Source organism: Dama dama, chromosome 20 (assembly GCF_033118175.1).
Source record: "Dama dama isolate Ldn47 chromosome 20, ASM3311817v1, whole genome shotgun sequence".
Lineage (NCBI taxonomy): Eukaryota > Metazoa > Chordata > Mammalia > Artiodactyla > Cervidae > Dama > Dama dama.
The window spans coordinates 24826502-24898206 of record NC_083700.1 but is presented as its reverse complement, the minus strand read 5'-3'; the positions used below and the strand labels follow the sequence as shown (position 1 = coordinate 24898206).

Genomic DNA, 71705 nt, shown 5'->3' with positions numbered 1-71705 from the left:
CCTAATTATTAGTACATGATACGAGAAAGGAGGAAATGACCTTACTGAGAGAGGAAAGATGTGTTTTACATTTGGGTCAATGAAGAATAAAAACAAGAAAAACTGTTGAAATTTGGGTTGCAAAACAGCACCCAGGTAGGGTTGCTCTCACTGTGTGAGTTTTATCAGCAGGACATGCTGCCTGGTTCAACAAAGGGTGGTTGACAAATGAGCAAAGCTGCCATTTGATGAGAAAACTGCCATCTGGTTGGTGTGTAACTCAAGTAGTCTGCTTAATATTGAGGCTCTCATTACCCGTAGGTGCTTTATGCACATTATTAATTCTTATAACTGTGCAAGGAATTCGTTTGGGCTTCCCTGGCAGTTCAGACAGTAAAGAATCTACGTGCAATCCGGGAGACCCAGGTTCAGTCTTTAGGTTAGGAAGATCCCCTGGAGTGGGGAATGGCACTCCAGTATTCTTGCCTGGAGAATCCCATGGACAGAGGAGCCTGATGGGCCACAGTCCATGGGGTCACAAAGAGTTGAACACAACTAGCTACTAACACACACAAAGCATTCATGTATGATCTTCACTTAACAGGGGCGAAACCCCAGATTTGGGGAATTAAATAAGTAACACAGTCAAACTTTTGGTAGAATGTGGCAGAGCCAGGATTTGAATGCAGCTGCATCTGATTTGAATCTCATACCCACCCTAGCAGTTATGGATAGAAATAGGAATTGTCTCCACTTTGCTTTTGAGGGACCTGAAGCAGAGAGAAGTGACATGACTTGCTAAATGTCCTGCTGCTGGAGTGCAGTGTCCTTGTCCTGGCTGCAAATCTGTCTTCTCTAACTTTTCCATCATATCCTGGGATATTTATCCTATCTTGTTTAGGAATCTCAGAAATCAACTGTGATCTCAAGCAAATTAAACTCTACTGGCAGGATATAAGCATGGTAATTTATCAGCTGTTTCATAATGGAGACCAGAAATGTAAATGTCACTTTGGCATTTAGTTAAGATCTGTGCTCAGTATGGCAACAATTAGCTAACAGACTGCAAATAAATTCTCTGATTACTTAGGCCTGGGATAGTGACTTGTTACAAAGCTACTCTTGGAGATGAGGGCGATCTGGCTTGAACATCTGTCATCAAATTGATAGCTGGGTTTGATCCTGCATGGTGGGCTGAGCTATAGTGCCATCCCCCTTCACCAATCCTCAAGCATCCTTCCTAAGTTTGCACACTGGGTCTAAGGTCCCAAGGAATGGAAAATCTTTTTCCTATTAAGGATACTCAAGAATGAGGCATTTCTTGGGGACAGACCACTCTCCAAAATCTATAAAAACCAATGTTAAGGTTCTTTGAGCTGTTTCTCTAAGTAGCGACTATGAGATAATAGAATGAAGACTAGGTGGTAACCAAATTCTCCTACTCTGAGAATGGTGGGAGTACTCTGATGGTTGGGAGTATGAGACGGCACAGTCATTTCAAAGTTCTGGAGAACTTTTCTTACAAAGTTAAAAATGTACTCACTCTGTTACTCAGCAACTTTACTCCTGGGCATCTACCCAAGAGAAAAGAAAACACATTCACAAAAAGAATTGTAAAAGAAATTTCACAGAAATTATGAAATGCTTCCCCAAGCTTCATAATAAACTTCCATAATAACCCCCCAAACCTGGAGCAACTTGAATGCCTACCACCAGGTGAATGGAGAAGCATATTTGCATTATATTAATACAATAGAGCGATGATGTTGTTGTTGTTCAGTCACTAAGTCATGCCCGACTCTTTGCAACTCCGTGGACTGCAGCACACCAGGCCTCCCTGTCCCGCACTATATCCCAGAGTTTGCCCAAGTTCATGTCCATTGAATCGGTGATGCTATCCAACCATCTCACCCTCTTCCATAGAGCAATCAGTTCAGTTCAGTTCAGTTCAGTCGCTCAGTCGTGTCCGACTCTTTGCGACCCCATGAATTGCAGCACGCCAGGCCTCCCTGTCCATCACCAACTCCCGGAGTTTGCTCAAACTCATGCCCATTGAGTCGGTGATGCCATCCAGCCATCTCATCCTCTGTCGTCCCCTTCTCCTGCCGCCAATTCCTCCCAGCATGAGGGTCTTTTCCAATGAGCCAACTCTTCGCATGAGGTGGCCAAATTACTGGAGTTTCAGCTTCAGCATCAGTCCTTCCAATGAACACCCAGGACTGATCTCCTTTAGGATGGACTGGTTGGATCTCCTTGCAGTCCAAGGGGCTCTCAAGAGTCTTCTCCAACACCACAGTTCAAAAGCATCAATTCTTCGGCGCTCAGCTTTCCTCACAGTTCAACTCTCACATCCATACATGACCACTGGAAAAACCATAGCCTTGGTCAGATGGACTTTGTTGGAAAATTAATGTCTCTGCTTTTTAATATGCTATCTAGGTTGGTCATAAATTTCCTTCCAAAGAGTAACCGTCTTTTAATTTCATGGCTGCAATCACCATCTGCAGTGATTTTGGAGTTCAAAAAAATAAAGTCTGACACTGTTTCCACTGTCTCCCCATCTATTTCCCATGAAGTGATGGGACCAGATGCCATTATCTTAGTTTTCTGAATGTTAAGCTTTAAGCCAACTTTTTCACTCTCCTCTTTCACTTTCATCAAGAGGCTTTTTAGTTCCTCTTCACTTTCTGCCATAAGGGTGATGTCATCTGTATATCTGAGGTTATTGATATTTCTCCAGGCAATTTTGATTCCAGCTTGTGCTTCTTCCAGCCCAGCGTTTCTCATGTTGTCCTCTGCATATAAGTTAAATAAGCAGGGTGACAGTATACAGCCTTGACATACTCCTTTTCCTATTTGGAACCAGTCTGTTGTTCCATGTCCAGTTCTAACTGTTGCTTCCTGACCTGCATACAGGTTTCTCAAGAGGCAGGTCAGGTGGTCTGGTATTCCCATCTCTTTCATAATTTTCCACAGTTTATTGTGATCCACACAGTCGAAGGCTTTGGCGTAGTCAATAAAGCAGAAATAGATGTTTTTCTGGAACTTTTTTGCTTTTTTGATGATCCAGCGGATGTTGGCAATTTGATCTGTGGTTCCTCTGCCTTTTCTAAATCCAGCTTGAACATCTGGAAGTTCACGGTTCATGTATTGCTGAAGCCTGGCTTGGAGAATTTTGAGCATTACTTTACTAGCGTGTGAGATGAGTGCAATTGTGCGGTAGTTTGAGCATTCTTTGGGATTGCCTTTCTTTGGGATTGGAATGAAAACTGACCTTTTCCAGTCCTGTGGCCACTGTTGAGTTTTACAAATTTGCTGGCATATTGAGTGCAGCACAACATCACAACATCATCTTTGGGGATTTGAAATAGCTCAACTGGAATTCCATCACCTCCACTAGCTTTTTTCATAGTAATGCTTTCTAAGGCCCACTTGACTTCACATTCCAGGATGTGTGGCTCTAGGTGAGTGATCACACATTTGTGATTATCTGGGTCATGAAGATCTTTTTTGTACAGTTCTTCTGTGTATTCTTGCCACTTCTTCTTAGTATCTTCTGCTTCTGTTAGGTCCATACCATTTCTGTCCTTTATCAAACCCATCTTTGCGTGAAATGTTCCCTTAGTATCTCTAATTTTCTTGAAGAGATCTCTAGTCTTTCCCATTCTATTGTTTTCCTCTATTTCTTTGCATTGATCACTGAGGAAGGTTTTCTTATCTCTTCTTGCTATTCTTTGGAATTCTGCATTCAGATGGGTATATCTTTCCTTTTCTTCTTTGCTTTTTGCTTCTCTTCTTTTCATAGCTATTTGCAAGGCCTTCTCAGACAGCCATTTTGCCTTTTTGCATTTCTTTTCCATGGGGATGGTCTTGATCCCTGTCTCCTGTACAATGTCATGAACCTCTGTCCATAGTTCATCAGGCTCTCTGTCTATCAGATCTAGTCCCTTAAATCTATTTCTCACTTTCACTGTATAGTCATAAGGGATTTGATTTAGGTCATACCTGAATGGTCTAGTGGTTTTCCCTACTTTCTTCAGTTTAAGTCTGAATTTGGCAGTAAGGAGTTCATGATCTGAGCCATAGTCAGCCGTACTCAACAGTTAAAAAAAGAAAGAAACTACTCATACAAGTAACAACAGAAATGTATCTCAACAGCATTTGTTGAGTAAAAGGACCTATCCATACATAAATAACCATCTAATTGACTCCAATAACGTAAAGTTCTAGGACAGGCAGAACTAAGTTATAGTGATAGGAATCAGAACAGTGGTCTCTGCTGTGGGTGGGAAGCCACTGACTGGACAAGTATATTTTCTGTGGTAATGAAACTGTTCAGTATCTTGACACTGGCAGTGGTTATATCAGTTATGCCAAAATTTATCAGACTGTACACTTAAAATGAGTTGGTTTTATTGTGTAAAAATTATATTCTAATTTTTAAAATGAAATCTAAGATTGTTTCAGCTACTGGGGGAACATAACTGTGTTCTGTTTCTATTTCTGCCTTCTCTTCCACTTTGTTTTCCATGCCTTAGGCCTTAAACCATCAAGAATTGTAGAGTCAATCCTCAGTGGAAATAACTGAGAGTGGGGGCTGGAACAGTGGGTTCAATTGTAGTCTAGTAGTTAAATGATAGTCAGCCCACGGTTCTAGAAATTAGATACAGCAGCTTATGGATCTTTTTTTTTTTTTTTTTGACTCAGCTGGGTCTTGGTTATGGTACACAGGATCTAGTTCCCTGACCAGGGATCCAACCTGGGTTTCCTGCATTGGGATTGCAGAGTCTTAATCGTTGGACCACCATCTGGGAAGATTTTTTTTTTTATTAGAGTATAGTTGATTTATAATGTTGTTAGTTTCAGGGGTTAGTTTCAACAGAGTGATTCAGACATATATCATACCTGAATATATATATTTCAACATATATATTGGAATATGACTTCTATATATATATAGGGCTTCCCTGGTAGCTCAGTGGTAAAAAATTTGCCTGCAATGCAGGAGACCTGAGTTTGATCCCTGAGTAGGGAAGATACCCTGGGGGAGAGCATGGCAACCTACTCCAGTATTCTTGCCTGGAGAATCCCATGGACAGAGGAGCCTGGCGGGCTCCAGTCCATAGGGTTGCAGAGTCTGACACGACTGAAGTGACTAAGAAGCAGCAACAGCAGCACATATACATGTATATAATATCCTTTTATATTATGTATAATATTCTTTTTCAGATCCTTTTCCCTTATAGGTTATAACAAAATATTGAGTATAGTGCTATACAGTAGGTCTTTATTGGTTATCTATTTTACACACGTTAGTCGCTCAGTCGCGTCCGACTCTTCGCGACTCTGTGGACTGTGGCCCACCAGGCTCCTCTGTCCTTGGGATTCTCCAGGCAAGAATACTGGAGTAGGTTGCCCTGCCCCCCTCCAGGGGATCTTCCTGACCCAGGGATTGAACCTGGGTCTCCCACACTGCAGGCAGATTCATTATCATCTAAGCCACCAGTGAAGCCCATTTTATATATAGCAGTGTGTATATGTTAATCCCAAACTCCTAATTTATCCCTCCCCCAACTTTCCCCTTTGGTAATCAATCACAAGTTTGGTTTTCATGTCTGGGAGTCTTTTTCTCTTTTGTAAATAAGTTTATTTGTATCATTTTTTTAGATTCCACATTTAAGTGATATCATATGATATTTGTCTTTTTCTTATTTACTTCACTTAGTATGATAATCTCTAGTAGCACCCATGTTGCTGCAAATGGCATTATTTCGGTCTTTTTATGGCTGAGTAATATTCCATTGTATGTATGTGCCCCATCTTCTTTGTCAATTCCAAGATCAAATATTTTTGAAGCACATTAAATGCTTGCTGTCACCTCCCTGCAAAACATAAGAATAGCCAGGCAGCCTGTTCATGCAACTTGAATATGCCTGTCCTGAATACACCTTGTTCAAGGAATGAGCCCTGAGCACATGCAGGAGACTTCCAGGGTAGGAGACCATGCAAATTCAGTGTATGAAAGGGGAAGGAGAAGGCAGCTTCTAGCATCTGCTTTCAGAGATTCTAGGTCCTCCTCTTATCCGTAGTGACATAGCAGGCTAGTGAGTCCACTGGGACCTGGTGCAGCTCATTCAACAACCACGAGGTTGGGCTCTAATGGGAGTCAGTGGTGTCATTTGTGGGCAAGGGGCTGGGGCTGATCAGAATCTAAGGACTTTAATAAAGCTACCAGCTCATGAAGCTGATTGTCCCTACATAACCCGGTGTGTTTACGTGGAGTTTGGCCCTTGATCTGCTGAGGTCATTGCACATTCAGAAATGTGAACATCAGTCAACAGTTCACGAACCAAAGTTATCCTGACCTTTGCATTAAACTGGCTGTGCTGTTCCAGTAAGACAGATGATCAAAAGGAGAGAGGAGGGAGAGGCTGGGTAGAGACGTAAAGGGGAGATGCTGACAGCATCTCTGCTTGCTTCTTCATCTATTCTCTAATTCTGCAACAAATACTCGTCACATGTCAGACTCTGGTGGGCTGTGAGTTTCAAGAATGAATACAACAGGGTTCCTGCCCTCCATAATGGACCAACTGGAAAACAGTGTGACATGTTTCACATGCACTCACTCACTCACACACACACACAGTGCCAGCTCTGCCTGACAGCACTGGGGAGGGCTTCATGGTTGGGAAGACACATCTACTGGATCATTAGGACAAGTAGGAGTGGTAAGAATATTCCAGGAACCTTGCATGTGAATCTACAATTATCTCAAAAAAATTTTTTTAAGTTTAATTTTAAAAACTAAAAAAAAAAAAAAAAAAAAAAAGGAATATTTGAGGAAGAAGGAATAGCAAGTACAGGCAAAGATATAGAAACATCATGTTTTGGTTGCAAGCGGGGACAAAAGTCAGCCAGCGAGCTGCGAAGTCCCTCGCTGAATCTTCCGGAGTCCCTGCTCTCTAGGAGTCCTTCATTAACTGGCCCACTGGCTCTGGGTTCAGCAGGTCTGAGGCCTCAGCTGAACACCCTAGCTCCGTCCACATAGGAGCAGGACTTGTAGGCTCAACTTCAGACCCACGGACTGAGATTAAGAGCAGGAAATAGAATCACATTTATGTGGAAGCACCAGATGAACATGTTAGTTCAGGTCCCCCACTTCCTTGGTCACCCCAGCCAGAAGCAACCTCTTTCTCCTCTGGTCTCCCACAAGCTACTCTGAAATATGAATCAATAGCATAATAGTTAACAGCGTGGGGCTTCCCTAGTGGCTCAAACAGTAAAGAATCTGCCTGCAATGTGGGCAACCAGGGTTCAATCCCTGGGTCAGGAAGATCCCCTGGAGGAGGGCATGGCAACCCACTCCAGCTTTCTTGCCTGGAGAATTTCATGGACAGAGGAGCCTGGCGGGCTACAGTCCATGGGGTCACAGAGTCAGACAAAACTAAGTGACTAACACTTTGTCACTTTGTCTAACAGAGTAGACTCTGGAGCCAAATTTTCTGACTCTGAATCCCAGCTCTGTGCTTGCCAGCTGTGTGATCTTGAACACGTTACTTTTCTGCTGTGTGCTTCAGTCTCCTTATCTGTGAAATGGGGATAAAGTTGATCCCTATGAATTAATACATGCAAAGCCCTTAGAACACTGTCTGGCACACTGTAAATGCCCTTTAAGTGTTACTGATTATTGTTAAGGATAACACTACCATTTATTGAGCACTTACTCCTGCGAGCACAGTGTGAGGACTTTTACACACCTCATCATGGGGCAGCTGTGAGACACCCTGGTGTCTGAGCAAGACCAAGTCACAAATGAGGTGTCTTGAGGGAGGAAACCACTGCTTCCTCTCCTGTACCAACTGTCTCTCCCTGTCACCTAACTCATATATAAGCTGTGTTTGATCCTGGATCAGCATAAACCTTCTGAAGAACACAAATCATCTCCAAGATGCCAGTGGCTCTCATATCAACGGACTGTTGATGGCAGCTCCCTCATTGTCTCCCATGGAGACAGCTGTGCCTGTGACCCCAGATACCCAGCAGGATCTGAGATCCTGAACTCTTGTCCGCACCCAACACCCAAATTTCTCCACGATCTTGAGAAGCTTTATAATCCCAGCTCTTGCTACCTAGCTCACCTCCATATTCAGAAGCTCTCTCTACTTCCTATCAGACCTGATCTACGTAGCAAACTCAGCAAATGGAGAAAGAATTTTCCTTCCTCCTTCAGGCCCTGTAAAACAAGGACAGACAGTGCAGCCCTGTGACAAAAGTCGATGGCATATAACCACATTCCCCAAAAAGCCCTTCTTCAGGCCGTGTCCCTATCCTTTCCTGTGACTCACTGCACAGTTGCCCCCACCCAGGGGAACAACCACACTGCTGGCCTCTTAGCCTCTGAGAGGTTCAGTAGCTGCAGAAAGATCAAACTGCTGCTCAGTTTGACCCCATCCACAACTCGTTGGCTTCAGGCTTCAATAATTCAAGGTTAATATTAACTTGCCTGCAGCTCCAAAGGGTCAGACATGTGGTGGGCTTGAGCCCAGACCTCAAAGTTCCAGGTTCATCTGGTTTCTGGAATCAGCTTAAGCAAGATAGATGGCTGTGTGGCACAGCTGGGACCAGGAGGGCCTAGGTGCCCCCCATCATAGAGGATCGGGGTGGGGGGGTGCCTTTATGCTGGCAGAACTATGTTTGTTCTCTAAGAGCTGGGCCATGACTGCTCAAGAATAACGTATCATTTCTCTTCACCCAAATTAAGCAGGCACATTCCAGGTGGTGCTAGTGGTAGAGAACCCACCCGCCAATGCAGGAGACATAATAGACATGGGTTCGATTCCTGGGTTGGGAAGATCCTCTGGAGAAGGAAATGGCAACCCACTCCAGTATTCTTGCTTGAAGAATCCCATGGACAGATGAACCTGGGGGGCTACAGCCCATAGGGTCGCACAGAGTCGGACACGACTGAAGTGACTTAGCACATACACATACTGTTTAATATGTACCCTGTGCATGCGTGCATGCTAGGTCGCTTTTTAGCCATGTCCAACTCTTAGTGACCCTATGGACTGTAGCCCGCCAGGCTCCTCTGTCCGTAGGATTCTCCAGACAAGAATACTGGAGTGGGCTGCCATGCCCTCCTCCAGGGGATCCTCCCCATCCAGGGATCAAATTCACTTCTCCTTTCTCTCCTGCATTGGCAGACAGGTTCTTTACCACTAGCGCCACCTGGGAAGCCCCAGGGCCACCTGAAAAGCAAACAGTATCCCGTTACAACCTTTTCCTGAAACACGCTCCACACCCACTGGTGCTGTCCTGGCCAACCCGGTGTCAAATCCAACGTTGAAGCCATCATGAACACAGTCTCTGGACTTCGAGATGTTACAAACCACCTCAAACAGCTCTGCTTGTGTCCCTCTGTCCCCTGTGGGGATTAATTCACTTAGGCTACTGCAGTGAAGGCTGATACTAAAGAAGAGAAAATGTTCCTTAGCTCAGTGACCAGATTTGAAAGATCCCCAGGACTTCATATTAGATTCAAACTTGAGAACCTAGTTTGAAGTTGATTCAAACTATGAACCTAGTGATGAGAGCTATAGACCCTCCACTGGTCTACCGACTACCTGAACGTTAAAAGTATTAACTCATTTACTTCTCATTAAAGTGTAGGAGACATTGTGAGGATGCTGCAGCACTCAGAAGTTAGAAGTGGCAAAAGACTGGCATTCAGGAGCTCACAGGGCTCCAGGGTCTGTGTTCCTGACCATGACGTAATGTCTCCTGGATAGCGAGGAGGCCCGGTGGTGAGAGAGCTGACTATGGGCATGGCCTGGAGGCTGATTATGGAGGGATGAAAATCACTGTGGAAAAGGGATTTTCAGATCCTGCCGGCTGGGCACTTCGAAAGTATTTCTGAGGTAAGCTTGCCATCTAGTGGTAATATAGCAGGTAGCAATTACCCTCAAGTAAATTAATCAGCAGCAAAGTTGTTTTTCAGTTCAGCTGCAGGTTCTAAAAGATAGGGAAATCCCACTGCCGTGGTCCTTGAAACAGCCTAGAATTTTCACCTGCCATTGAATGGTGGCTACAGGCTAGATGCAAATCCCAACTCTTCTCATTACTGATGGAAAGCTTGGGCCAGTTAACTTCATTTTCTCTTCTGAAAAATGGGAAAATAATATTGACCCATATGGTTGCTGTGAAGATCAAGTGAAAGAATGTGTGTGACGTATCAGGCCTATTGTCAGCACTTCATAACTGGTGGTTGGTGCAGAATGAAGGGCTGGCTCAGGAGCACAGTGGGAAAGGCCTGGACAAATTGGACATTAATTAGTGACATTAGTGAGCCCCACAGGACTGCTCTTGGGGAATTCTTTTTTTTAAACATGTACTATTGTGAAATACTTTGGCCACCTGATTCGAAGAGCCAACTCATTGGAAAAGACCCTGATGCTGGGAAAGATTGAGGGTAGGAAGAGAAGGAGGTGACAGAGAATGAGATGGTCGACTCAATGGACATGAGTTTGAGGAAGCTCTGGGAGATGGTGAAGGACAGGGAAGCCTGGCGTGCAGCAGTCCATGGGGTTGCAAAGAGTCTGAGCGGCTGAACAACAATGCTTGCATTGGCTTCCTCAGACTTCCACCTCATCACTGAGTCATCTCTCCTCTCAGAAGGGTCAGTGGTTCTCCCCGCTTCCCTTATTCGTCTCTGGTCAGGCCTGGAGGGCTCGACACAGCACAGACCCCAGTCCATCCTGGCGGGGTCCCCATTGCTGCCTGTGCACCGGTTCCCAGGTGTGACTGCTCCTTACCCATCCCCTCAGCACTTCCCCAGAAAAGCCTTTCCTTTACAGCATGGGGGGTTTTGTAATTCTCCACCGAAATCACCGATTCTCTTCCTCTAATCACCTTAGAAGCACTGGGAAAATGAATTGTTGTTGTTCAGTCACTAAGTCGTGTCCGACTCTTTGCAGCCCCATGGACTGCAGCACGCGAAGCTTCCCTGTCCTTCACCATCCCCAGGAGTTTGCTGAAACTCACGTCCATGGCATCCATGATGCCATCCAACCATCTCATCCTCTGTCGCCCCTTCTCCTCCTGCCCTCAATCTTTCCCAGCCAACTCTCTTCCAATGAGTTAGCTCTTCACATCAGGTGGTCTAAGCATTGGAGCTTCAGCTTCAGCCCCAGTCCTTCCAATGAATATTCAGGGTTGATTTCCTTTAGGATTGACTGGTTTGATCTCCTTGCTGCCCAAGGGGAGAAATATATGGCTTGAGCAAATTAGCAACTATTTTATTTTGAGGTTGAATTTGGTAATGAGTGTCACTTTAATGTGAGGTAACTTGGCAAAGTTCATTTCATGGTTAACATGCTTTGGCCCACTTGCTCACTGGCTTCCAAGCTGGATGTTGTTCCCGTTAAAGATTAACTTGTAACTTTGAACCTCTTCTGTCTTCAGGGGGCTGTGGATGGAGACCTGCTATTCCCACCACAGCCAGCTGTGAGCCAAGATCGGGGTGGCTGCCGCCAGACACCACTATCCCCAGGTACTGGAAGAGGCTAAGACCAAGTATGTTGCTGGTTGTCTCCCGTGTACTTGGAACTGGGGTGGGAGAGTGGGTGGCAGGTGGGACCAGAAGAGGGGCTAGAGACTTTAAGAGGCACCGGAGGTGCTCAAATGTGAGTCTTCAAAGGAAGAGTCTTGGCAGAAAGATGCCATGTGGAGGCAGGGAGTAGGACCCTGAGGGGCCTGGCAAAGGAAGGCTTTGCTGCAGTCACTCCAGTCAGTTCCCATGAGTTATCTCTTATATACAAGAAAGTAAAAAAAGTGATTCAGTCATGTCCAACTCTTTGCGACCCCATGGACTTTATAGCCCACCAGGCTCCTCTGTCCATGGAATTCTCCAGGCAAGAATACTGGAGGAGGTAGCCATTCACTTCTGCAGGGGATCTTCCCGACCCAGGGATCAAACCCATGTCTCCTGCATTGCAGGCAGATTTTTTATCATCTGAGTCACCAGGGAAGTCCCATTTTATACATAGTAGTGTATATAAACTAGGTAACTCATGAGAACCTACTGTATAACAAGGGAATTCTACCCAATGCTGTGTGGTAACCTAAGTGGGAGGAAAATCAAAAAAGAGGGGATATACGTACACGAATAGCTAATTCACTATAGCTGAGTCACTATACGGTACAACAGAAACTGACACAACATTGAAGTACAATTATACTAAAAAAAAAAAACAACTATAGATAGAGAGGCTCTGTCCAGGGAAGTTAAGTTTTAGAACCACCTGAGGGAGTAATTTGTGTTTTTTGGCCATACCAAGCAACTTGCAGGATCTCAGTTCTCAGGCCTGGGATTGAACACTGGCCCTAGCAATGAAAGCCTGAAATCCTAACTGCTAGGCCACCAAGAAACAGCCCTGAGGGAGTACTTATGGACGTCTTTAGGGGGGAAGATAGCTTAATAGATGTCCACTTAAAAGGGTTCTGGAAAATCTAAAAGTCACAGTTCCTGCCCTCGGGGATCTACTTTGTCACTTGACCACTGCTTCGTGGCCACATACAGAGGATAACAGTGATGCAGGGACTGCTTCTAAAAAGCAAAAAAGTTAATGTTTGTCAGACAATCAGGATGGTGTAGTTCCTTTGGGGAATAAGTTTGCTTGGAATTGGGTAACAATTCCCTCCAGTGTATAGCCTCCTGAAATTATGATTGGGTCAAGCTGAACCTGGCTTCCCTAGTGGCTCAGCAGTAAAAAATCTGCCTGCAATGCAGGGGACGCAGCTTCGATCCCTGGATCAGAAAGATCCCCTGGAGAAGAGCATGGCAACCCACTCCAGCATTCTGGCTTAGAGAATCCCATGGACAGAGGAGCCTGGTGGGCTATAATTCATAAGTTTCCAAAGACTGAGCATGCATGCATGCAAGCTGAATCTATAGATCAGTCTGGGAAGAACTGCCCCCAACTGTGATCAAGTCAGGGTGGTATTTATAGAAAGACACCCAGATCAGTGAATTGTAATAGAGAGTCTGGAAACAGGCTCAAGGGAGAAATTGCTTTTTGTGATATCTTACCTCCTAACAGTAAGCAAAACTCCGAAGTCTTTACTATTGAAGTAATAGTAATAATTTACTATGATAATTTACTATTATCATTACTATTACTTAAATGATAACTTACTATTATCATTAGGTATTCTGCATTTGACAGGATCCTTTGATTCTCACAAGAGGTCTGTGGGATAGACAGCCATAACCTAACTTTATAGATAGATGAGAATTGGAGCTTGTCTAGACTAGATGGAGTGGAACATCACTTATGGGCTACCCATTTGAGAAGCAATGGGAATATTCCCACATTCCTGGGCAACCCTTCCTAGAAAAGGATTTCTGTTATAGGCAACATCATATCGACTAAAGGAGAATCTGCTGTTGAAATCCATCTTCTCTTTCGACTGTAAGCTTCTTGAAAATAGAGACTAACATCATGTAGCTCTTTTTTTAACCTGTGGTGTTTGGCATGATGCCTTGATATAATAGGTTGGGTTTGGATATGCTGTGGTAAGGAGTAAACCCTGAATTCTTCATGGTTTACCATTCAAACATCTATTTCTAACTCACAAAAAATCAGCTGATCTCCAGGGCTCCTTCTTTTCAGGTGATTATTCAGGGATCCAAGCTACCTTTATCCTACAGCGATGCCTCCTGATGGACATGGCCCCTGGAATGTTGTAACAGGAGAAAGAAAAAGATAGAGAGTCACATAGAAGCTCTTAAATTCTTGGCCCCAAATGAACACATGTCACTTCCACTCCCCAGAACTAGTCATATAAAGCCTGCCTACCTATAAGCAGCTGGAAACCATTGAGAAGCACGTGAAGAACAGTGACTGCCTCTGCTCATCCTGGCTGAGAGTGTGCACTAGATAAACCTTGTGGGATTAACCAACGAGTTAATCCAACACAGTTTGAATTATAGCATCGCATGGACCTTGAGTCTGTCATACAGAGTAAAGTAAGTCAGAAAGAGAAAAACAAGTATTGTATGTTAATGCATATGTATGGAATCTAGAAAAGTGGTACAGATGAACCTATTTCCAAGGCAGGAATAGAGAGGCAGACTTAGAGAATGGACAGGTGGACCCAGGAAGGGAAGGGGAGGGTGGGACAAATCGGGAAATTAGGACTGACAAATATAAACTACCATGTGTAAAATAGCTAGCTGGTGGGAACCTGCTGCATTGCACAGGCAGCTCAGCTTGGTGCTGTGATGACCGAGAGGGGTGGGGTGGTGAGGGGTCGGGGGAGAGGTCCACGGGGGAGGGGGTGTGTGAGCATACAGCTGATTCACTTTACTGTACAGCAGAAACTAGCACAACACTGTAGGGCAATTATATTCCCATAAAAAAGGAAAGAAATCACAGAATTACTCAAAGGTGAAAGCCACTTTCAACCTCCAGAGCCTCAGAGGAGAATGTCCAACAAGAGAAAGGAGGCCAATGGTTCTACCATTTAAGGATAGTCTAGTCCATACAAGAGCTTCCCTGGAGGCTCAGACAGTAAAAAATCTGCCTGCAATGCAGATGCCCGGGTTCAATCCCTGGGTTAGGAAGATCCCCTGGAGAAGAGCATGGCAACCCACTCCAGTATTCCTGCCTGGAGAATTCCATGGACAGAGGAGCCTGGTCCTCTGAAGGATGGACTACAGTCCATGAAGTCACAAAGAGTCAGACATGGCTGAGCGACTAACACTTTCACTTTCACTTTTGTCTGTACAAGGCACTGCTCTAGGAACATTATGTGGACTATAGTGTTTAGTCCTCATGAGGCCCTGTGGGCCAGGCATTAATAATCTTCTTTTACAAATAACCTGTCCATGGAACCTGGTGAACAAGCAGCAGAACTGAGTTTGAGCCCATGTTTCCCAAGACACAACACTTATGAGATCCTGTCCTCCTGACTCCATGGACTCCCTCAGCTACTAATGTCTCATGGAGTATCATGAGCAGCTTCTCTGTCTTCTCACTCCTCTCCTGCTGCCTCTCAGGAACTGCCACTCCTGTGTAGAGCTATGCCTACAAGACTTCAAGTCAGGAGTGAAAACAGCAGAGTTCAGAGCTTGTTCTGAACCTTTGTGTAGTTTCTGACATCTGTTCAGTGCACTTCACCCTTTCTGAGCAAATGAAGATGCAGGGCAGTGATCTCCACACAGGCCACCTTTCCCAGTGGCCTAGCTTTTGTGGGAACTGATCAAGCTCACTTTGTGTAGCTCTTTTATTTTCTGCCATGCCACAGGGCATGTGGGATCTTAATTCCCTGACCAGGGATTGAACCCACAACCCGTGTGTTGGAAGCTCAGAGTCTTAAGCATTGGATCACTAGGGAAGTCCTTGTGCCACTCTTCTGACCCTACAGAGCAGAGACCTGAACTGATCTTGTGCGTGTGTATGCTAATTCGCTTCAGTCATGTCCAACTCTTTTGCCAACCCATGGACTGTAGCCCGTCAGGCTCCTCTATCCATGGGATTCTCCAGGCAAGAATACTGGAGTGGGTTTGCCGTTCCCTCTACCAGGGGATCTTCCTGATTGAATCCACGTATCTTATGTCTCCTGCATTGGCAGACGGGTTCTTTACCACTAGCGCCATCTGGGAAGCCTAGCAAACCACTAACACCATGTACTGGCCAACTAAAGAATATTCAGAGCAAACCAGAGGAATTCCTAGTCAGGCCTTGCCATCCTCATTGTGTGAATAGAGACAATTCATTTGAATTTTCTGAGTTTCAATTTTTTCATCTATAAAATGGGACTCTCACCATTTTCGATGCCAGCTCTCACCCTACAAACCACACTTGGCTGCAGATATTTGCTTCTTTTCGTGATGCTTAAGAGCCAAGCCACAGGAGTCAGAGTACATGACTAGATATGTGATGCTGGGCAAAATATTTTAATCTCTCTGAACCTCCGGTTTCTCACCTGCAAAATGGGGATAATAATATTTGTGTTTGGAGATTACACATTAATGCACCTAGAATAAGCCACACAGCACATGACACATCATGAAGCAGTCCATAAGTGGTTGCGAATTTATTGTCACTATTCTTGTTATTAAGGAGCCACCACGCTGTCTCCAAGGGTCTTTGTGTAATCAAATGATTCCACTGCTCAAGGGAAGAAAATTCCCAATCTCTGCGAACACCCTGTGAACCCTTGGATCACGGTCTCCCAGTATGTCCTAAATGATAGCCAATACCCCATAGAAAGGACACTCTTCACAAAGAGGCTTGTGCTCCAAAGCTCTACGAGGAGGTCATTTGTTTGGAACTCAGCGCATATTTTCCCATAGAAAGAAAGCTATTAAGATAGTGGCTGGATTCCTGGGTTACTGAAAATACCCACTTGATTTCCAGAGTAGCAGAAAATTAGCATATTTGCAATGCAAATGAGTATAGAGTCCTGTATGGCTAGTAATAGGCTAAAACTGAAAGCTAAGAAGATTGTGTACTAAATAGTCTCTTTTGTTTTTATAAACGCTGATGAAGAGGACAAGCAGGCTTAATTAGACAAAGAAAGAACTCTGTGGTGACAGAGGCTAGAAATCTTGTGCCCCTGAGGATATTTTCAAAGGCTTTGGAGGTTTTCTTTAACCAAGTCTAATGCGACTTCAAAACTTTTTCACTTTGTTTATAAACCAAGGAACTCCACAACACCAGTCTCATCCACCACGAGGGGGTTATTTTTGGTTTGCAGATGGAAAAGGGAAGGAGACAGAAGAAACTAGGGAAAGGGAAAAGTGAGAAAGATTTCCTGAAAGAAAAATCAACCAATAGTTTGGAGAAATCAGGGAAAGAAGAGGATACGTGTGCAGGAAGATGGATTAGCAGATGGGCCATCTGGAAACCCAGGTGGGGTGAGAACCTGCCTGGAAAAGGGAAACGGTGCCCTGACTGGTGAATGTGTTCCTCACTGAAGCCTCTGGTTGCACCACAGGGTCAGAGGAGCTTGTAAAAACCCGCCTCAAGGTTGGTGAAGAAGAGCAAAGGATGTCTGTGAGCTTCAAGCTGGTTAGTGTCAGGAACCAGCCCAGATAAGGGGCTGGTTCCCTGTTCTGCACTTTATCACCATGAAGTAAGGGCTGAACAAGAATGCTAACGTGATCCATCTAAACAGAGGTCTTTGCATTTTTATGGGCAAAGCAAGCATAGAATGAGGACCTCGTGAACATCAGCCCAACCTTTAATTTCTGGTGGCTTCGAATCTGGTATTGTTGTTGTTTAGTCACCCAACTGTGTCTGACTCTTTGCGACCCCATGGACTGTAGCCCACCAGGCTCCTCGGTCCATGGGACTGTCCAGGCAAGAATACAGAAGTGGGTTGCCATTTCCTACTCCAGGGAATCTTCCCAAACCAGGGATGGAAGCTGAGTCTCTTATATCACCTGTATTGGCAGGGTTCTTTACCACTAGCACCACCTGGGAAGCCCCCCCCCCCAAATCTGGTAGAAATTATACCTAAATCTATAAAACCCATAGCTTCTCCAATGAGGAACTGAGGTCCAAAGAGGGCAAGTAACTTGCCTTTGCTCATAGAGCTAAGTGTCAGTAACCTCCTCTGAAGCAGACTGTTTCTCCATCCTCCACAAGTGTGGGGCCACTGACTACACAAGCAAGAGTCTATTCTGTTCCTCCAGCTTCAGCCCCTTTTTGCTGATACTGGCCAACCAAGCAGGCTCAGAAGGAGTTGGAGTGATAAAATCCAGTGTACATAAATTAGGTCTCTAGAAACCTCAGGTCTATGCTAGAAACTGATGCCCAGGTAAGGAGAAGCAAATTCCAGATAATTTTGCCAGCCTCTTCAGAGAAATTCTGAGTCACATACTATGTCAGAAAGAGCTCTGAACATAGAGACCGGAGACCCAGGTTCATTTTTTAATTCTGTTTTGCGGTGAACTTGTGGATGTCTCTCCATCTCTCTAAAGTCCCTCTCAGCTCCATCAAGCACACCCGCTCTGTCTTCTCATTCACACCAGGCAGGATTTGCAATCATTACCATCAGCAGAGGTGGGACACTGGGTCACTAATGACCGAGTTAGGTCACAACAGCTCCAGAATGAGCATTAATATAAATGTACCTCCCCTCACAACCTCACAATCTCCTTAAACGGAGCTCCTAGAGTAAAACAAAGACAGTCTCCATAGTAAACTGCAGAATAGGTTCTGAAGAGCCCACATGTACTGCTCTTCATAGGAGGATGTGCCCACAGGTCCAGAGGGGAGTTTTAATGACTGGGAAGAAAAACCGGCTAATGAGAGAGGATGGTGGGGTGGTGGCTGGAGAGGACGGATTATTACTGCACAAACAGAATAAAACAAAACCATGGCCCTCTTGTCCTGGAAGGGGTCCTGAGTCCTTGGTTCAGTGTGGGAAGCCTCAGGGAAAAGGCCAGAACTGACCCTGGGCTGACAGAACCCTGGGTGCGTTCTTGCAGCTTTAGACTACCGGCACCTGTCAGACCCACTCCAGGCCCCCATGTAAACGCCACCCTTGGTTCCTCAGGGCACTCCAACGTTAGGGACACTCCCATCCCATCTTTACTCTGATATCTGACCTTATGTTCCAGAGAGTCCGAGTCCTGTTTGTTTTTATATTTTATTGGAGTTTAGCCGCTTTGCAGTATTGCGTTGGTTTCCACTGTACAGAGAAGTGAATCTGCTGTTCGCATACATATATCCTCTCCTTTTTGGATTTCCTTTCCATTTAGGTTACCACAGAGCACTGAATAGGGTTTCCTGAGCTATACTGTAGGTTCTCTTCAGTTATCTATTTTATACATAGTATTAATAGAGTATATATGTTAATTAATTCCAATCTCCCAATTCATCCCACCCCCGCTTTCCCCCTTGGCGTCCATATGTTTGCTCTCTATGTCTGTGTCTCTATTTCTGTTTTACAAATAGTATCATCTATACCATATTTCTAGATTCCACATGCATGCGTTAATATCTGGTATTTGTTTTTCTCTTCCTGACTTACTTCACTGTATGATAATCTCAAGGTCCACCCACATCTCCGCAAATGACCCAGTTTCGTTCCTTTTTTTTTATGACAAGTAATATTCCATTGTGTTATATGGACCACAACTTACGTATCCAATCATCTGATGTCCATCAACAGAGGAATCCAAGTCCCTGACCTTGACCTTTCCTCCTCACTTCAGGGTTCCCTGGGGGCTCGCCTGCCTCAGTCGTGGGTGTTGTTGAATCCCATCTCCTGGTCCTGACACTGCCTGTGGCTCCAGCAACACCAGGACCCCTCCTTCCCCTGCCCCCAAACCTTCCACTACCAGGGCCTCCTCCTGCTACAGCTTCTCCGGTTCCAATGCCACTGTTGCTATGGCAATGGCTCCAGGCTTTGCAGCCACTGTCCTTGAGACAGTCACCCACAAAGAGATTAAAGCACTGTCAGCCAACCTTGAACAGAGTAATGTCTCAAACAAGGCTCCCAACATGTAGCCTTGATGTTATCTCTACCACTCCATTGGGAAACTTGGCATAATCTCCCAGGGGGACAAGGCCAAATGGTCTTAAAGGACACCAAGCATTTGCTTCTGGAGGCAGGTCATCTGAGACAGCCCTGAGATTCTCCCTTGAATCTCAGCCACCTGCACTGTGATGTCCGCCCCCCACCCCAAGATTTCTTACAGGGTGCATACAAGTCAAAGCATTCCTAAAGAGACAGCAACATATGAGCCAAATGAAACTCCAGAGGAAGACAGGTTGTTATCCAGCCTAACTTGGTAGGCACTTAACAATTTTGAAGAAAGCAAAATCTGCCTTGAAATGCCAACCAGCCCCAGTCTATGACCTTCCCCTTTCCTTCACTCGGGAAGATTTGAACTTCAGGTTGTTAGCAGCAGGTACCACTGAGTGTCCTTGCTCTTAGATTTTAGTTTCCTTATTACTGGTATGTAAGTTGCACCTCATCTTTTTTTTTTACCATAGACAAAAAAAAAACTAAACAGATGAAATGAGCTAAAATGAGCTAAGTTGTTGATTAGCGAGCAAAAGACTTTCATCCTTTTCTCCCTTTTCTCCTCCTCTTGCATAATTGGGGTAGAGGAGAAAAGAAGAAAAAAATGCTGGAATGAAGATGAAATGAAATGGGAATACAAAACACACCCGTTAGACAACTTGGATCCTCCCTTTAATTTCTTGTGGCTTTAAAGCCAGTATGGGTCAAACTGAAATACATAAAAACATATAGTGCTTAGTTTCCTTCCCAAATAGGGAAAACTTGAAATAACACATTTGTCCTTCTCTTCAGTTATACACCTTATGTTGGACCTCTAGTAAAAATTACGGGCTCACGACTCTACTAAACTTTACATATGCTATGAAAAGAAAATAAAGAAGCACCATCATTACACTTTCACTCTACAAAATTCTTTTAAATTCAGTATAACAAGTAATTTAGATAAGCCAACTACTTTGCTCTGTACCATGAAATTGAAAATGGAGACTGTCTACCTTTAGAAATGACCAAGATATGATTCTGAGCCTTCCCCTGTAATAATTTACTGTCTGATCCTTCATGAGGTATTTTGTTTCCCAAGCTCCATTCTCTTCGGAGGAAACTAATACCTCCTCCATCTACTTCACTGGGAAGCAAAAAGGAAATAGCAGGTGAAAAGGGAAATAGTAGATAGACATTCGATAAAATTGTGCTTGCTATATGTTATGCCGATGTCCGAATCCCCGAGCGGGAAGAGAGAAGGCTTCCAAGACAATGCAACTCGCAGGAAGGGAAGTTTATTTCTGACTCGAGTCAGGACTCTCCGCCCGCAACCAACACAGTGGTGCGGGTCAGAGAGCCCGGAGCCCAAGCTGTTACACAAATTTATAGGGTGAGAAGTGGATTGGTTACATGTTTGCAAAGCAATTTCATTGGTCAATACTTTCGCACGTGTGGGACTTTCCTGGGGGTTTCCGCCCCGTTCCTAATTTCCTAATTGGCAAACATCGGTGAAAGCTAATTGGTCCTAATTGGCAAACAGTGGTCATTGTTAAGCGAAAGCTACCTGATAGTAGGAAGGCCTACTCCTAATCTAAGTTGCGTTACTTCTGCTCGCCTCACAGCTATATGTAAAGATGCTGTTTTCTTTATTTCCAAGCAGCTTTATTCACATTATTCCAGGCGAGTAATTCTGAGTGAGGCTGTACCATTTCCTTTAGAATAGAAGCAAATACTGTTAAGTTTTTATGCTAAAAGTCTGCAGAAGAACATTTCTGTGAGTGGGTAATGTTTAGGATATGGGGATTTGTTGAGACACTGGGAGTTGAAACTTGATGATGAATTCTCAGCCCACAAAGCAGAGAGATGATACACAGGGGAATGGTAAATTCAAGCACTGAACACTTATGAACAGCAACTCAGCGTCACATACTGTCCCACTGCTTGGGGAGGCAAAGTGTGTTGGGGGTCTCAGGTTCAGTGATTCACGAGGAAGACCTACAGGACACAGTAGACAGTTGAGGCTATGATTCATTACAGTGAAAGAATGCAAAACAAAATCAGCAAGGGACAAAGGGCAAAATCTAGAGGAAAACAGGCATAAGCTCCCAAGAATCCTCTCCCAGTAGCCTCACAGACGATGCAGTTAATTCCTCCCAAAGTGAGCTGTGACGGCACTTTGTTGTCTACCCGGAAAGCTTGTTTTAGAAAGTTGGTGCCCAGAGTTTTTTGCTGGGAGCTGGTCACAGGGACACTGTCTGCCTAACCCGTACCAAAGTTCTGGGCTCTCAGAGGGAAAGCAGATGTTCAGCATAGAGCACATTGTTTGCACGAATAGTTTAGACCAAAGAGACATTCTTATCAGGAAATGGTGAGAACCCGCTTGAAATCCAAGTTCCCAGACTTCAGCCAAGGTCCAAACTTAATGCAAGCTTTTCGAAGTCTAGTATTCTCATGTCTGCTTTATTAACCTTTTTATGCACAGAGAGGTTTAAATAATTGATTGCAATACAGTTGCGTAAATACAATGATGAATTCATTCAATGAAAGTCACTGATTGTGCTCCAAAGTCCACCTCCAGGCCTCCTTGCAGAACTCACGGCACATCCCAGGGGTGTTTCCTGTCTGTTGTATAACTTCTTTCTGCTTAGCTCTTTAGGCGGGTGTTTAGGCTACCTTCCTCTTTGACTTAACTGGATTTTGGCACAGCCCCACCTCCACCAAGATTCCCAACACCCCACATTTCATCTGGCCTCTCTGGTCCCATCATTCATTAAGGGAGTTGCCTCATTAGTGTTGGAAGCGCTAGTCCCTGGGTCTTATCCACATCCTTCAGATGATAACTTGGTAGGCACTTAGTTTCTACCCACAGCCTTTAGGTAACTCTCACCCCATGGCCAACTGCTGGGAAGATATGCTGAGCTATATACTACAGATTTCATCACCCTTCATAGTGGAATCCTCTTATGTGGAAGCTCTACATGCTGAGGCTGACCATAACCAGTGCCTTCAGCAGCTCTGTAGATACTTACTCCTACTAGAGAGATTTGTCCCCTAATCCTGCCCTCTTTCCTCTTTCAGGGATGGTCATAGCAGAAGTACCAAGCTTCAGGTATTCATGAGGTTCAAATAAGGGGATAGGAATGAATGGAGAGAGCATGTATCATTTTCTTGGGCTCAAAATTAGCATCATGTTCAATGATCCAGCCAGAGAGTTGCAAAAAGTCAGCTTCCTACCAGATAATGAACTAACTGCCCCATGTATTCATTTTTTTTTTAATGCTTTGAGCATTGATATATTTTTTTTCATTTATTTTTATTAGTTGAAGGCTAATTACTTTATGATACTGTAGTGGTTTTTGCCATACATTGACATGAATCAGCCATGGATTTACATGTGTTCCCCATCCTGATCCCCCCTCCCACCTCCCTCCCCACCCCATCCCTCTGGGTCTTCCCAGTGCATCAGCCCTGGGCACTTGTCTCATGCATCCAACCTGGGCTGGCGATCTGTTTCACACTTGATAATATACATATTTCAATGCTATTCTCTCAGATCATCCCACCCTCGCCTTCTCCCACAGAGTCCAAAAGTCTGTTCTATACATCTGTGTCTCTTTTTCTGTCCTGCATATAGGGTTATTGTTACCATCTTTTTAAATTCCATATATATGTGTTAGTATACTCTATTAGTGTTTATCTTTCTGACTTACTTCACTCTGTATAATGGGCTCCAGTTTCATCCATCTCATTAGAACTGGTTCAAATGAATTCTTTTTAATGACTTGCCCCATGTATTCATATACCCAGAGATTTCTGGGACCTCCCAGATACTGATTTCTGCTCAGATCCAGTTTTCTTGCCCTGGTGAATCTCCTTCCCAAAAGGCAGAGATACGAAATAGCCTTCCAGAATGTTCAGAAATTGTTTATAGTGACTCAGCTGTCAAGAAAAAGCCACCAAGAAATTAAGCTGGTGCGTCAGGAGCCAGGTCCTAGAAAGGCACAAATGCCACGCCATGGGCACTTGAGAGCCAACAGCCATGACCAGACTTACATTTTAGAAAGGTCCCAGGCAGCTGGAGAGAGACGAGATGGAGACTGAGAGATAAGATAAGAAATTTTCGTAGTAATCTTATAAGAGGTGGTGGGGCCTCAATAAGACCTGAGACAGCAGGCCTAGAAACAAGGGGACAGCCCTGAGGGACAGTTAGGAGATCCAATAACCAGGAGTGGGAGCCGGAGTTGGGAGGACAGAGGAGGGCAACAGGACCCCCTGCTCTCAGTCCGGGAAACAGCAGACTAAGCAGCCCCTCCTTTGAGATGAAGATTACACGGGGGTTCATGTTGAATCCAAACAGCTTTGTGCTATAGTCCACCCCTTCACCCTTCTCAAATATCTGAAGACTTCTCATTGGGTTTTGTTTGGTTGGTTTTGGTTTTTCCTTTAAAGGTCCAGAAATGCCCTTGGTGTGTTTGACAGACTTTCAGGCGCATGCACGGGAGCACCTCTCTAAGTCAACTTGGGATTTTATCGAAGGAGGAGCTGATGACTGCTGCACGCGGGATGAGAACATGGCAGCGTTTAAAAAGTCTGGTCTTCCGTATCCTTTCTATTGCTAAGCTAAGGTGCACAGGTTGAAAGCTCCTTGGAAGGTAGCAGTCCTGGTTTCTGCCTCCAAAGAACAGAGTATTCAAAACATTATAATGGGCTTTTGTTGGTGGTGGGGATTTGGGGGTTTTCCTCCGCAGGTGAGTGGGTAACTGGGGACAGGATGGTTGGAGAGAACTTTCACCTTAGTGCCTCTACACAGCTAGCACAAGCGAGTCACCCTCTGCTGATCATGGTGACTCTGCCACTCAAAAAGATAGCACAACAGTCTCAGGGTCTTCAGCCCCCTGGGCAGGGAGGAGAAGCCAGCTGGGTAAGCCTAAATCTCCTGAATGCCTGAACTTTCGGCTTGGAGGTATAACAGGAGAGAGGGCTCAACGCTGGAGGAAATATGGAGACCCAAGGCGTCTTGGGGAGAACAGGAGATTGATTCAAGAGAGAAGAGCTGGGCTGGCACAACAGTGGTAAATTAGGGGTCAGTAAACAGGTCAGGTCAGGTCAGGTCAGGCCTGCTGCCTATTTCTGGATGGTCAGGTCAGGCCCACTGTTTCTGGATGGTCCACAAGCTAAGGCTGGGCTTTTTTTCATTTTTAAATCATTGACAAAAATCAAAAAACGAATTGCAATATGTCAAAATTATATGAAATTTCAATGTCCATAAATAAAACTGTATTAGAACACAGCGATGCTCACTCATCTACATCTTATCAGTGGTTGCTGTGATGTTACAATAGCAGAGCCAAGTGATTGTGACAAAGACCTCATGGCACGCAGCCTAAAATATATACCATCTAACCCTTTACAGAAAATGTTTGCTGACCGCTGTGATACTGAGGCCAGAAAACACTGGAAAATGGGATGCAAGCTGAACACTATCTTCTGTGTTTTCATACATGTTGAGCACTATATTAAGCACTTTAATTGCTTCTTCTCATGTGTTTTCACAAGGCTATTAGGAAAGTCGAATTATTACTCCCATTTCACAGATCAAGTAACTAAGGCTCTCTGACCCAAGTTTGCACAATCAGCATTTCCAGAAAAATTTTTCTCAGTTTATGTACAGGAATAATAGTATTTTGTGGAAAACAAGCACTTTTGGACCCAGAAGCTAACTAAGTCTTTGTTGGGATAATTAATACTTGTTAATTTCCCTACTTTCTTCTAAAGTAGTGTTTAAGTCAGATCTTCAATGAATTAGCCTCTAACCAAAAAAAAAAAAAAAAGGGATCATTCTCTGGGATTTGTCCTCTTGCAATGACTTTTTCTTGCCTCGTAGAGACTTGTGTCTGGGCTTCCCTGATGGCTCAGATAGTAAAGAATCTGCCTATAATGCAGGAGACCTGGGTTTGTTTCCTGGGTCATGATGATCCCTGGAGGAGGAAATGGCAACCCCCTCCAGTATTCTTGCCTGGGAAATCTTGGCAAGATTTCCAGAGGAGCTTGGCATGCTACATCCATGGGGTCACACAGAGTCGGAGATTACTGAGCAACACACACACACATACACACACACACAGAGACTTGTGTTTAACGTAAGAGAGAAGAGCCTAGAACTATGCCCTGCTCATTTATATCCATTCTAGTTCTTGTTATGATGTATCAATCAAGGCCTCCACAAGTTGAGAGTCTGGTCATGGAGGCATGGCTCCAAGACACAGACCTCTGATTGAGCAGGCAGGGAACAGAAAGACTATGTGCAGTGGAAGTTCAGGGAAGGCCAGGTTAATGGGAATAGGGGGTTGGGAGAGGCTTCCCAGAAAAAAGGAGCCTCTTGCTTGTCTATACTGCCTCATCAGCCAACTGACCCTGCGAGAGGTTTCTTGGGACCCAGTGAGGTCCTAGACCTGTGCCAGGAATCTGGAGGTCCCAGCAGCACCTTCATGCTGGAGAATGATCCCACCAACAGAACATCTCTTTGTTGTCCAGCACAGAATCCGCCTCCGTCCCCGGTACCTGAAAGATGTGTCTAAGGTGGACATGCGGACCACCATCCAAGGAGCAGAGATCAGCGCTCCCATTTGTATCGCACCCACAGGTTTCCACCGCCTCGCCTGGCCTGATGGAGAAATGAGCACAGCCAGAGGTGTGAGCTGCCCCCACCTTGAGTCTCCCCTCCCAAGGCCCTTTAGGTGTGCAGAGGTGTGCTTCAGGGCAGGGGCAACCAGCTTCTCTATGGAAGGGGCTTAGGGACATGACCCTGGTTGGAATCAAGGGTAGGAAAAGGAATGGTTAAAGCTACATTTGCATAACCTTTCACCTAAGATTGAGGAAATACCAGTTTTCCATTATTAAGAATGGTTAGGGTGGGAGGGAGCTACAGATGAATAGGAAAGTATGAAAACCCCACCAAGCCATCCCAAGAAAGGGGCACTGGCCCTGTGGGGGAAGGGCTGCTTAGTGTGGCCACAAAGGGGAGGCCTTTCTTTGAACACTAGTGGGCCAGGGCTGGGGCTGAATGCCAAGTCTCTGAATTCAGGACAAGGACAGTCATGACCTTACTCCTAACACAAGATCCTGGCAGGTGCTCTTGTTCAAATGTTCCATTTCTCTTCTCCTCTGGGAAAGATTGAGGGCAGGAGGAGAAGGGGGATGACAGAGGATGAGATGGTTGGATGGCATCACTGACTCAGGGGACATGAGTTCGAGCAAACTCAGGGTGATAATGAAGAATAGGGAAACCTGGCATGCTGCAGTCCACGGGTTGCAAAGAACTGGACACAACTTAACGACCGAAAAACCACGGTTGATTTGATCATCTTATTTGACAAAAAGTTTTTCATTGGGTCTTGTCTTCTCCCTAGTCCCCTCTCAGCCTCTTCCCTCATTCGCCACCACCAAAAAGTAAGAGAGGGAAGGGCAGGGGGTAAAAACATTCCTGGGATTCATTTGTCATCTTCAACTGAAACCAAATCTTTTTTTCTCAAGTTGCCCAAGGCCTCCCTGGGGTCTTTTCCTTTGACTCTGTGATATAGGAAGTGATGAATCCAAGGATTCTAGAGTTAAAGTGACATCCATCTACTTAGGAATAAATTTGGCTGAGTTGAAATATGAATACCCTGTATGAATAAGACTGCTTTACTAAATCTTCATGGTTGAGGGTGTTGGGTTGTTTGGGGCAGGAGAAAGCGATATCCCCTGTTGATGTTAGGAACTGAAAATATTAATTGTGATGAGGTCAAATTCTCTACCCGTGAGTTGTAGAATGGTAGTGACATTAACCTCTTGGGGATCCCCTGAAAATGATTAAAGTGGGAAATGAGAAAGATGCAATTGGCACATCATTGTCACCATCATCACCATCATCAACAACATTATTACTAGCATTTTTACAGTCCTCACTTCATAGCTTTAAAAAAAAAAATACTTCCATAGCTGTCATCCTATTTAATCTTGCAACAACCCTATAAGAGTGCTATTATCATTTTCCCCCTTTACAGATAAAGAAAAAGAGACTCAAGGCCACACAGCTGAGAAGTGGTAGAACTAGTTTTCTTCTAACTCCAGATAGCATGCTTTTTCTACTGCAAAGCTCAGTCTTCTCCTTGGAATTATGTTCTCAACCTTCGCCTTCTTTAGTTCCTTTCTGCTTCATTAATGGGTTCATAAGATGTCCATTTCCTATCTGAAAGCTGCAACATGTTCAAATGGTTTTGGGAAATAGTTCTGGGGACTCAATGTCATCTCTAGCCTGAAATATTTTAATGGAATACAGAGTTTATAAGACAAGTTATACAGTGGAGGACCCAGGCAGTCTGATCAAACAGCTCTGATGCCTGCACGATAGGGAAGAAGAATGAAGTCAAGCTTTAATCTTCATTCACAGGCAAGCTGGCCAGAGGGAACACAGACTTATAGGGCATTTCATCCCAGTTCAGAATGTCGCTGCCCTCCAACCTGAGCTGTATCACTTGCTTTGCAGCTGCACAAGCAGCCAGTATCTGCTACATCACCAGCACGTATGCCAGCTGTAGCCTTGAAGATATCGTTGCTGCCGCCCCCAGGGGCCTGCGGTGGTTCCAACTCTATGTGCACCCGAACCGGCAGATAAACAAGCAGCTGATCCAAAAGGTGGAATCCCTGGGTTTCAAAGCTCTGGTCATTACTGTGGATGTGCCCAAAGTTGGCAACAGACGGCATAACATTACAAACCAAGTCAATTTGATGAAGAATTTATGGTTGAAAGATCTCGGATCACCTGAGACGGTAGGAAAGATACCAGAGCCGGGAGGGCAGGTGTAACAGGAGGCAGATTTCCATCCCTTTTTCCTCTCTTCTTTCTTTCCTCAAGAAGTCATTGTTCTGTGCCTGTTCTGTGCCAGGCACTAGGGATGCAGCAGTTCAAAAAGCAGATGGAGTTCCTGCTGCTCAGAACTTCCAGACAAGCAGAATATAAGACATTGTTCTCACCTCTGGAGCTGGCCAGCCTGTCCCCAGAAGTGTTCTGGGCCAGGATGGGAGTTAGGAAATAAGAAAGCTAGGGAAAGGAGTTTTTTTTTTCCATGAAACAGGAGAGTAAAAGTTTCTTCCAACATTTTCTACTTTATGGCACACTTAGAAAATGATCACACATAGATAAATGGACCATCTGAAGAAGACGCTCCTATTCAAGGTGCATGCCTATGGAGTAGGACTGCCTTGAGCACCGGGCAGCAATACCTCTTCACACGTGGAACTCATCCATGGGGTACCAGAGAGCTACACCGTAGTTTTTTGGACAAGGTGACTACAAAGGCACTTTCTCCATTAAAATCCTTTAGTCCAATGGGATGAAGTGTCCCAGAGAGAAAAGACTGTGGCAAAGTTGGAATCCCTTAACTGCATTAGAGATAATGGTACCAGCCTTCACAGCCAATGAGCAACTGCAATACCCAGACAAGTGACTCAATAGTTCTACCCTTTAGCCACAAATTGGCCTTGAGGGTTTCTGGAATCTTAGCTCAGATTCCAGGGACACCTTGGGGCCTATAGATATTTGATTCACATGGTAAGCCAAGATAAATATTGGGTAATATTTGACTCAGTCTTCCCAAATGACTCAGTGGTAAAGAATCTGCCTGCCAATGCAGGAGACACAGGAGATGTGAGTTTGATACTTGGATGGGGAAGAGCCACTGGAAAAGGGAATGACAACCCACTGCAGTATTCTTGCCTGGGAAATTCCATGGAAAGAGGAGCCTGGTAGGCTACAGTTCAGAGAGTCACAAAGAGTCAGACATGACTGAGCAGACACGCAATATCTGACTTAAGATTATTGAAGTGTTGCTTAGTTATTGTTACCTGGTACATATCTCAGTCACAACAATCACATTGGCCTATAAATGCTTTTGCTTATCTATCTCACTTAATAAACTCTGAGATTTGGGGGGGGGGGGGGGAGGTGAAATTAAGGACTGTGTCTCATTTGTCTTTGTGTTCCCAGGTCTTAGCAAAATTATTGAGCAGGGACACAAGTAATGGTTAACAAATAAGCAATGGGAGTAGAAATTCTTTAACAAAAGTTTTGTTTGGAAAGGAGCTAGGATTAGTGTTGGGTTTTATGGTTCCTCTTTTTAAGCTTACAAATGGCGGCTTTTCAAATGTGCATCGTCTTTGGAATGAGAGTCTCAAAGGAATTCAAGACTAAGGTTCTCTTTTATCCCCCACAGGGAAATTCAATGCCTTATTTCCAAATGTCCCCAATTGACCCATCCATCTGCTGGGAAGATCTCTCTTGGTTTCAGAGCATGACTCGATTGCCCATCATCCTTAAGGGGATCTTGACAAAAGAGGACGCAGAGTTAGCTGTGAAGCACAATGTCCATGGCATCATTGTTTCCAACCATGGTGGGAGGCAGCTTGATGAGGTTCCTGCTTCTGTAAGTAGAATGACTTCAGAGTGGGTGTCTTTGTAAGTGCTGTGTGTGTGCATGTGCGTTTGTATGTGTGTGTCCACAGCAAGGCACTCTGTGAAATTTGGTGCTCGTTCTCCTCTCCCTAACCAACTGTGTTGGTAATATATATATATATCGGAAGGACTTTTAATCATTAATAATAGTCTAGTGTGTGCCGGGTTATTTTTACAAACTCAACATATGTCATCTCTAAAGTGCACAACAGCCCTGCATTACTATCCCTACTTAACAGATGAGGATACTGTAAGATGTAGAGATGTTAAGTAACTTGTGAGTTCACACAGTTAATAAGTGGTTAAGGTGAAATTTGATAGAAGAGCTGTTCCCAAGGCATAGAGGTCATCTGCCTTCTGAAAGAAGCATTCAGCTGGAAGTTTGCCTGTCTGCATGGATTGACTCATTCTGAGAAATGGAAGTGAGTTTTTTTTCCTCTTAAGTTTTTTTTTTTTTTGGTCTTTTAAGTATGACATATTCACTGCAAGTAAATTGTAAAATATACCTAAATAAAAAGAATTAAGATAAAAATCATTGCTATTTATGACAATAGTTTGATAATCAATTTAGTGTAAATATAACATTTTAGGTTTGAAAACTATATATGATATTGTGTAATTTTTTTTTCTTCATTTATCAATATATCAAGAGCATCATTTTACTTCAATAAATTTGCTTTTTTTTGTTTTTAATGGTGTATAGTATGAATGGACAATTTATACAACCAACTTCCTATTGTTGAACATCTGGATTGCTTCCAAGGGTTTGGTCTTTTAAACAATACATCAGTGACCATCCTGAAATCTTCAGCACATTCTCAATTTCTCCTTTAAAAAGAATTACAGGAAATAGAAAAAGCTACATCAGCTAGTTTATACATTTCAAGGCTTATGAAACTTGGAGGTTTCAAATGCCAATCACTGGCCTCCTCCTCTCTGCCAGGTTCTACCTCATAGCAAACAAGCACAGATTGAACTACAGGGAATGGTCAAGCCTCCTTCTTCCCATCCCAACTTTTGACCTAAGACTTCAGGAGAATGTAGGCCTTCAGAACATGCGCTGAGCTCTCTCCCCCAGCTCCTGCAAGGATACCATAAAGCCATCTCTCATGCATCCAGTAATTGACGGGATAGAGGGCGCAGAGCATAGCAGGTCCCGAGCTGACCCAACTGTGCTGACAATAGGAACAGAAAGCAAAGAGCCCCTCACCAACCAGCAGCAAACAGGGTAGAATGCTGACTTTTGAAATAATACTAATAGAACATTATACAATTGGCTATCTCTCATTAATCAGTTTAGCTAGTCTTGCTCCCTCAGGGAGTTCTGAGAGAGGAGTGGGGATAAGTGGCCCACTAATTTTCCCACTGCACTTCCTCAATAAAGAATGAGCAGTGATGAAGGCAGGTGCCATAACAAGAAGAGTTTCTTCTGCCCCATCACACTGATCAACGCGCTGTTCTCCCAAGTCCTCTGACCTAACAGCCAAACCCAAGATCATCCAGGGACAGTACCAAGATTAGTGGGAGGCTAGTGAGAGGCCCACCCTTGGCTCAAAATTCAAGAACATGCCAGAAAAACTGAATTAGGAATAATAGCTTCATGCACTATTTGAAAAATAAAAATTAATGCAGAAAAATCCACAGTGAATAGCAACAGTTTTAATAAAGATAGGATCTGATCCTGCACTTGCATAATGTTGCCTCACTCATTTCACTGTAACCCTGGCCCTGGGTCCAATAAAGCTTTATTTATAAAAACAAGCCCCCAGCTTGCAGGTCAAAGTTTGCCATTTGATTTTTGTAAACATTGTACTCAAATATTATTTATATTTTTGACACCCTTTAAATTTTGTGCCTGGGGTAAGTCGCCCACCCTTCTCAACACAGTCCCTCCTTGTGAGGGGTGTGACTGTCTCAGTGATAATCCATCTCGGTAATGTTCCATATCTAACACTCCTGTGCTTCCTTCCAGAACCAGGGGAAAGCTAGCTTTTGTCCCCAGAAGGCTCTAATGAATGCCCTACTGTGGCTTATCAAAAGCTAACTCTCAAGCCATACTGAATGAACCCTCGGCTGAAATTCACCCCCTATTGTGTTTCTTAAACTACTGCCAGTCCCATTGTCCAATACGGCTCACTAGAAGGGCTTCCTTGGTGGCTCAGACAGTAAAGAATCCCCCTGCAATGAGGGAGACCTGGGTTGAATTCCTGGGTTTGGAAGATCCCCTGGAGGAGGGCATGGCTACCCATTCCAGTATACTTGCCTGGAGAATCCCCATGGACAGAGGAGGCTGGCAGGGTGCAGTTTATGGGGTCGCAAAGAGTCAGACACGACTGAGCAACTAAGTGCACAGTGCAGAAGAGTTTGCACAAGTACATTTCTTTCTTTCTCACAGCATGCCGATACAGGAGACATGGGCTCGATCCCTGGATCAGGAAGATCCCACAGGCCGCAGAGCAACTAAGCCCAAGTGCCACAGCTATTGAGCCTTTTGTAGAAATGTTCCAGATAATACCATGGTGGGACTGTAAAAATACCCTGATTTAGATGCACATTCTCTCCAGTCGTTACATGTATGTTAACAAAATGTTCAATTCACCCATCCACCTGGAAAATAAAAAGCTCTTTCCTCCCTGATTTCATACTCTGCTCACTCTCACCAAAGGATCTCATTTGGGCAGAATTCAATCCACTCCTTCCGCTGCAGATTCTACTCCTCTTCAGTCATTCCTCAAAGAGACAGAACAGGAGCCCTGAGGCAGGTCCAGAAACTTTTCCTGCAGGACCCTCCCCCCAGACTCTGCCCTCACTTCTTACAGACTTGGAGGTACCCAGGAACATAGCTCAATCTGGGGCACCTTAGGTCCACAGGCCTGTTGACCACACAGCTGGGAATGAAAGAGAAAAGCTAGGAGAAAAGATCCAATGGAGAGAGGCGGCCAGAGTGATCAGGCATTTTTTGTTTTGTCTTTCTAACGCTTCAGCCCTGCCCTTGCAATGTCAGTGCTGCCTTTCTATCCCCCGTCTCAGATAACCCGTAAGGGAGTTAGGAACAAGTAGCTCAAATGTGTTGTGTCAGGAATAAGTTGCAGCCCAGTTACATGGAACAGGCTGTGGTTCAGACACTAGGGTCACTGTTGATCACACTTGTTTTGCCAAAAAGACTTAGGGCTTTAGCAATGGGGAACATTTCTAATCGTTCCACCTTAGAAGCAGAGAAGGTGGAAGAGAAGCAAATCAAAATTTTCTTTAAAATGAAGAACATTAAAATGTGTGCATCCTGGATGGGAGGGGAGTTTGGGGGTGAAGAGATACATGTATAGCTGAATCCTTTTGCTGTCTACTTGAAACTATCACAACATTGCTAATTGGCTATACCCCTATATAAAATGCTTGTAAAAAATAAAATGAAATAAAAAGAACAGGGGGCACTAGTACTAAAGAATCTCCCTGCCAGTGCAGGAAAAACAAGAAACCTGGGTTCAATCCCTGGGTTGGGAAGATCCCCTGGAGGAGGGCATGGCAACCTGCTCCAGTATTCTTGTCTGGAAAATCCCATGGACAGAGGAGCCTGGAGGGCTACAGTCACAGGGCAGTAAAGAGTCAGGTGCAACTGAGTGACTCAGCACACAAAAGCGAACACTACAAGTGGAAAATGCTCCTTTGGGGATGTTAAGAGATACCAAGAGTTTCTTCCAAGCTGTAAACACCTGAACTCTGTCAGAGCAGGAAATGGCAGGAGGGGGTAGCCTAGAAAGAGTCCCTGGGCCTTGGGAATGTAGCTACTCTGCTTTGACAGCACCTGCAGCCTCATGCATGGAGCCATGAGGCATTGCCCCAGCTTAGACCTCCTGGAGCCAGCCAAACCCGGGGGGCAGTGCTGTCCCCGGACTCCCTGAGAGTCCAAAGGCAAGTCCCTCGAGCCACACTTGTCTCTTGTTTTCAGATCGATGCCCTGACAGAAGTGGTGGCCGCTGTGAAAGGGAAGGTTGAAGTGTACCTGGATGGTGGGATCCGGACTGGCAACGATGTGCTGAAGGCTCTAGCCCTCGGGGCTAAGTGCGTTTTTGTGGGGAGACCCATTCTGTGGGGTCTTGCTTGCAAGGTGAGAGTGGTAAAATAAAAACCAACCGGAAGGCACCCCACTTCTCATTTGTTTCCATGTGCTTCTGTGGTTTAACCCCCAAGTTTAACCAGTTTTGGGGGGTGCCACAGATCCTGAAGGATGGTGACACCTCGCCTGCTCCTCCACACTTCTTCCACAGCATGTTGTAAATTTTCAAGAGCTCTCAACCCCACAATTTTCCTCTTTGCTTTCCTTTATTCCCAACATAGTTCAAATTTCACAGATAGCCCCCATCCTCCCCACCACAGCTCTGAGCTCACTTAGAAATACTTTTTAATGTGTATTTACTTTCCTGCGCCAGGTCTTAGTTGCAGCACGCAGGATCTTCAGTTCTGTTGTGGCATTTGGGTTCTTTAGCAGAGGCACACGAACTCAAGGTGTATGGGATCTAGTTTCCTGACCAAGGATGGAACCCAGGCCCCCTGCGTTGACAGCATGGAGTCTTCCAGGGACCACCAGGGAAGTCCCCTCACTTAGTGTTGAAACTCAGCCTGTGGTCAGGACGTCCCTTCACGTCTCTCTGTTGTCTCCTCTCTTTTCTGTCTTGTGAGCAGGGTGAACATGGTGTTAAGGAAGTTTTGGATATTTTAAAAAATGAATTCCACACTTCCATGACCCTGACAGGTAAGTTTTTACCATTCTTTTCCTAACTCAGAACTGAAAGCAGGCCGTCTAAAGAACAGAAGCTCAGGTCCTTCCTTCTCACTTGCCTCCCCCAAACCAAGAGAGGGCACAGAGGAAATGCCCGAGACAAAAGTGGAATGAAAGTGTTAGTTGCTCAGTCAGGTCTGACTCTTTGTGACCCCGTGGACTGTAAGCCCGCCAGGTTCCTCTGTCCGTGGGATTTCCCAGGCAAGAGCACTGGAGTGGGCAGCCATTTCCTTCTCCAGGGGATCTTCCCGACCCAGGGATTGAACCTGAGTCTCCTGCATTACAGACAGATTCTCTACCATCTGAGCCAGTCAAGCACAAACTCAGAATGTGATACATCTGCTACAAAAGCAAGTGCAATTTCAGATTGTGGTAAAGAGGGTCCCATTTCTCTCTGGCCTGCTCAGATCCCATCAAACTTGTCAGATGTAGTTCTGGGGGTGAACTTTAAGTAAGATTCATGGATTGTGAAGAGTAGAGAAATTAAGTCACGGGGAAAGCATGGAGGAGCTGGGGAGGTGGAAGCAAGCAGGATGACAGAACAGAGAGAAGGAGAAACATCATCCTGGGTAACCACAGTCAGCAAGACAAACTCGAATGTCTCAAAGTTACACACAGGCAGGTATCAGGCAAAACTGAGATGATTGTAAAGTAGTGCTCATAAAAACTTACTTGTGTTCAGCAAGTGCATGTGATCACTGGAATCCAGTGATCCTGTGAAATAGTAATTCTCAGCTAATGATGGTAACTTCCCTCTTCAGAATCATTTGGTTTGGGGGTGGGGGGTGGCTTACCTTTTTTCTCATTGGCACAATGATGCAGGGTTGGTGTTGGAGGTATTCAGTACTCAGGGTTCAAGGATGCTAAATGTCCTAAAATGCTTGGAGCTGTCTCATACAAAATTGGCCTGCCCAAATGCCAGTCATCAGTAGCTCTGTCTCTGATTGTCTTTGTCTGCTGTAGATGGTAATAGATTGTAATGTGAGAGGCAGACAAGATAAACCCAAATAAGACCTCCATTCATGCCTCAATTCTAAAATTTGGTAATAACAGAAACTTCCTCCAGAAGTAACAAAATAATGAATCAAGAGCTCTGAAGAGGAGTCAAGACCATTTTTGTGCCATTGACTTGTTTCCACAGATGATGCTACCAAGTGTCTGCCATCTGCCAGGCACAAGGCAAGGTGTCCAGGTCTTTTCTAGTCTGGTTTTCATCAGCTATTTAGACAAGTATCTTGTACTCAGCATCCAAGCTACATAGTGTTCCTTGGGGCTGTAACCTCAGCCTTTTGGGCTTAAGTAGTATAAGCTAGAAAACTTAGACCAGCATTAATGCCAGTCCCTTTCAACTGAGTAGATTAATAGGAAAAAAAGGGAGGAAGTGGACTAAGGCATCAAGGACCAGGGCTGTCTGTTTGGGGCCAATGTCTATGAAGATAAGTCAATAAATAACCCAAGGTTGCCAAGTCTCTCCCGTGAGGGCGAGGAGGGCACAAGTGTGAACAGATATTGTGTTGATGTCTTTTGCCCTTGGGAGGGAGAGAGAGATGGGAAGATCTAGGAGTTTCTGCAGGTTCCAAGAGGTTGAGATGACTTCTCTTGCTCCCCCAAATATTTTCTCCTGTCTTTGTGATACTGTGTCTGAACTTTTAAAACAGAAGCCTGGCGGAGGAATTCACAATAACAAAGCTTTTTTATTCCACCAAAAGTTTATACTTAACAACCATTGGGATGGAAATAGAGGCTGGAAAATCTTTTTCTAAAATAGAGGGTAGAGAGCACTCTTTTTAAATGGGGTCAGGAAAAAAAGAAAGAAAAAACAGGATGATGAATAATTTTATGCCTAACTTTTTACATTCCTTTCCTTCTAATTGTTCTCCAATGAGAATGTATTGTTTAAATTCAGAGAAAAAATGACTAATCAACAACCAAATGTGGGATGGGCAGGAGGGTTTGGGGAAGAAGGGAAAGAAGAGAAAACTTAGGCTGAAGGGCATCCCTCAGCATTCTCTGTGAGTATCGGTCCCTCAGGAAAGACTCCTCAAGCTGGTCCCTGGGGAGAAGGGGGGTCTCAGGTGAGGAGGGCTGTGTTTTTGGTGGAACTCACTCAAATAGAAAATCATAATGTGAAACCCCACAGAGTTTCATATTCAGTTCAGTTCAGTTCAGTCCCTCAGTCGTGTCCGACTCTTTGCGATCCCTTGAACCGCAGCACGCCAGGCCTCCCTGTCCATCACCAACTCCCAGAGTCCACCCAAACCCCCAAGTCCATTGAGTCGGTGATGCCATCCAACCATCTTATCCTCTGTTGTCCCCTTCTCCTCCTGCCCTCAATCTTTCCCAGCATCGGGGTCTTTTCAAATGACTCAGCTCTTCCCATCAGGTGGCCAAAGTATTGGAGTTTCAGCTTCAACATCAGTCCTTCCAATGAAAACCCAGGACTGATCTCCTTTAGGATGGACTGGTTGGATCTCCTTGCAGTCCAAGATTAGCCCTTCCACGCACAATGCATGTAAGATGCTTGACACAAGACCAGCACCCAGGAGATGATCAGTCAATATGACTTCTCTATCCTAATTCTCCTGGAGATGTGTGACATTTTTCCTCTGTGATCTTGTGACATTGCAGCCCTGAGAAGAGAACCCTATTTGCACTATTGTGAAATCAAAATAAGCTTAGGAATCATCTTTTCCTAATTGTGAGACCATATGCCAAAACTGTATATATAGGAATGTTACAATCCCAATTTGCCTTGGAAAACAAAACTGTGTACATATAAATCATGTGTGCACAGACCTCACTTAGGTCTCATCTCTTGTAAGGGGCAGGGGCTGAAACAGAAGAGTATATGAATCTTCTTGAGTTTTATTGCTCAAAATTATCTACTTTGTTTTAATTTAGCCAAAGTGTTTTAGTGTGAATATCCTCCTAATTTACAGTAATGAAAAAACAAGAATACATTGTAATTATGAATTCACTCTTAAACCTTTAGTGAACCTCTACCAAGAACAAGGCAATGTCCCTCGTACCATGTGGACCAAAACTCCATCTGATGAGCTTATACTGATAAATAGAACAGTACACAAATAGTACCAGGGCTTAAATGGGAACAGATGCTTCAAAGTGTCTCAGAATGGTATCACACACTTTGATGCAACTACTGAGACATTTTTACATAGCTTAAATATTTGTTTCTACTATAATGTATCAGCAGTTTCTATTTTGGCATCTCTGTGCTCCTTGAGGAAATCTACCCTCTCCAAAGCTGTCTGCCCCGTGGAAACCCAGAGCTGTCAAAATCATTGTCACTTCTGATGAGAGCGCCTCTGGCTCCAAATTTCTGCTTCTGCTGACTTAGTTCATTTTATGAGTTATTTATGCCTCCTTCACCTGCCATTCCTGTCACCTATCATCAACACCAGGGGCTTCCCTTGTGGCTCAGTAGTAAAGAATCTGCCTGCCAATTCAGGAGACACGAGTTTGATCCCTGGGTTGGGAGGATCCCCTGGAGAAGGAAAATGGCAACCCACTCCAGTATTCTTGCCTGGGATAATCCCATGGGACAGAGGATCCTGGCGGGCTACAGTCCATAGCGTCGCAAGATTCAGACATGACTTAGTGAATAAACAAACACAAAATAATCAACACAGACATAAAACTCAACTCTTTCCTCTGCTTCCATTTTTGGAAAAAGAGCCTCTCATTAATATACCTCTGCGAATAATACAGTTTTCTAGGTAGGTTTTTGGAGCTAACCATACACACATCACAGATGGGGAAGAACTTATGAAATATTACACGTTGTCTTACTCAACTTCTTATCACCGGTGAATTTTCTTGAGTCCACAATTCTGCAACTGACATTATCTCTTTCTCCCTTCTCTTTTGTCATCTTATCTGGAGTCGCTCTCTTCAATTCCTGTGTCTCATCTCTATGACAGTCCAGTTTTGCATTTTACTTAAGATCCTCCACTAAAGAAAGATATTCTGCTTTAAAACTTTTTTTTAGAAGACAGTTGTATGAAACATTCACCCCATCTTGTCTGCTTTCCTTGAGCCCTCGTCCTTCCTGACTGATACTTCCTGTGTCTTGAAGGCTTATCCAAAGTGCACGCAGTTGCCTCCGTCATGTCTGACTCTTTTGTGACCCATGGAATATAGCCGCCAGGCTCCTCTGACCATGGGATTCTGCAGGCAAGAACACTGGAATGGGTTGTCATTTCCCCCTCCAGGGGATCTTCCTGACCCAGGGATCGAACCGACATTCCCTGCATTGCAGGCGGATTCTTTACCTCTGGGCTACCAGGAAAGCCCCAAGGTTTATCTGGATGGCAATAAAAGTCAGGTGTTTTCACTGCACACAAACTGACTTTTCAAAAAGTTGAAATACTGTTTTTATATTTTTACCATGCCATTTTGCCATGGCTGTTTTAAAAGAGGACACAGGCACAGGCTCACAGAACAATCCCCAGTGTAATCAGAATTACGGGATATGTTCTGTACATATAATATCTTATCAGGGTGAGGACAAGGCTCAAGGCTTGTTTCTATCCCCATGGTGGGGTGGTGACTGAGGTTTCAGAGAAATGAGCTTTTAAACTACATTTTTTTTTTTTTTTAGGTTGCCGATCAGTTGCTGAGATCAATCAGAACCTGATCCAGTTCTCCAGATTGTAAAGAAAGAGAGCCAATGGCCTGACTGCAGAGTTTGCCCACAGGAGGAAGACAAAATCACACTAGGGTGTGTGATGCCCTCTTGCCTCAGTCCCATCCTGGCCAGCAGCTTACCCCTGCACCCTCAACCACTCCACCCCAAATCCCTGATCTCCCTCAAATACACCAATGCTCTTCTTTGCCTCACTGCCTTGTATATGTTGCTCTCTTGCCCAAAATCCTCCTCTGAAAGCAGAGATCTTAAAAGAGCAGATCAGCAATGGCTGAAATAGCTAGTGATTAAAACTATTTGAATATACTATGTTTCTATGAAATAACTATGGAAATCTGTACCCGAGAACAGAAGAGCTATACATATAAAATATTCCCCAAAAATATCATACTCCTATCTGTAGACAACAGAGAAATAATATAGTTAAAAACATAAGCTTTGGAGTCATACAGACATAAGATTACCAGGACTATTACTGAGAAGCTGTGAAACTTGGGGATGTTTTTTGATCTCTGTTCTTCCAAATCTTTGTGTATAAAATGAGGTTTATAATACCTAGTCTATTAGGTTGGGAGAAAGATTAAGAGAGATAACATACATAAAGTTCAGAGCACAATGCTTAGCCCCTAAGTTTAAGAAAGAGTAGCGTTTGGACTTCCCTGGTGGCCCAGTGGTTAAGACTTCACCTTCTAATGTAGAGGGTGTGGGTTCAAGCAATGGTGGGGGAATTAAGTTCCCACATGCTGCAGGATGTGGCCAAAAATTAAAATACATAAATAAAACTTGAAAAAATTCCTCTTAAAAAAGAAAGAGATAGTAGCTTTTATGATTATTATTTGGCAAATTCCTATGTATCTTTTAAGATCTTATTCAAATATCACCTATTCTTACCTGGCTACTTGCTGAAGGTTTCCTATTGTGCTTTGCACATTATACTATTACAATCCTTATTATAATGTGTTATGTTTATTGGTCTCTCTCCATAAATAGACTTTACATGTCTCTGAGCAAGAAACTATATGCTTGGTACTGGGTTTGGCATATAGCAGCATCTCAATAAACATTTGTAGGGTGGATGGACTGAAAAGGGTGAAAGGAGAGATGGGAAAATGAATAAATGCCCTATCAGAGTAAAAACCCCCCCCAGAACAACAGTCAGCAAGAATAGACTTCTAGAGCAGGGGCACTTGGCTGAATAAGATCTAACATTTGAAGACATCAAGGAAGTTAAATTCCCAATATCCTAAATAAATATTGATAATTTCATAACTGGCATTCATGTTCTATCTTGGTCCTTGTTATAGTCTGTTTTCTATACAACAATCATTGACTTTTTTAAGTACAAGCAAATCCTACTAGTTTAGTGCTTAATTCAGTCATTCAGTCATGTCCAGCGCTTTGCAAGCCCATGGACTGCAGCATGCCAGCCTTCCTTGTCCATCACCAACTCCCGGAGCTTGCTTAAACTCATGTCCATCAAGTTGGTGATGCCATCCAACCACCTCATTCTCTGTTGTCCCCTTCTAATGCCTTCAATCTTTCCTAGCATCAGGGTCCTTTCTAATGAGTGGGCTCTTTGTATCAGGTGGCCAAAGTATTGGAGCTTCAGCCTCAGCATCAGTCCCTCCAATGATTATTCAGTACTGATTTCCTTTAGGATTGACTGGTTTGATCTCTTTGCAGTCCAAGGGACACTCAAGAGTCTTCTCCAACAACACAGTTCGAAAGAATCAATTCTTTGGCGCTCAGCTTTCTTTATGGTCCAACTCTCACATCCACACATGACTACTGGAAAAACCATAGCTTTGACTAGACAAACCTTTGTTGGCAAAGTAATGTCTCTGCTTTTTAATATGCTGTCTAGGTTTGTCGTAGGTTTTCTTTCAAGGAGCAAGTATTTTAATTTCATGGCTGCAGTCACCATCTGCAGTGATTTTGGAGCCCAAGAAAATAAAGTCAGCCACTGTTTCCATTGCTTCCCCATCTATTTGCCATGAAGTAATGGGACAGGATGTGACGATCTTCGATAGGCAAATCCTATACCTCACCTGTTTAAGGCTTTTCTGTGGCTTCCTATTCCATTGAGTATCAATTCTACACTGAGCACCAGCTCTCCAGGAGATTGCATGATCTGGTTCTTCCTGATTCTTCCCCCAGCCTTCACTCTCTCCTTCCCTCATTATGCCTTAGCCAAAATGCGTCCTTTCTATTCCTTTTTTTCAAATACAATCTATTTTTATTTCTAATTGGAGGATAATCACTTTACAATGGTTGGTTTCTGCTGTACAACAACGTCAATCCGCTGTAAGTATACTCATATCCCCTCCCTCTTGGACCTCCCTCCCACCCACTCCCACCCCGTCCCACCCCTCTGGGTCATCACTGAGCACAAGGCTGAGCTCCCTGTGCTATACAGCAGCTTCCCACCAGCTATCTATTTTACACATGGTAATGTATATATTTCAACGCTACTCTCTCAGCTCATCCCACCTTCTCCTTCCCCCTCTGTGTCCACAAGTCCATTCTCTACATCTGCATCTCTGTTTCTTAAACAAGTAAAACTCTTGCCTCTGGACTTTCATCCTTATTATTCCCTCTACATAAAATGTCCTTCCCCATCCTCTTCCCATGACTGGCTCTTTCCCTATAGTTAGATCTCAGCTTAGCTCAGACGGTAAAGAATCTGCCTTCAATGCAGAAGACCTGAGTGCAGTCCTTGGATTGGGAAGATCCCCTGCAGAAGGGAATGGCAACCCACTCCAGTATTCTTGCCTGGAGAATCCCATGGACAGAGGAGTCTGGCAGGCTACAGTCCATGGGGTTGTAAAGAGTCAGACAAGACTGAGCAACTAACTACACTTAAATGTCACCACCCCAATCAGATGAGAGTTCCCTGACCATCCCATCTAGAATAGTCTCTCCTTTACTCATCACTTCACCCTGTGTTTTCCCCTCCCAGCACTTAATACAACTGGCAATTAACTTATCCTTTGTTTATTGCTCATTTGCACCAGCACAGCACCCTTTATCAGCTGTGGTCACCTCTTCATTCCCAGAGCATGAACCAGGCCCAGCTCCATGGAAGGCTTTCAATAAATATGTGTTAAATGAATTAATCCAAAAAGACAAAGCTGAATCAAACTGCATCGCCATATATGGAGAAATATACTGGTCCTAGAGGGAACACAGTTAGTTAGCAACAGAAAGAAGCTGAATCAGACAGTATCTAAGCCAACAGACATGGAAAGTCTCCTATCATTCTTAGGCCGACGCTTTTCTGCATGAACTCCTGACGTAACAAAGGTCCCCTGTTGCTCAGATTATCCCATATAACCAAGGTCAAGGGAACATTAGATAGCATGGGGAACATGGAAAGAGAAAGCAGTCCTGTGGTAGCCTCCCTGATCATAACTGTTAATGCTCTAACCATCTGCCTAACCCAAAGGTATGGCGTATATGCCACCTATATATTTGTAAAGAGAAATTAAACTATGGTGGCATTAGAGAATCTTGTTTGCCTATACTGGGGTATATTTAGGAGATGTGAACACCCAGACTCCCAAATCTTCAATTCCTTTGATTCTTCTCTGAATAAAAGATCTTTAAAGGGCAGATCAGCAATGACTGAAATAGCTCTATTTTTTTGTACTATATCTTTATGATATAACTGTGGAAATTTGGACTCTGGAGAGAGAGCTATCCACATAAAATATTCCCCAACAAAAATCATACTCCCTATCTATCAGACACGGCAGAACAGATGAACCAGATGAAAGAAGGAAAGAAAAGTTACTGTAGTTAGAATACTTAAAGAGCAGTAGCCTCTTTATAGAATTGTGGTCTTTGAAAAGAGGCCCAGGAGAGTGAGTTAGATGGCATTGTTAATGGGTTTTAAAAGGAAAAAGGTAATTGACCATGACCCTTGTGCTAGACCCTATGTTTTTATTCAATTAAAAGTTAAAATTGGCTCCTTCATTGTCAGGCTCATGGTCAGTTTGAGGCAAGGAAGGGTCTTAACTTGGCAGCAAGAATAGGCGCTTGTGCTCAAAGTTTAGGGACATAGTAAGTAAGTGCCACATCCAAGGGCACCTGCCTGGCTGACACAGAGATCACAGATGCACAGCTGTGGGATAGGAGGCCCAAATGACCATGGGTTTGAAGAAGGCCCTCAACACGCAGATTGGAGAAGAAACATGGGGAACGCTCACAGGATCTAAAAGGGTGATGGCACAGGGGTAGTCATAGTGTAGACTAATTCACACACTGCTGCAGGAATCTTCGGGAATTTTTTTTACTTTAGTTCACAGAGCCAAGACCAAAGACATGAGAGAACAGAAAAGCAAGAGAAAGCCTAAAACATTTGTGCTTATGACCTAGGATGCTACAGAACCTAAGGGCGCATTAAGTATGCCTATTCTGTGTAGCACGCTGACCTCCAGGAGAGGTAGTGAAAAGAGAGTTTTCAGACAAGAGCTTCGGGGACTCTGGAAACTAATCAAAATAGACTGTATCAGTCCTTGGGGGGCTTCCCGGGTGTAAAGAATCCATGGAAACTAATCAAAATAGACTGTATCAGTCCTTGGGGGGCTTCCCGGGTGTAAAGAATCCACCTGACAATGCAGGAGACGAGGGTTCAATCCCTTGGTTGGGACTATCCCCAGGAGGAGGAAATGGCAACCCACTCCAGTATTCTTGACGGGATAAGCCCATGGACAGAGGAGCCTGAGGTTGCCAAGTGTCGGACATGACTGAGAGAACAAGCATGCACACAGGCATCAGTTCTTGACCAATAAGTGAGAAAGGAGAGACTTTTATTGCACTCATATTTTAGTTTTACTTGATAGATGTAGGCTTTCTCAATAGAGTGCTCAACCAACTAAAGAGATTAAAGTCTTAAAAATAATCTCTTACACAGGGGTCCCCAAGAACATGGTCTCTGCCAGTAGAAAGGCTTTGGGCAGACTCCTGAGAGAACTGGACAGCCCAGCCACATCACGTCTAGATGGACTCTGCTCTTCTCTGCCCTGTTCCTCAGCCCCCATATCCCCGTCGCCCATTACAACTCAGCATCGCATACCCTGGGACTTACTGCACTTTCTAGAAATTCACTCTCTAGAATTCCACTTCTAGATCACAGAACTATGCCTCAGATACCACTTGTTGAAGTCTCTTCCAATTTGTGTTAAGTCTGTGACTCTGGTCTCATGATTCTCTTATATCAGAAATCAGATGAGAATATCACAGTACCACATTGCCCTTCGTGGTCCAAAAGAATAAATAGGCAGCCTTGACAGTAAGGTTTGAAACCAGGGAAATCACTGGTAGAACATCCACTCCCCTAGCCACCTCACCACAATCTCATAAATCAGATTTTATTTTCATACTAAGATTATCCTGCTGGCTGATGAACATGCAGTAAAACTGGCCAAGTTTCTCTGTAATAACTGTACTTATTACAGGGTACACTGCCGACTACCCCTTCTAAGTAGGCACGATGGCCAGGAAGCCTCTTCAGTCCTGAAATCACCAGCTGGGATCTTGACTGAGTTGTCCAAACTGGTTTGGGGTAAGAGAGAAACAAATCATAATAGCATATGGCATGAAGGTAATTTGGTGTGCAGATAATGGAGTTCGCTTACTTTACGAGAGAATCTGGTGTAAGGTCTCCCTGGGCACATCTACTTGGGTGATAACTGTACTGTTTTTTCAGTCCTGGACACATGTCTGTGTTCTTTTCTGAGTTGCTTTTCCTTCTGGACTCAGAGGGATGGATCTAAGATTCAAAGGGATATGGGCAAAGATGTTATAAAGATACTGTCCAATGCATCAGAAGTATGGACAACAGAATGTCCTCAGTTACATGGAGGGATACATATGAAACATCAGAAGGGACTTCTTGGCCTCTAGAGATGTCCTACGTGCCTACATATTCACTCTCTTCAGTTGTGTCCAACTCTTTGTGACCCTATAGACGTAGACCACCAGACTCCTCTGTCCATGGGATTCTCCAGGCAAGAATACTGGAGTGGGATGCCATGCCCTCCTTCAGGGGATCTTCCCAACCCAGGGATTGAACCTGCGTCTCTTATGTCTCCTGCATTGCAGGTGGGTTCTTTACCACTAGTGCTACTTAGGAAGCCCAAAGATGTCATACACTAGAATGCATTTGTAAAGAAGGCAGAGAAATCCTCCCCACTAGAAAGTTTCAACAACTGAACAGAACACTGAGTATGTAAAAGAAAAGCAATGTGTTCTGGTAGAGAGGATCAGCTTTTGAGTCACTCCAGGGTCAGGCTATCTGGATTCAGATTCTGACTCCACTGTCTTCAAGATGCTTAGCAAGACCCAAAATATCTTTTGCTTCTTCTACTAAATAATAATACCAATCTCTTTGGATTCTCACTGTGAAAATTAAACACTTCAGGGGACTTCTGATTCCCAATATAGGATATAGGGAGCTTGGAAGTTGCCAGTCCATCCCCAAAACAAGCAAAATGTTGAACAAACTGAAAATCAACAGCTCCTCTAGTTCCTTCAGAAAAGTGAGGTCATAGGGCACACCACTGCCCCTCAGATTGGAAGAACTAGCAGAAACAGAGAACTATAATTTGTCTGAGCAGAAATCCATGAGCAGAAGCGTCCATGAAAACCAGCCCTGACATTAGAAAACCTGAACTGTAACTGATAAATAGCTGGAGGCTCAGTGTGGACAAATCTGAGAATTAAAAATTCCAGGAGGAAACAGTCAGGGGAGCCCCTGCCCCATGCTTTTGTTTTACCAGCAGGAGCTCTACTAGGCTCTCACACTGAATATCAGAGAAAAATCCCACAGAGCTTCCACTGGGAGGGGAAAGCAACCATTTTGAAGCACTCCAGTGAATTCTGTTCTTTTTTTTTTTAATATTTATTATTTATTTATTTGGCTACAGTGGGTTGTAGTTGCAGCATGCTGGATCTAGTTCCCTGACCAGGGATCAAACCGTGGCCCCTTTCATTGGGAGCCTGGAGTCTTAGCCACTGGACCACCAGGGAAGTCCCAATAGTACGTTCTGTTCTTAACTAGGCCTGCCCTCAAGAGGGACTTCCCAGATGGCTCAGTGGTAAAGAGCCTGCCAATGCAGGAGCCCAGGAGATGCGGGTTGGATCCCTAGGTCAGGAAGATATCCTGGAGGAGGAAATGGCAAGACACTCCAGTATTCTTGCTGATTTAATCCCATGGACAGAGGAGCCTGGCAGACTACAGTCCATGGGGGTCGCAAAGAGTCGGACATGACTGAGTGATTGAACAGGAGCATGCCCTCAAGAGAAACCACTTTACCAGACCCTCACATACTAGGATTTTATCACAACCTAACCAACTTGTCGTTGTTCAGTCTCTCAGTCATGTCTGACTCTTTGTGACCCCGTGGACTGCAGCACACCAGACTTCCCTGTCCATCACCATCTCTCAGCTTGCTCAAACTCGTGTCCATTGAGTCAGTGATGCCAAACCATCTCATCCTCTGTCATCACCCTCTCCTCCTGCCTTCAACCTTTCCCAGCATCAGGGTCTCTTCTAATGAATCAGCTCTTCGCATCAGGTGGCCAAATCATTGGAGCTTCCGCTTCAGCATCAGTCCTTCCAATGAATATTCAGGGATGATTTCCTTTAGGATTAACTGGTTTGACCTCCTTGCAGTCCAAGGGACTCTCAAGAGTCTTCTCCAACACCACAGCTCAAAAGCATCAATTCTTTGGTGCTCAGTCTTCTTTATAGTCCAACTCTCACACCCATACAGGATTACTGGAAAAACCATAGCTTTGACTAGGTGGACCTTTATTAGCAAAGTAAAGTCTCTGCTTTTTAATATGCTATCTAGGTTTGCCATAGCTTTTCTTCCAAGGAGCAAGTGTCTTTTAATTTTGTGGCTGCGGTCACCATCTGCAGTGATTTTGGAGCCCAAGAAAATAAAGTCTGTCACTGTTTCCATTGTTTCCTCATATATTTGCCATGAAATGATGGGACCAGATGCCATGATCTTAGTTTTTCAAAACCAACTTGGGAGATGGGAAATACCCAACTCCAGCCCCCTCTAGCCATCCGGTCCCACTTAAGGGGGCAAGGAGGGACCATGAAGCACTGGTAAAGTTCACAGTCCATGGTTACAGGCTCACCAAAAGACCAAGACTAACCATAGGACTAGAAAACACTTTTCCTAACACAGACCTTACCACCACATTACTACAGGCCTATTGACCGGAATTCCTCTTACCCAGTACATCATGTCTGGCTTTACCTTTCAATAACAATGAACAGTTTTATTTCCTTTTGTCACTAATGCCCAAAAGAATTTCTATTCAAAGGTTTCTGTAAACATTAGTAATTACATGTATGCATGGACATCAAGAACTTGCAGAGCTTCCCTGGTGGTCCAATGGATAAAGAATCTTCCTTGCAGAGCAAGGGATGCCAGTTTGATGCCTGGTTTGGGAAGGTCCCACATGCCTCGGAGCAACTAAGCCCATACGCCACAACTACCAAGCCTGTGCCCTAGAGCCTGAGAGCCGAAACGACTGAGCCCACGCGCTTACAACTACAGAAGTCCAGGTGCCCTAGAGCCTGTGTTCCACAACAAGAGAAGCCACTGCAAAGAGAAGCCTGCACAGCAACGAAGACCCAGCACAGACAAAAATAAATAAACCAACAAGAAAAAAGAAGCCTACTACTCTCTTAAACAGGTTCTGTTTAGAGACAGACCACTTTTCTCTCTAAAGGCCCAGACGGTAAAATTTTAGGCACTGCAGACCACAGTCTGTTGCATCTAGTTAAGTCTGATGTCATAGCATGAAAGCTATGAGTGTCAGATATTAAGTAGAGCAGACAAACTGTTTGTTCTCTTACTCCTTCTCCTTTTGCCTATCTGGTACCCCTCCTTGTTATCATATACTTGGGGTATATTTACACTGGGTTCTGTGTTGAGCTATTGGTACTGAATTTAAAAGGGTTAATGTATTCTTTCAAGAACATGGTACATTTGATGGGACTGTTTAGAAGAAAGTTTTCAGTAATCGAATATGTTTAATGATTGTTAACAGTCCTTCTGTCGAGTGAGTAGAAAGAGTGGCTCAGCTAGACTAGATAAGGCTACAGGTTTGGCAAACGCTTAACCTTTTAAATCAATGGGCCCACAGGGAGTGGGTGAGCCTTTCCCCTGCACTCTTGACCTGCTTACACCCCTTACACTGCCTATTATCTGCCGGCTCCAGGAGGCAAAACACATACCTCGTGACATTATTACAAACTGTCTGTCTCCTGCCTCTTACAAAATCAACTAACACAGCATAGAACATGAGGTATGAATCTGAACTAGCACATTCTACTTAAAGCTAGTCATCGTGGATTTCCAGGGAGTATCACACACCAGCCAGTGGCTCTACTCAGACAGACTCTAACATGTGTACCTGGCATGTGGTTTAGAAGGAGTGTAATGTTTCCTTCTATTTTGAACAAGCCTGTCACCTTTTCTCTGTCTCCATATCACTACTTGAGAGTGAGTTACCGTCCTTTGTCTTACACTTCCAAACTCCTTTCCCAGTGGATTTCTCTGAGTCTTCTTAGCTCACACTAATCTGTTCTACACACAGTAGCCAAAGTGATCTTTTAAAAATGTAATTCTCATCATGCCACTGCATGACTCAAATTTCTTTTTTGACTTCACGTTGCTCTTAGGAGAAAGCCAAAATCGTTATCACGACTTCCTTTCAAGATTATGCATGTCAAGGCCCAGCTCACCTTGACAACCTCATTTAATCCCACCCTCTCCCAGATTCTTGTGTTTCAGACACACACTTGTTCAGTTCCTTGAACTAACTCTCCAAATATACCACAATTTCTTTTTCTATTTACCCACTGATGGGCATTTAGATTATTTGCATATCTTGTTTATTGTTTATATATAATGCTGCAATGAACATGGGGGATGCATAAACCTTTTCAAGTTGGTGTTTTCATTTTCTTTGGATAAACATCCAAAAGTGGGACTGATGGATCATATGGTAGTTCTATTTTTATTTTTTCAAGGAGCCTCCATACTATTTTCTGTAGTGGGTGCCATTTACATTCCCACAAATAATACACAATGGAGGGTTCCCTGTTCTCCATGTCCTTACCAACACTTGTTATTTCCTATGATATGATAGATATTAACCCAGCTATATAAATACTTCCTTTAAGCAGCAATGGTCTAAATACACCAAATAAGATTTAAAAAACAGGGACTGTCAGAGTGGGTCAAAAAACAAGACACAATTTTTTTTTGTAGTCACTCTATTTACTTTTCATCTGTTTCTCAACACATTCCAATTAGAATTTCTAAATCCATTGAAATTGCTCTTACCAAGTTACTTATGAACTCCATGTTGTCAAAACCAATGGTCAATTGTTTTCTTCATTGCACTTGATGCTTCAGCAACATCCAACACAGTTGACCATATTTTCCTTCTTTACGTACTTCCCTCATGTGATTTTCTTAACGCCGTAATCTCCTAATTTTCCTCCTGCCTTACACCACTCTGGCTCAGTCACCTTAGCTGGCTCTTCCTCCTCTCTTAAACCTCTATATGTTGTTAAGTTTTTCCTGGGTTTCAGTTCTGAGGCTTTTCCTTTTATCTACAAGCCTTCTTTCCGTATAGTATCTCACCTAATCCTGTGGCTTAAAAAATTATCATATGCTTTCTCTTCCCAAATTTGCCTCTCTAGAACCATGGCACAAGGAACTTAAGTGGCCCAGGACTTTAACAACTTATCCAAGTGAAGGAATTCCCTCTTCCCAGCATGAGAGACTGTACCATGAATAGATCCCATGGAAACAGTGGCTTCTTTCCAAAGAGAGAGAAACACTTCCTATAAGCCCCACGGACTCCAGGTGCTGGGCAGTTAACTTTCCCATACAACTCTTTTTCAAAATTTATTATTTTTAATTACTAGTTTTTTTATTGTTAAAAAATTTATTTATTTTATTTGTCTACACCATATCTTAGCTGCGGCATGTGGGATCTTCTGTCTTCCTTGTGGCATGCAGGATCTTTAGTTGCAGCATGTGGGATCTAGTTTCCTGATCAGGGACCGAACCCAGGCCCCCTGTACTGGGAGCACAGAGTCTTAGCCACTGGACCATCAGGGAAGTCCCCTCATATAACTTATAAATAGCTGGCACTCCAAATCCAGACTGTTTGGCACCAACAGTAGGTATGTTCCTCTGTTGATCAGCCTGCTTTCTTGTGCTAACAGGATACCAAAATAAAATAAAATAAAATAGAATAAAGGAAGCTTGTGTCCCTGCACTAGAATGCAGACACACACCGTAGGCCCAGTTTCCTGAACATTTACGCATCAATCAGTGTAGGATAGAAGGATGGGGGAATCATTCCCTCTGTTCCTTTGCTGACCTTTGCCTTTTGTGAGTGTCCCTGATGCAGCATATTTTTCAGCCCATGATGTGTCATACTGAGGAGTTCTTCCCAAACCCCAACGCCAACTGGGGGTAACCCAGATGGGCCCAGCCTTACTTAACACGCTCTGACCTTCCCTGAACAGGTACAAATCTCAGTCTTGAAGGGGATGGAGGACAATCCAGTTGTCCCAGTGTCATTTGTTTAAAGATTATCGTTTTCCCCCACTGAAGATACTTGACATCTTTTCAATTGACCATCTGAACTAGATCATAAACTCACACTACATGCAAAAATCCCCTCAAAATCTATCGTAGACATAAATGTAAAGGCTAAAACCATACACTTCTTAGTAGAAAAAATAGATTAAAAATCTTCCTGACATCCTGACATTGAGTGAGACAAAAACACGAGTGGTAAAAGAAAAAAAATTGAAAAATGGGACTTAATCAAAATTAAAAATACTTATTCTTCAAAAGACATTATCAATATCATTTTTCTAGATTCCATACATATGCACTAATATACTATATTTGCTTTTCTCTTTCTGACTTACTTTACTCTGTATTACAGGTTCTACATTCACCCACCTCACTAGAACTTACTCAAATTCATTCTCTTTATGGCTGAGTAATATTCCATTGCATATATGTACCACATATGTGTCGTTACGGATGATTTGCATTGTTGTATGGCAGAAAACAACACAACATTGTAAAAACAATGTTTTAAATATTAAAACAAAAGACATTATCAATAAAATGGTAAGATAAGTTATAGACTTGGAAAGATATTTTCAAATCATGTGTCTATGAAAGAACTTGATATAGAATATAAAACACTTTACAAATCAAAATAAAAAGATAAATAACCCAATTTTAAAATGATCAGAGAATCACATAGATTTTTCACCGAAAAGCTATAGGAATGTTCAATAAGCATATGAAAACATGCTTAGCATCATTCATTATTAGTGAAATACAAATCAAAACCAAGGTGAGATACCACTTCTTACCCACAAGCATGGCTATGATTTTAAAAATAGATAACGTCAGACTTCCTTGGTGGCACAGTGGATAAAAGCCCGTCTGCCAATGCAGGGAACCTGGGTTCAATCCCTGGTCTAGGAAGATTCCACATCTGCTTAGCTGCAGAGCAACTAAGCGCATGTCTGCAACTACCAAGCCCATGCTCTAGAACCCATGAGGTGCAACTTCGGAGCCCACATACTGCAACTACTGAAGCCTGTGTGCCTAGAGCTCATGCCCTCCAACAAGAGAAGTCACCGCAATGAGAAGCCCATGCACCACAACGAGGAGTAGCCCCTACTCACCACCACTAGAGAAAGCCTGTGCAAAACAATGAAGACCCAGCGCAACCAGAAGTAAATAAACTTTTAAAAAATAGAGAATGTCACTTGAAGAATATGAAGAAACAATAATGTGGAAAAAGTAAAATATTCACTCAGTACAGGTAGAGAGCACAGCCACTTTGGAAAACAGTTACACAATTTTTTAAGTTAGAGATAAATTTACCACATGACCCAACAACTTCACTCCTAGCTCTCCACCCAAAAGAAATGAAAACATGCGTCCACACAAACACATGTATGTGAATGTTCCTAACAGCTTTACCCATAATAGTGCAAAAAGTGGAAACATCCCAACTATCAAGTGGTGAAAGAATAAACAGAATATGGGATATCAATACAATGAAATAGTACTCGACACCTAAAAGGAATGAAATACTGATACATGCTACAACATAGATGAACCTCAAAAGTATGTTATGGTAAGTAAAAGAAGCCAGACACAAAAGACCACGCACTGTATGACTCTATCTATAGGGTGTTCAGAAAAGGCAAATCTATAGAGTCAGAAAGTTAATTAAAGGTTGTCTATAGCTGGGGTAAAGAATTCACCTGCAATGTGAGAGACCTGGGTTCAATCCCTGGGTTGGGAAGACACCCTGGAGAAGGGAAAGGCTACCTACTCCAGTATTCTGGCCTGAAGAATTCCACGGACCATATCGTCCATGGGGTCACAAAGAGTTGGACATGACTGACTTTCACATAGCTGGGGAGTGTGAATGAGGAGTTGCTGCTAATGGGTACAGGAGATCTTTTAGTGGGGATAGAAATGTTCCAGGGCTTCCCAGGTGACACTAGTGGCAACGAACCCACCTGCCAATGCAGGAGACTCAAGTTCCATCCCTGGGTCAGGAAGGTCCCCTGGAAGAGGGCATGACAACCCACTCCAGTATTCTGGCCTGGGAAATCCCATGGACAGAGGAGCCTGGCAGGTTATAGCTCACAGGGTTGCAAAAAGTTGGACACAAGTGAAGCAACTTAGCACACACACACGCACATACACAAACGCAGAAATGTTCCAAAATAGGATTATGGTGATGGTTACACAGTTCATAATTTTACTTAAAATAGTTGAATTGTATATTTAAAATTAGTTAATTTTATGACACATAAATTTGTTTTACAGCAAAGATGTTTGAAAATAAAACAAAGGTAATGTTCTGACCCCCATCTGCCTTCCCCTTTAGCTCTCGCTGTCTACATGGTTTCTTCAGTTCCACTCATTGACTCTGAACTCTTGTTCTACTGGTTCTTTGGCTGAAGGCAATTCTCAGAGAGATACTAGACAAAATCTACCAGCCTCCAACATTTCCAAGAGCTGGGGGAATTAGCTCTTCAGCCCCAACCTTGGAGGGGATAGGAGGCATAAATGCCCACTTACAGCATCACTACAGCATGCAAAGCTGTACGATGCACTTTGATGACCTCAGACAGGCTCCATGGGTCTCAGTAAGACCAAGGACCTTTAGCTAGTGCTCATAGAACAAGATGCTGTAACCCAGCGCCTTTCCTAAGCAAGGGTGTTTGAGGCATTGGGAGTCAAGTCCCAAGTGACAAGAGGAGAATGTCTACAACACAGGAAGAGGGAGAGACCTGAAGGAGGGTGTCAAACCCACTCTTATAAAGCTTCACTCTCATCAACTGTCGGCAATTTAAAAAATTCTTTTCAAGCGCTTGTGGCATTTCACTAAGACAGACCATTTGCACTGAGCCACCAAACAACTTTCAATAAATATCCGAAAATCAAAATCATACGGACTATATACTCTGACCGCTATAGTATTAAATTAGAAATTGATAACATTATCTAGAAAATCTCTGGTTTTAGACATTTAACAACATGCTTATGAATAACTCATGCAGTAAGGAAGAAATCACAGGTAAGTCAGAAAATATTTTTACCTGAATGGTAACAAAACTGTTAAGTGACTTCCCTGGTGGCCCAGTGGTTAAGACCCTGTGCTTCCACTGTAGCATGCAGGTTCACGCTCTGGTCGGGGAACTAAGATCCCACATGCCTTCAATGTGGCCAAAAAAAAGAAACAACACACTGTTGGTTGCAGGTAATATGGTGCTTAGACAGAAATTTGTAGCTTTAAACGCAAATGCCCATTGTCAAAAAGAAGAAATCAAGTATCTAATCTTTGACCATAAGAAACTTGAAAAAATATAAATTAAACACAAAAGCAAGCAAATAATTAAAACAAGAGAAATTGATGAGAGAAAATGGATAGGCAATAGAGGAATACAATAGTAACATTTTCTGTATGCAGTGTACAAAACTTGATTTCAGATGAATTCTATATTTAAATATACATCCAGAATGATGAAGACTTTAGAAGAAAAGTTAGGAGAGTATCATCCACTAAATATCAGAGTGTAGCTGTTTCTGGGGTAGGTTGGAAGGGTGGGAATTGACTGAAAATGGGAAGAAAGAATTTTCTGCAGGGAAAAAAACATTCTAGATCTTGTTTTGGGTGGTTTCTTACATAGCTGTACATAATTGCAAATGGTTCGTTGAACTAACTAACATTTAAAATCTGGACATTTTAATGCACGTAAATTACACCTCAATCTTTTGACAATATCTTGAGATGCTGATGGCAGTGGTATTTGGATATCTCTGGGGTATAGGCTTCTGAAGCATATAAGCATCATCTGTTCAAGAATCTACTGAGAGTGTTTTTGCAAACAGAATGTGGGTTGAGTGCAAACATTCATAATAAAAGCTACTATGGCCCATAGCTTCAGACCCCTACTGTTGGAGGCATGCCCATCAAACTGAGAAGGCATCTTGGGAAGGAAAAATGAAGCAGGCAGCTCCATGTAGTCATTGGATCAGTTTATCAGAATAAAACTTACAGAGTAGGGTTTGGTGGACAATGACCCAGAAGCATTCACACATGTACTCATCACTGCTGAGGGGCCATGGGGACAATTTTATCACTAACCCAGGGTATATGGGTAGGTGCTGGGAACACCTGCATACAAAACATACATTCCTAAGTTAGTATTTATGAAGGGGTAACTAGTTTCACGGTTGCCAAGAATACAAATAGTTTCACTGTTGTTTGGGACTAGCAGAGCATAGAGCCCATTGGACCCTAACAGTTATTATGCAATATCTATTGCACTTCCCAGGTGACTCAGTGGTAAAGAATCCTCCTGCCAAAGCAGGAGACACAGGAAACCCAGGTTCTATCCCTGGGTCAGGAAGATCCCCTGGAGAAGGAAATGGCAACCCAGTCCAGCATCCTTGCTTGGAGAATCTCATTGACTGAGGAGCCTGTTGGGCTGCAGTCCATGGGTTCACAAAGAGTCGGACACCATTTAGTGACCAAACAGCAACAACAACTAATATCTTTAAAAAAAAAAAAAAAAGAAAGAAACCCTTGATGACAGAGAAGTGATTCACTGTACAGTCCTGGGTAAGGTTAGTGAAAGGACAGGAGAAACTATAAGGGACCAAGGTGGCGATAGTTATGCTAACAGCCATACACCTACTCAAGTTGTGCAGGTCATAGAACTAGACAGTTATCACCAGAGAGCTTCCCTTCAATGGTGCTCTTCCTCCAGAAACCCAGAGCTCTGCAGGGGGAAAGAAACGAAGATTCCAGATATATTGAGTGGGAAAGAAAATTGCCTTCCACAGAATTTAGTGATTGGAGCTTCCATCACTGCAAATTTCTCAACTCTAAACTCTGCAAAACAGCAACATTTCAAAGAACACTCTGACAGAGGAGACAGTGGGCTACAGTGGATCCACCTCACCCCCACGCCCTCCAGATGTATTTGCTGCATAAGGCAACAGTTCATATTGCTGGAGATTTCTCCCCGTCCAGTTTAAGTTCACAGATTGTGGATCCCAGGCAGCAGACACTGACTGCCAGGAGTCCCGCTGAGGGTAGAACCAAGCATCTTTATCGCGCTGTGGCCTCGAAGCTTGCTGTCTCTTCCTATGCCTTGGAGGAATGAGAGATACAAGGCAAAGGTCACTACTTCTTGGAGAGGAAGTGAGGAGGGGTAAGCAATGAGTACACCATAAGAGCTCAAGGCTGAGTGGGCTGAGTCAGAGGCAGCAGCATATAAAGCTCTCTCCAGTTCCGTCTTTGGGCAATCTGGAGATCAGAACCCGGGTGCTTTCATCTGGCTTGCCACAATCTGACCGGTTAGAGCTTTTTCACTTTCTTTCTGCTGCTCCTGGGAGGGGGGCACAAGGGATTTTTACAAAAATGGAGAAGAAGGAACACCGTGTGTGTTTATGAGCATGGAATCACTTGAACTCTCTTTTGGGCTCTCTCCAGCATCGTCCTCTCGCCCAATCTGCCCCCCCAGTGCTTTCTGGTTCCTGGTGAGCGTTTCTCAGTGCCCAGGTTCGGCCATGGAAGGATGGAGCTGCCTCGTGACCGGAGGAGGAGGATTTCTGGGCCAGAGGATCATCCGCTTATTGGTGGAGGAGAAGGATCTGCAGGAAATCCGGGTGCTAGACAAAGTCTTCAGACCAGAAGTTCGGGAGGAATTTTCTAGTAAGTAAGCCCGAGTCACAGGAGTGTAGCTCCCTTTGAAGACCTACGTGGGTGTGGGGGAGGGGGTTCTTTCTAGCAGTTTAAGGAAAGTTGTAGCCAAATCAAGGCTAATCCTGTTATCAGAAAGGAAGATCACAGATGGGGTAATACCATGGTATAATCACAGGTAGTGTCAGAAGATGGGGTAGGGTAATACATGGTGCAGTCCCAGGTGGGTCAGAGGTCCCAGCCCAGGGTGAGAGGGTGGGCCATGGACCAGACACTTAGAGTCTGTTCTTCTCATCTAGAAAATCATGTTTTCATTTTCTCCCTTGTCCACGAGGCTTGTTACTTGTTGTGCACTGTCTGCAAAGGGCAAGCCTGTGCTGTTAACCTGGAGATGCCACCACTGGGATCCAGAGCTTCTTGATTGCCCTTGTCTTTCTGTGGCTTCACTGAGCGTCTCTGTTGAAGGTGAAATAGAAGGAAGAGAGGGTGAAGTGTGCGAGTGTGTGTGTGTGTCTGTGAGTGTGTGTGTGTGTGAATGAGAGAGAGAGGGAATTAGAGAAGGAGCCAGAAAGAGCCGGGAGGAGAGGATGCACAGGCATGCAACAAGGGAGCCAGAAAGAGAACTAGAGGCAGCGTGAATGCAGACACGCCTTGCGTGGATTCCCTGTGCTTCTCTTTGTACTATTCGCCTCTCTCCTCATCATCACAAGGACGTGACTACAGAATCCGCTAAAGCAGCTCATGGCTCTCTTTCCTGACTGCTGCCCATGATGCCAAGGCAAACGCTTGATTTATAGTGTCTTTTCCAACCTGCTTTGCTCCGAGATCCTCAAAATAACCTTGTGAGGATTGTAGGAGAGGGTAACACCCACCCGGACAATGAGGAATTGAGGTCAACAAAGGTAAAGCGACTTGTCGAGGTCTCTGGGATTGATGTGGAGCAGAGCTCAGATGAGCCCCAGTCAATGCCCCGAGGGCCAACTCTTGACAAAGTGAGTCTTTAGTCTCTCCCATTTCCTGCCTGTGTGCCCTCAAACCAACTCCTTGTCTCCCCTCCCCAGCCCCGGTGGATTGGCCATCTATACACAGGCCCTGGCTGCCCAGTACTCCCCTCCCCACTTAAAGTCTCCCTCCCCAGCTCACTCTCCTGGACCCTGCCCATCACTCTGTTCTCCTTTTCCCTCCCTGACCTCTGCAAACTTCCTGTTTCCTCTGCCCTCCGCTCCAACAGTGTCTTTGATTTTTTTAGAAAAAATTCACAGATGATGAACACCAACCTTTTGTAATCCCTCCATCCCAGCAATATATACAGGCTGATGACTTATGCTCAGAGAGAGTGATGCTCAACCTAGCAGAACAGCTCCCAAGGTGAATAAGTCAGGTGCAGGTGTGGGTGGGCAGGGGCCTCTGTCAAGATAACGACAGAGAAAACTTACGGGGTTCCTTTTGTGCCAGGCGCTGTGCCCAGCGTTTTACATGTATCAACTCATTCGCTCCTCATCACAACCCTCTCTTTGGGATGGGTAACAGGGTCTTCAGTTTATTTTTTTTTCTTTTTTTTTAATAAGAATACAGGCATAGAAGAATCCAGTCAATTCGGTCTGCCATAACAAAATACTGCAGTCTGGGTATCTCATAATCTGAAATGTATTGGTCACAGTTCTGAAGTCTGTGTGTGTGTGTGTGCGTGCTTAGTTGCTACAGTCCATGACCCCATGGACTGTAGCCCGCCAGGCTTCTCTGTCCCATGGGATTTTCCAGGCAAGAATACTGGAGTGGGTTGTCATTTCCTCCTCCAGGGGATCTTTCCAACCCGGGGATCGAACCTGCATTCCCTGTGTCTCCTGCATTGCAGGTGAATTATTTATCCGCTGAGCCATCTGAAGTCTGGAAGTCCAAAATCAAGGCAGGGTCAAGTTCTGGTCAGAGGTCTCTTCCTGGTTCATAGCTGCACCATCTTGCTGTGCCCTCTCTCAGTGGAAGGCATGAGGGATCTCTCTGGGGTCTTTTCTGTAAGAACATTAATCCTATCCATGCTCTACCTTCATGATCTAATAACCTCCCAAATGCCCCTAACTCTTAACACCATCACATTAGGATTTCAATGTGGCTCTGAGGGGACAGAAACATGCAGACACAGCAGAGGTTAACTAACTTGTTCAAGGTCCCATCTCAGGAGACCCCGGTTCAATCCCTGGGTCGGGGAGGTCCCCTGGAGGAGGTCATGGCAACCCAATCCAGTATTCTTGCCTGGAGAATCCCATGGACATTGGGGCCTGGGGGCAACAGTCCATAGGGTTGCAAAGAGTCACGCACAGTCTGGCTGCAGTATCTGGGCTCTCAACCGCTAGTCTGTCCAGTAGCTTCTCTCTGGGCCTCCCTCCAACCCCGTTCACAACAGGTAAGCTTCCGTCGTATTTTCGGTCTATGCAAAACACTGGCCAAGCCCACAGAGGCTTGCGGAGGGAGCTAGGGGTTCCAGCTGAGGCATCTACAGCGCCCTCTGCTGGTCACTCTGCATCCCTGCAGACTAACGGCTGAGCGGTCGTTCCTCACTTGGCCTTTGAGCCAGTCTGCCGAAGTCAGCCTTGAAAGAGAGGGAGAGGAAGGGACAGGCAGGGAAGAAGTGGGGACACAATCAGAAAACTCTGCTCTCCAGCTAACTCCTCTGCCTTTCTCCCACTCTGTGGCCTTTTTGGAGTGGAAGGGGCTGGGGCGGAGCTAATCTCAAAGAGGCTTAAAGGAGAGCAGATGGTTTTACCAAGTTGTAACCTAAGAAGGAAATTCAGTCTATGAGGTCTCTACCTTCACGATCTAATAACCTCCCAAAGGCCCCTAACTCCTAACACCATCACTTTAGGATTTCAACAGTGGATCTGAGGGGACACAAACATACAGACCGGATGTAGCAGAGGTTAATTAACTTGTTCAAGGTCCCACACCTGGAAAATAGCAAAGCTGGATTTGAACCAGGCTGTCTGGCTGGCTCCCCTGGTGTCTCAGTGGTGATGAATCTTCCTGCAACGCAGGAGACTTTTCACTCTGGATTTCTCTCTCACTGTTCTCTGGCCAGTGGAGAGACTGGCCATTTCATCTAAACTGACTGATCCTGAACTGCTCTGCAGTCCTGCAAGTGGGTGATGGGACAGCAAGCAAGGCTTGAAGGCAGGTGGGCAGGCTGGAGCCTTCATTAGAAGTGTGACTTAAGACTATGCCTCTGAGCCTGGATGTCCTTGCCTGTAAAGTGGAAATCAGAATCCCTGTCTCATGAGATGGCTGGGAAAGGGAATTAGAAAGCTGAAAGCCATGTGTGAAATAAATAGCACAAAATAAGTGCAGGATACTTATCCAAGCTCTATGTGCGGCATTTATTTCACAGGAAAATCTAAGGTGGGGCTTCCCTGTAGTTCAGACAGTAAAGAGCCTGGCTGCAATGCAGGAGACCCGGGTTCGACCCCCGGGTTGAGAAGATTCCTTGGAGAAAGGAAAGGCTACCAACTCCAGTATTCTTGCCTGAAGAATCCCATGGACAGAGGAGCCTGGCAGGCTACAGTCTGTGGGGTCACACAGAGTAGGACACAGCTGAGAGACAACACTAATCTGAGGAGATGAAGTTGTGCCACCTCCAGTGGGCTTCAGAGGAGCCGGAGACCCTGATGACATCTCTGTGACCCTTGGTTGAGATGGCCAGAATGTTAGTCCCTTGGTGGCTGGCTCATTTCCAGCACTGATGTCTTCTTTTGATGATATCTAATAAGAGCTCTTGCAGTTAAATTCACCATTGGGGCCCATTCTAAATTCCTGTTAAAAAGCACCACCATCCTCTTAATCACTCAAGTGGAAAAAACTCGGGCTGCCTTTGACTCTTCCTCTCAGCCCATCTCCAGTAAGAACCAGGACCTGGAAGGTAAGGTCTGAAAGTCAAACTTTGGGCACTTCTCTTCTCAGCTCCCTCTGCTGGATCCCTGGTTCCCGTCCTCCTCATGTGAACTGTGGTGCCATGGCCTGATTAATCCCTCAATCACCTTGCTTTCTCTTAGCCACCCCCCACCTTGATCCACTTTATAATACTGCAGCCGGGGTTTGCTTCCTACACTACGACTCTTGCTTACATGTCTCCTTTAATTTCAAATCCATACCCGATTCCCCATTGCATTTAATTTGAATTAAATGCCAATTCTTTCCTTAGTGAATTTTATACATGCCCCATGAGTCTCTTTGACAACTTAGTGTTCCAGGCACTCTTGACTCCTCATAGCTCAAACTCTCTTTTTTATCTTTTTTTGGAAGGAGATGGGATGGAAAGAGATGTTTGCTCCTTCTCAAGAAATGCTGTGCATTCTGATTGCTATGCCCTTGTTGACTTGCTCCTTCCATGGGCTGTTCACCTCTCCTCCCCATCCCTCTTTCCCCTCAGTCTACCTGTCCTTGAAGACCTAGGTAAAATGCCACCTTTATCAGGAAACTTGCAGATTCAGAGAGCCTTCCAGTGACCTGCCTCCTGTTCACACAGAGCTCCAGAGCAAGATCAAGCTGACCCTGCTGGAAGGAGACATTCTGGATGAGCAGTGCCTGAAAGGGGCCTGCCAGGGCATCTCGGCGGTCATCCACACTGCCTCTGTCATCGATATCAGGAATGCTGTCCCACGAGAGACCATCATGAACGTCAATGTGAAAGGTACAGGGTCCTGGGGAGGAGCTGGAGGGAGATGGGCCAGTGAGGATCAGAAGCCAGGATAAGGGAGGGGGAGCCTGGTGAACACCTGCTGGGTGGACACCGAGCGTTTTTGCTCATCACCACCGACAGAGATTCCTGGTGGCTGAGAGAGTAGAGAATCTGCCTGCAACTTGGGAAACCCGGGTTCAATCCCTGGGTCGGGAAGATCCCCTGGAGGAGGAAATGGCAACCCACTCCAGTATTCTTGCCTGGAGAATTCCGTGAACAGAGGAGCCTGGTGGGCTACAGTCTGTGGAGTCGCAAACAGTCAGATACGACTGAGCAACTAACATTTTCACACACTTTCTAACAATCAACAGAGATTCACAGCCATCATCCTCAGTTTTTTAGATGAGGAAACTGGGGCTGAGATGGGCTAAATAACTTGTCTAAGGCACTATGGAGAGAAGTGAAAGGGCTAGACTTTAAACCCATGCCTCTGTGAGTCCAAAGGCCACAAAAACCTTTCTGCTGGTCCAATCAAGTGTTGACTCAACTCCAACCTCAAACTCTTGCTCTCCGACCACCTCCTGCCTGCACTGTGTTGGAGCCAGAAGTTACAAGTGTTTCCTTGGTCATCACATTAGCCCTTCTGTGTGGCTATAAGGCAGGGGTCACAGTACAGCCAAGAACTAACTAACAGGTTTGTGATACGAGGTGCCCCCAGGTCAGGAGTGATGGGCCACAGCTCTGGGCCTGTTTCCTTCAGGCAAGACTTCCTGCAAAGCAAGAATCATAAGCGTAGTGAGAATGTTGAGAGCACTTCTGCTCACCCCCAAAAAGAATTCCTCACAAGAAAACTGCCAAAGCTGGTTCACAGTGGTCTAGCAGTACAGAATTAGCCAGCTCTGGTCTTCCTGTAATATCTTCTTAACAAGACTAGTTTTACACTATCCATAATCCCATCTCTTCAGCTCACTTGTTGTGCAGTTGCTCAGTTGTGTCTGACTCTTTGCAACCCCATGGACTGCAGCATGCCAGGTCTCCCTGTCCTTCACTATTTCCCAGAGTTTGCTCAAACTCATGTCCACTGAGTCAGTGATGCTATCCAACCATCTCATCCTCTGTCACCCCCTTCTTCTCCTGCCCTCTATCTTTCCAGCATAAGGATCTTTTCCAATGAGTCACCTCTTCACATTAGGTCACCAGAGTATTGGAGCTTCAGTTTCAGCTCACCACCAGGTCTTTTTTTTCTTCCGTTCATTTTTTTGGTGGCCACATGGTACATGGAATCTTAGTTCCCTGTCCAGGGATCGAACCCATGCCCTCCTGCTTTAGAAGTGGACCACCAGGGAAGTCCCACCAGGTCTATTATTGAAGAGTAGCTCAGGTGTCCAAAGTATAGCATCTTAGGATCCTTATCCCTTAAATGCTTCCTGGCTCTCTCTGAACTGTGGATTTCCAATCTACTTTAAATCTAGACACTTTGCTCAAGGGATTAGCCTAAATCCCTTATTAGCTTGCTGTATAGTATCCTCCTCTGATCCCTGGAGGCCAGTCTCTCTAGGACCACAGCATCCCAGCACATCTGCCTTCCACCTGCCCACCAGAATTAGTCTACTCAGAGACTATTTTTCTAAAGCAACTCTTTGCTTTTGCATCTCTGGCCTAAAATCACAGTCTCAAAAAAGACCCTTTCTAGTTTTGCCTTAGCCATACCCCTGGCTACCCCCACACTGCCAAGAGAGTGCTAACGGGTCTTGAGTTTTCAGCTCCCCTAATCCATAATTGCCTACTCTCCACAGCTCCCAACAAAAGGGGATTTGACTAGTATCACTGTATCACTCTCTGGTTTAGAAAATGCTTCACAATCGTGTTCTTTTCTTCTTGTGCAATTTACATGAGTGCATGCTCAGTGGCTCAGTCGTGTCCGATTCTTTGGCCCCATGGACCACAGCCCACCAGGCTCCTCTGTCCATAGGGTTCTCCAGGCAAGAACACAGGAGTGGGTTGCCATTTCCTTCTCCAGGGGATTTTCCCGACCCAGGAATCAAATCTGTGTCTCCTGTACATCCTGCATTGGCAGGAGATTCTTTACCATTAGCTCTGAATTATCTCTGCTTTTAGATTTAAGTTTTTTTAATGAGGCTGTCTTTCCTGATAATCAAATTGCACAAAGACATTAAAAGGTTTTTTTTAAAAAAAATACCACTCCAAAATGATGTTTTTTTCCAGGAAATCATTTCTTTCCTGTAGGGAAGACTCTGGGTTACCTCTAAGAGCTGAAATTCTCCCCAGGTTAAGGAATTCTACAAGATCCGCCCATGACATATATTACCAGCAGAGGGCGCACTCCTTTCTGGTTCTTCACCAGGCTCAACACATAAGGCCATTGACAGGCTCCAGAAGACTAGTATAGATAAAAGGTTTACCACCCCAGCTTTTCATACCTCAGTAAAAAAAAGTCATAGCCAAAATTAGGAGTGGCCTTTGCAAGAAGCAAAATCAGAAACAGTCCGGATCTCCAGCTTCTCCCCAGAACCTACCATTCATTTGCTCAGTGACAAAAAGTCCTTGTGACAATTTTTTTATTGGTCTTCAAAAAAAAGATAAGAAAATACCAACAATTCAATGTATTATAAGAGTATATATTACTTGGATCTTGCCTGGACAATCCCCTGGACAGGGAGGCTGGTGAGCTACAGTCCATAGGATCACAAAGAGTTGGACACAACTGAAGCAACTTAGCATGCATGCTCGCATTACTTACATACAACTCGTGTGTGTGTGTGTGTGTGTGTGTGTGTGTGTGTGTGTGATGTGAGTCCTTCAACTGTCCTCCTATGGACCAGAGTTGTCCCTATTCTAAGAGTATGGCCCCCTAATCTTTTAAGTTTACAACAGCTGTCTTTAGGACTTCCCTGGTGACTCAGATGGTAAAGAAGCCACCTGCAATGCAGCAAACCCAGGTTCAATCCCTAAGTCGGGACAATCCCCTGGAGAAGGAAATGGCACCCACTCCAGTATTCTTGCCTGGAGAATTCCGTGGACAGAGGAGCCCGGCAGGCTACAATCCATGGGGTTGCAGAGTCAGACATGACTGAGTAACTAACACTTTTACTTTTTCATTTCAGCCCACCTTTAATGAGGTGCTGGAGATGACAAATCATCATTTTTAAATCTCTTTACTATGCAAAATATAAAGTGACAACTCGTTCTTTTCCAACATTAAGAGTACAAACATGTTCCGTGTGAATCCCAAAAGTCCATGAAGTCCAAATGCTTGCGGTCCAGAACCCAAGTCTTGTTCTCCTTTCATTTTCGCTTTTGTCCTGTGGCTTTAGCATGGTTGGATCTTAGCCAGAGACCATGCACTGCTCGGATGTAATGGCCACTGCACTTCAGGACGAGGGGCAAACACGGGGCATGGCAGGGCTGGGCCTGGGCTGAGTCCGGACACTGAAGCTGTGCTTCCTTCGGGCAGGTACCCAGCTGCTGTTGGAGGCCTGTGTCCAGGCCAGCGTGCCGGTCTTTATCCACACCAGCACCATAGAGGTGGCTGGGCCCAACTCCTACAGGGAGATCATCCAAGACGGCCACGAAGAAGAGCATCACGAATCGGCGTGGTCCTCGCCCTACCCGTACAGCAAGAAGCTTGCCGAGAAGGCAGTGCTGGGAGCTAACGGCTGGGCTCTGAAGAATGGAGGCGCCTTGCACACTTGTGCCTTGAGGCCCATGTACATCTACGGGGAGGGGAGCGCATTCCTTTCTGCCTACCTGCACGGAGCCTTGAAGAACAACGGCATCCTGACCAATCACTGCAGGTTCTCCAGAGTCAACCCAGTCTATGTGGGCAATGTGGCCTGGGCCCACATTCTGGCCTTGAGGGCCCTGCGGGACCCCAAAAGGGTCCCGAACATCCAAGGACAGTTCTACTACATCTCAGATGACACGCCTCACCAAAGCTACGATGACCTCAATTACACTTTGAGCAAAGAGTGGGGCTTCTGCCTGGATTCCCGGATGAGCCTTCCTATTTCTCTGCAGTACTGGCTTGCCTTCCTGCTGGAAATAGTGAGCTTCCTGCTCAGTCCAATTTACAAATATAACCCCTGCTTCAACCGCCACCTAGTGACTCTTTCAAACAGCGTGTTCACCTTCTCCTACAAGAAAGCTCAGCGAGATCTGGGATATGAGCCCCTCTACACTTGGGAGGAAGCCAAACAGAAAACCAAGGAGTGGATTGGCTCCCTGGTGAAACAGTACAAGGAGACCCTGAAAACAAAGATTCACTGACCTAGGAGTGACAATGATGGGAATGTGGACATGTGGGTATGGTTAGCAGATGTCTATCGAGCACTCCCCTTGAGGTTTCATACAGAAAGTAACACAGACGCAAACCTGGGTCCTCCTGCCTCCCTTTTAGAAGATGCTCATCTGCCTTCCGCCTCCAGAAACTGTCTTTCGCTGGCCCAAGTGGAAGCTTTCTTCCCTACCCGCCTCCAGGGGACAGACAAGGTGATTTGCTGCAACTGCTGGTATCAAAATCTCAGTGGCAGATTCTGAGTTATTTGGGCTTCCTTTAACTTCAAGTTTTGCCTCTTAGCTCCACTTTCTTTGTTAAATGTGAAACCATTTCTTTTAAAAGTTCATATTCCTTCATGCAGCTCAATAAACATGATCAACGTTTTCATGACTCATCGGGAGGAAGTTGTGGTTTACGTGAATACATTCTCTTTTGTTCTCCCCTCCATTTCCAGATATCAGCCTTTTCTATTCAGAGAAGCAGCGTGGGACCGGGTTGGGCAGAGTGCTGGGAGGTGGACAATAGGGTTGATGAGGACTTACTATGTTTCAGGCACCTACTGAATGACTCACATATATCACTTATTTAACCCTCACCAGAAACCTACGAGGTAGGGATGACTGACTATTCCCTCTTATGAATAAAGAAACATGCTCACAATCACACTAACTAGTGAGAGACTGGGACATTTAACCCAGATAAACTTGAGAACACTTATCTGCCACTGAAGCGTGTCTGCTGCTGGCGAATAAGCTGTAGGGTGCAGCGGGAACACTGGACATGGGGTACTGATTCTTGGGAGCGCCCAGATCTCTTGGGTCACCTCCTTCTTACCCGGTCCTGTGCAGGAGACACCCTAGGGCCAAGGAAAGCCCCTCACGGAATCTGGGAGGTTTCCCTACCCTTGGCAGCTGGGAGGAGAGGGAGACACAGAGGTGCAGCCAGCTCCACGGCTAGTGCCAGCGTCCTTGAAGGTCCTAGAACACACTTGGATGCATGTGTGTCTTGGCCACTCTGGTAACTCAGAAGCAAATAATCCCATGTTCTTTCAGATCACACAATGAAGCCACATGACGGGGTCCCAGGCAAGTAAAGGGAACAGATGTGAATGTCCCTGAAAATGTCTCTCCCACTCGGTGCCAAAGTCAAAATTTAGCTCCTCCAGATTTAGCTCCTGCTCCTCCTCCTCCCTCCCCATCTCTCCCTCACCCTGACTCCTCTCTTCCCTCCCCTCTCTCAGCCTCTGTTCCTTTCCTCCATCTATCCTGAGCCTCTAGCCCTCTCATCCTTCTCAGTTTCCCCAAGGAAGGGAGGCCAATCGAGACATGTTTGGGGACTTAAATGATGACATGCTCATTAACTTATTGGAGGACAAGCAGTCAAAAGAGACACTGTCAGACCATCAAGGACCGTGTGACCCAAAGCAGGAGAGGAGGTGGCCCGGGAGGTCAGGGGTGGGGAGGTGGGGCTGTCTCTTCTAGACCAGGGGGTCGCCTGTCTTTGTGAGCCCCGGCCACAAGAAGAGTCACGCCTAACACCAAGATGGCCTCTCTCTTACCCAGGGAATTTGCAGATGATGAATTCAGTTGAATTTTATGACCACGAAGATCGTTTAAGTATTCACTCTTAAGGAGAAAAGCGAAAAAGCACTCTGGCTGGGAGAAACGGGTTTCTATCACCTTAAAAACCCCAAAGGGGGAAAAAAATTAAAAAAAAAAAAAAAAAACAAGGGACAGGGGATCAGCCCTGGGAGATCAGTAAATGGTCCCAGGGTGAGACAAAGTGAGAGATGGAACACCCGCTTCCTGCCTTCCTCCAGGACACAAAACACAAGAGGCAGCCTCTGTCCAGCCGCGTACGATGTGCAAACCCTCATATGTTTATGCCGATAAGGAAGGAAGGAAAGGAGGGTGGTGGAGTCTGAGACAAAAGTTCCCTCCGGCCGTTTTCAGTCTCGTGAAATCCCACAAACAAACCCGGCAGAGCTGTCCTCCCAGGGGAGGGAGGTGGCATTGTCACCAAAGGGCAAGCGGGGTTGGTGTGAGAGAAGAAAGAGGAGAGCGGATCTGGCCGGCTGTTGGTCTCCACTGAATAAGCTAAAGAGACCTGGGAGTGCTTTGACCAACGAAGCCGCGTCCTGACGGACACCCGCGCGGGGTGGTCCGAGCTCGCGCACAGGAGCCCTCGGTGCACTACGGGGAAGCACCGCACGGGGGCAGCAGAGACCCGGAGGGAAGAGGGAAACCGCCCCGCCGCCCCGCTCCCCGCCCCGCCCGCCCCCCACACCTGGGTGTCCGCGTGGGGTTACGGCTGAACGAGTGGACGCAAGCCAGCCACGTGCTCAGCCACCAGGTTACTGCTCTGGATACTAGGTCTGCAGAACGGAGCTGAACAGAAGTTATTGGGAAAAGCCTCAAGGACGAGGTGGGACCGCAGCTAGGTCTTGGAGGAGAGAGCTGGGACTTAGGCAGGAACTGAGTGAGGTGGCCCAGGCAGCGGGAAGCAGCTGAGCAGTGGTCGGGGCAGGCGGGGGCGGCGCTGGGAGAGGGGAGGGGGCGGAGGAGGGGAGACAGGACCCAGGTCCGCCGGGTGAGAAGGGTTTGCCCGGGGAGATTAGGTAGCTTAGACTGCCCCCCAAGTTTGAGGGGGCAAGCCTCAGAAGGCCGAGATGGAGCTGGCGGGAGGGTGACTGGCCTGGGGAAGGAGGGGCAGAAAAGCGACAAAGGGCCTGAAGGGGCTGGAGGAAGGCAGACCACGCAGCTGTGGTGGACACTGCAGGACAACTACAGTATTCCCAGTTACTTTATTAACAAACAGATGAGGACAATGACAAAACCCAACCTCACAATTTCTCCTCTCACAAGAAATCCCAAATACCCCCAAAAGCGTCAAAATCTGAGAGCTCTGGGATTGAGACCTACCTTCTCCCTGAAGGCCTGAATGCTTGTAGGCAGCCTGGCCCACCCCAGAATGGATGGAGCAATTTAAGTCTGCATCACACTTCACGTGTACTCTAGGTTTTTTTCCTGCAGAAATTTCAGTGTGTTTAATGACAAGGTGCTAACCTGGATCTTGCTGGGGTGTACTGTAATATATGATACATACTTACTACCTTGTTAAAATCCAAAAGAAATCTGAATTCAAAAATATATCTAGCCCTGAGGGTTTTGGATAAAAGAATGGGAACCTCAACCAGCAAAATTATGAACCAAGTATGGTTCTAACACACTTTATATGAGTGTGTGTGCGCTCAGTCATTCAGTCCTGACTCTGCAGACCCATGGACTGTAGCCCGCCAGACTCTGCAGCCCGTCTGTGTGATTTCCCAGGCAAGAATACTGGAGTGGGTTGCCACTTCCTCCTCCAGGGGATCTTCCCCACCCAGGGATCAAACTTGCATCTCTTATGTCTCCTGCATTGGCAGGAGGGTCATGTACCACTAGCACCACCTGTGCCTGCTAAGTCGCTTCAGTCATGTTGAACTCTTTGTGAACCTATGAACCATAGCACATCAGGTTTCTCTGTCCATAGGATTCTCTAGGCAAAAATACTGAGGTGGGTTGCCATCCCCTCCTCCAGTGACTCTTCCCAACTCAGGGATCGAACCTGCATCTCTTTCATCTCCTGCGTTGTCAGGCAGGTTCTTTACCCCTAGTGCCACCTGGGAAGTCCCATATATATAATAATACTCAGTCAACATCCAAAAGTAGGTACGCTTATTATCCTAGCCTGATATATGAGGAAATGGAGACAGAGAGGTCAATAACTTACTCAAGGTCATTCAGCAAGTTATGGTTCAGTTCCAGTAATAAAAAGCTTTTGACCTCAAAGCTCTTACATAAAGATGGCAAACTCACATGCCTGCAGGAGCCAGGTACCATGTGTAAGTGAGGCAGGCAAGAGCTAAGAGGCCTCAGGGAGTGGTGGGGAGTGTGGTGTGCAGGGGAGCACATACTTCATCTCAGGGGGGTAGCAGTCACAGACCCCCCCTCCCATGACTCAAGTGGGAATATAGCCCAAATCACCAGATCTTCTGACTCTTCAAGGAAAGCAAAGCTTCCTAATTTTTTATGTGAAATCTTTTGATTTCTAAATACTGTCAACTAATTCTAAATTTTAAAAAACAGTGTGAAGACCAGTTCTGGGAATGGGACCAGTGTGGGTTTGTGCTCAAATTTTATGTGTAATAGCTTATTTCTTTAAAAATGGGCAGTGAGGTGTTGAAGGCAATCTGTTCATTTTTGGCGCTAGGTCTCGAGTATATATAACATTGTCTTCTGTACTTTTCTGTATGTTTGATATAGGTTATAATTTTTAATACATTAATTTTGATTTTAAAAAAGTTCAAAATAACAAAACACATCTGTGGGCTGGACTGACACCTAAGGCTTCTGGTTTTGCATCTCTGCTCTCAGTCTACTGGAAGCAATTAAAATAGGAGGCACGGTCAGTTCCATGCACAGTAAAATGTACCAAGTGCCCTTAGAAAGGTAAAATGCTTTTGGAGGGTCCTCTCTGGGTAGGGTACTCCACAGAGCCCTTGCACTGGGCCTTGATGTTGACAGATGGGTAGGACTTCAACAGGCAGAAATGTGGGGGCATGTATGCCAGCCAGAGGCGATAGAGACAGGAAAGATACAGAGGTGAGAGAGGGGAGTCATTTTCAGGCAGCGAAGAGACCCGTGTGGAAAGACCAGATGCGGGAGAGAATGGAGGACACACCTGGAAAAACTTGGTGGGTTCCCTTGGTCACCTATAGGAGACTGCCTTCTTTCCCCTTCCAGAGACCATTTGACATTTAACTACATGCCACATGCCTCACCTTCTCTGGAAAATTAGACTCTTTAAGAACAAGGAGCATGTCTCCATACCTGCCACCTCTCCCCACGCCCCTCAACAACAAATATCAGTAGTCAGACTATGGAATGTGGAGATTATTCAATATGCAATGGGAAACCACTGAAGATTCTTGTTCAGCTGTCCCTGGACGATTACTTTGGCAGCGATGTGTAGGATGGATTGGAAAAGATTAAAAGGCTACTTCAAGAATGTAGGCAAGAAATAAAGGCTTGATTTATGTAGTGTTAACAAAGGGAACACACAGGGCAGCTGAGGCCAGCCTGAGGCAGGACAGACACTACTTTGGGCAATGCCTGAGTGAGCACCCCATGTACCCACTTTCTGAAGCCAGAGACCTCAGTGGCCTTCCCTTACTCTCCCTCCAGCCTATCATTCAGTCTTATCAGCTTCACCTCCCAGACACCTCCCGAAGCTGTTGCCTGCCTCCCTGGTAACCCAGCCTGGGTCAGGTCTCCCTGCCTCAGAGTCATTATCCGTGAAATTCATTCTCAGTAGTTTTGCCAGAGTTATCCATCCAACATAAAAACTGACCATGTCACTCTCTTCCGTGAAACCATCCAGTGAAGGAGCCTCAGGACTCCTAGGATAATCCTGAGTGTCTTAGGACAACATAGAAAGCTTCTCAACAGACTGGTGGTTGCCAAGATGGGAGGAGGAGGGGGAGGATAACTGGTTAGCAGATGTAAGCCTTTATATATAGAAAGGGTAAACAACACGGTCCTGTTGTAGAGCACAAAGAACTATATTCAATATCCTGTTGCAACCAAACAGGGTTCTTGGCCTGTCCCAATCAATAGAAATTGACTAGAGGCCAGATGAGAAATTCAGGCAAGGCTTTATTGGGGTCCCTGCTGTGGCAAAGGTGAACAAGGACAAACAACACATTCCCTTGCTTGCTTATTCCCCTGCTGAGGGGGCAAGCTTGTTCCTTCTATGGGGTGAGGGTAGGGGTGTGTCCAGGGGTCGGGTTTAAGAGGTGGCTTGGGTGTTTTGCCCACCCTTTTGGTGGTATTGTGTGCAGGGGGCATGTTGCTCACCCCCAACTTTTCCTCCAGTTTCTTCAAAAAGTGGCAGTTTTTTTATTTCTTTGTGTCTTTTGGATCCGGAATTTACCCCAACCAAACCACAGTT

General features: G+C 44.9%; 2 protein-coding genes across 3 annotated transcripts; both read left to right on the top strand.

Moving 5' to 3' along the window:
* Positions 1-23960: 23960 nt before the first annotated feature.
* On the top strand, positions 23961-39449 carry HAO2 (hydroxyacid oxidase 2). 2 transcript variants are annotated; one of them, XM_061119927.1, is made up of 7 exons: positions 23961-24091; positions 26043-26194; positions 28031-28314; positions 29757-29966; positions 33942-34100; positions 34676-34745; positions 39394-39449. In XM_061119927.1, the coding sequence occupies exons 1-7, from the start codon at positions 23961-23963 to the stop codon at positions 39447-39449; spliced, it is 1062 nt and encodes a 353-aa protein (XP_060975910.1). The 2 variants fall into 2 exon arrangements, with proteins under 2 accessions (XP_060975910.1, XP_060975911.1); XM_061119928.1 differs by lacking the exon at positions 29757-29966.
* Positions 39450-56317: 16868 nt separating this feature from the next.
* LOC133040172 (3 beta-hydroxysteroid dehydrogenase/Delta 5-->4-isomerase) lies at positions 56318-66291 on the top strand. The gene is made up of 4 exons (XM_061119926.1): positions 56318-56405; positions 56542-56763; positions 61265-61429; positions 64893-66291. The coding sequence occupies exons 2-4, from the start codon at positions 56619-56621 to the stop codon at positions 65702-65704; spliced, it is 1122 nt and encodes a 373-aa protein (XP_060975909.1). The 5' UTR covers positions 56318-56405; positions 56542-56618; the 3' UTR covers positions 65705-66291.
* Positions 66292-71705: the final 5414 nt, after the last annotated feature.

Bases quoted from the DNA above. Each gene is read 5' to 3' on its own strand.
- HAO2 (XM_061119927.1), top strand. From the start codon at position 23,961: ATGCCCTTGGTGTGTTTGACAGACTTTCAGGCGCATGCACGGGAGCAC. The intron at 28,315-29,756 runs GTAGGAAAGATA...TATCCCCCACAG, and splicing joins ATCTCGGATCACCTGAGACG to GGAAATTCAATGCCTTATTT. The intron at 34,746-39,393 runs GTAAGTTTTTAC...TTTTTTTTTTAG, and splicing joins CACTTCCATGACCCTGACAG to GTTGCCGATCAGTTGCTGAG.
- LOC133040172 (XM_061119926.1), top strand. From the start codon at position 56,619: ATGGAAGGATGGAGCTGCCTCGTGACCGGAGGAGGAGGATTTCTGGGC. The intron at 56,764-61,264 runs GTAAGTAAGCCC...CTGTTCACACAG, and splicing joins AGTTCGGGAGGAATTTTCTA to AGCTCCAGAGCAAGATCAAG. The intron at 61,430-64,892 runs GTACAGGGTCCT...TCCTTCGGGCAG, and splicing joins CATGAACGTCAATGTGAAAG to GTACCCAGCTGCTGTTGGAG.